Source organism: Coregonus clupeaformis, chromosome 7 (genome assembly GCF_020615455.1).
Source record: "Coregonus clupeaformis isolate EN_2021a chromosome 7, ASM2061545v1, whole genome shotgun sequence".
Lineage (NCBI taxonomy): Eukaryota > Metazoa > Chordata > Actinopteri > Salmoniformes > Salmonidae > Coregonus > Coregonus clupeaformis.
This window is the reverse complement of record NC_059198.1, coordinates 31200806-31272248: the sequence shown is the minus strand read 5'-3', so window position 1 is coordinate 31272248 and position 71443 is coordinate 31200806. Positions and strand designations below refer to the sequence as shown.

Here is a 71443-nt window from a genome sequence, read left to right as displayed (position 1 = left end):
GCATCAGCTGAATTTTATGCCTGATTTCAATGAGAAAGTCATTGACCGCTTTGCTGCATTGAAAGAGAGAAGAGAACAGTTTCAGTACAAGTAATGTAGCCTCTCTCTCTCTTTGTCCCTCCCTGTCTGTCTCTTTAACACACACACGCCCAAATCAGTTCACAGTTGATGTTGTTTAAAATAGTTATTTTTCATTTAAAAAAAAGTAAAACTTTTTTTTTACAAATCTATACAATTGGCCAGAATATGGTTGTTCATATTTACAAATCTATACAATTGGCCAGAATATGGTTGTTCATTTTTACAAAGCCATACAGATAGCTGTGTTTACCTTTTCTAGAAATTATTTTCAAATTCTGTTTTCAGGCAAAATGTCTATCACTGTTCATTTTCACAAATCTATACAAGAGGGCAGAATATGGAAGTGTATAAAAATTTCCTATTACCAATAACTTGCATCAATGTTTTCAGTAGCCTCTATCAAAAGCTCCTGCTTGCTTGTTGTGAATTATGCTCAGGTGCACATATTTCCAATTCAACCATGAGGCCTTTTTGAAGCAAGTAATGTGTATATCAGTATTGACTTATATGCTGCCCCTGTCTTCATGTTGTTGCTGGACATATCTTTTTTAAAATGTGTGTAGGTCACCTAAATCATCAGAAAAATTGCCCCCCCTGAGAATTTTTTCAGGAGCCGCCACTGGTAGTACGGCACCCCTGATTGGACATGATTTGGAAAGGCATACACCTGTCTATATAAGGTCCCACATTTGACAGTGCATGTCAAAGCAAAAACCAAGCCATGAGGTCGAAGGAATTGCCTGTAGAGCTCAGAGACAGGAGTGTGTCAAGGCACATAACTGGGGAATGGCACCAAAACATTTCTGCAGCATTGAAGGTCCCCAAGAACACAGTGGCCTCCATCATTCTTAAATGGAAGAAGTTTGGAACCACCAAGACACTTCCTAGAGCTGGCCGCCTGGCCAAACTGAGCAATCAGGGGAGAAGGGCCTTGGTCAGGGAGGTGATCAAGAACCCGATGGTCACTCTGACAGAGCTCCAGAGTTCCTCTGTGGAGATGGGAGATCCTTCCAAAAGGACAACCATCTCTGCAGCACTCCACCAATCAGGCCTTTATGGTAGAGTGGCCAGACGGAAGCCACTCCTCAGTAAAAGGCACATGACTGCCCGCTTGGAATTTGCCAAAAGGCACCTAAAGGACTCAGACCATGCGAAACAAGATTCTCTGGTCTGATGAAACCAAGATTGGAACTCTTTGGCCTGAGTGCCAAGCGTCACGTCTGGAGGAAACCTGGCACCATCCCTACGGTGAAGCATGGTGGTGGCAGCATCATGCTGTGGGGTTGTTTTTCAGCGGCAGGGACTGGGAGACTAGTCAGGATCGAGGGAAAGATGAACGGAGCAAAGTACAGAGTATTTAGTTCCAAACAGTACCTTACCCTTTCTGGCTTTGTGTTGATATACCTCAACCTCCCCCACCACCACCACCCTAAAATTTGTATGAGGTCATCAGTATGCTCTGCCTGATAGGATTATTTTGTGTTTCACAGAGGAGGACGACTGCACTGGCTTTGTGGACAAACACTGCTGCAGTGCAATTGGCTGTAGTTGTTTCATTTGTGGGATGGTTTTGCAATCATTTTACTATAAAGTATGTTTTATTGTCACATACACAAGATAGGTGCAGTAAAATGTGTTTTTTTACAGGTTCAGCCATAGTAGTACGGCACCCCTGATTGGACATGATTTGGAAAGGCATACACCTGTCTATATAAGGTCCCACATTTGACAGTGCATGTCAAAGCAAAAACCAAGCCATGAGGTCGAAGGAATTGCCTGTAGAGCTCAGAGACAGGAGTGTGTCAAGGCACATAACTGGGGAATGGCACCAAAACATTTCTGCAGCATTGAAGGTCCCCAAGAACACAGTGGCCTCCATCATTCTTAAATGGAAGAAGTTTGGAACCACCAAGACACTTCCTAGAGCTGGCCGCCTGGCCAAACTGAGCAATCAGGGGAGAAGGGCCTTGGTCAGGGAGGTGATCAAGAACCCGATGGTCACTCTGACAGAGCTCCAGAGTTCCTCTGTGGAGATGGGAGATCCTTCCAAAAGGACAACCATCTCTGCAGCACTCCACCAATCAGGCCTTTATGGTAGAGTGGCCAGACGGAAGCCACTCCTCAGTAAAAGGCACATCACTGCCCGCTTGGAATTTGCCAAAAGGCACCTAAAGGACTCAGACCATGCGAAACAAGATTCTCTGGTCTGATGAAACCAAGATTGGAACTCTTTGGCCTGAGTGCCAAGCGTCATGTCTGGAGGAAACCTGGCACCATCCCTACGGTGAAGCATGGTGGTGGCAGCATCATGCTGTGGGGTTGTTTTTCAGCGGCAGGGACTGGGAGACTAGTCAGGATCGAGGGAAAGATGAACGGAGCAAAGTACAGAGTATTTAGTTCCAAACAGTACCTTACCCTTTCTGGCTTTGTGTTGATATACCTCAACCTCCCCCCACCACCACCACCCTAAAATTTGTATGAGGTCATCAGTATGCTCTGCCTGATAGGATTATTTTGTGTTTCACAGAGGAGGACGACTGCACTGGCTTTGTGGACAAACACTGCTGCAGTGCAATTGGCTGTAGTTGTTTCATTTGTGGGATGGTTTTGCAATCATTTTACTATAAAGTATGTTTTATTATCACATACACAAGATAGGTGCAGTAAAATGTGTTTTTTTACAGGTTCAGCCATAGTAGTACGGCACCCCTGATTGGACATGATTTGGAAAGGCATACACCTGTCTATATAAGGTCCCACATTTGACAGTGCATGTCAAAGCAAAAACCAAGCCATGAGGTCGAAGGAATTGCCTGTAGAGCTCAGAGACAGGAGTGTGTCAAGGCACATAACTGGGGAATGGCACCAAAACATTTCTGCAGCATTGAAGGTCCCCAAGAACACAGTGGCCTCCATCATTCTTAAATGGAAGAAGTTTGGAACCACCAAGACACTTCCTAGAGCTGGCCGCCTGGCCAAACTGAGCAATCAGGGGAGAAGGGCCTTGGTCAGGGAGGTGATCAAGAACCCGATGGTCACTCTGACAGAGCTCCAGAGTTCCTCTGTGGAGATGGGAGATCCTTCCAAAAGGACAACCATCTCTGCAGCACTCCACCAATCAGGCCTTTATGGTAGAGTGGCCAGACGGAAGCCACTCCTCAGTAAAAGGCACATCACTGCCCGCTTGGAATTTGCCAAAAGGCACCTAAAGGACTCAGACCATGCGAAACAAGATTCTCTGGTCTGATGAAACCAAGATTGGAACTCTTTGGCCTGAGTGCCAAGCGTCACGTCTGGAGGAAACCTGGCACCATCCCTACGGTGAAGCATGGTGGTGGCAGCATCATGCTGTGGGGTTGTTTTTCAGCGGCAGGGACTGGGAGACTAGTCAGGATCGAGGGAAAGATGAACGGAGCAAAGTACAGAGAGATCCTTGATGAAAACCTGCTCAGGACCTCAGACTGGGGGCGAAGGTTCACCTTCCAACAGGACAACGACCCTAAGCACCCAGCCAAGACAACGCAGGAGTGGCATCGGAACAAGTCTCTGAATGTGGCCCAGCCAGAGCCCAGACTTGAACCCGATCTAACATCTCTGGAGAGACCTGAAAACAGCTGTGCAGCGATGCTCCCCATCCAACCTGACCAAGCTTGAGAGGATCTGCAGAGAAGAATGGGAGAAACTCCCCAAATACAGGTGTGCCAAGCTTGTAGCGTCATACCCAAGGAGACTCGAGGCTGTAATCGCTGCCAAAGGTGCTTCAGCAAAGTACTGAGTAAAGGGTCTGAATACTTATGTAAATGTGATATTTAAGTTTTTTATTTTAAACAAATTAGCAACATTTTCTAAACTTGTTTTTGCTTTGTCATTATGGGGTATTGTGTGTAGATTGATGATGGGAAAAACTGTTTAATCAATTTTTGAATAAGACTGTAACGTAACAAAATGTGAAAAAAAGTGAAGGTCTGAATACTTTCCGAAGGCACTGTATATATTTTTGGATAAAATATAGAATTGGGCTTTTACTACTATAGCCTAGAGAGATGCATTGAATAACATTTTCATAAATGGCAAAAAAGACAGTCAAAAAATGAAGTCCTGTCCTATGTCTAGGAGATATAAGAAAGCTTAGAAAATATACACTACCAGTCAAAGGAGTGGACTCATTCAAGGGTTTTTCTTTATTTTTTTTATTTTTTTACATTGTAGTATAATAGTGAAGACATCAAAACTATGAAATAACACATATGGAATCATGTAGTAACCAAAAAAGTGTTAAACAAATCAAAATATATTTTATATTTGAGATTCTTCAAATAGCCACCCTTTGCCTTGATGACAGCTTTGCACACTCTTGGCATTCTCTCAACCAGCTTCATGAGGTAGTCACCTGGAATGGATTTCAGTTAACAGGTGTGCCTTATTAAAAGTTAATTTGTGGAATTTATTTCCTTCTTAATGCGTTTGAGGTGGTATACAGAAGATAGCCCTATTTGGTAAAAGACCAAGTCCATATGATGACAAGAACAGCTCAGCAGTTGCGTTTTATATTTTTGTTCAGTGTAGTTTAGGTCAAACCATTCGGACGCTACAGACGCTACAGACCTTGTCTTGAAGACCGATTTTCAGGATGTCTGATGGTCTGACAAACACTGCTCTAGCTCTGCCACCTTTCACAACAGATGCAGAAATGCGACATCGGCGGATGCAGTGGATCGAGAAACATCCAATGCAAAAAATATATCTCTTGTTTAAACTGACAGATTTTGATGGGGATTTTTTTAGTATGTTACTTAGATTCAAGGGGGTAAAATAACATTCTTATAATGTTCTTTGAACGTTACTAATATTTTATTGTGTTTTTTATGGAAAAAACATTTAACGTTCTGAGAATATGACTTTGAATAGAACCATGAGGAAACCTGCAGAAAACGTTATGCTGAAGTACTGAAATTCCCACAGATGAACGCTGTTTCTTAAGGTTCTCTGAAAGTTCTGAGAACATACAGTTGAAGTCGGAAGTTTACGTACACCTTAGCCAAATACATTTAAACTCAGTTTTTCACAATTCCTGACATTTAATCCTAGTAAAAATTCCCTGTCTTAGGTCAGTTAGGATCACCACTTTAGTTTAAGAATGTGAAATGTCAGAATAATAGTAGAGATAATTATTTATTTCAGCTTTTGTGGGTTCCCAGTGGGTCAGAAGTTTACATACACTCAATTAGTATTTGGTATCATTGCCTTTAAATTGTTTAACTTGGGTCAAACATTTTGGGTAGCCTTCCACAAGCTTCCCACAATAAGTTGGGTGAATTTTGGCCCATTCCTCCTGACAGAGCTGGTGTAACTGAGTCAGGTTTGTAGGCCTCCTTGCTCGCACACGCTTTTTCAGTTCTGCCCACACATTTTCTATAGGATTGAGGTCAGGGCTTTGTGATGGCCACCAATACCTTGACTTTGTTGTCCTTAAGCCATTTTGCCACAACTTTGGAAGTATGCTTGGGGTCATTGTCCATTTGGAAGACCCATTTGCGACCAAGCTTTAACTTCCTGACTGATGTCTTGAGATGTTGCTTCAATATATCCACATAATTTTCCTTCCTCATGATGCCATCTATTTTGTGAAGTGCATCAGTCCCTCCTGCAGCAAAGTACCGCCACAGTATGATGCTGCCACCCCCATGCTTCATGGTTGGGATGGTGTTCTTCAGCTTTCAAGCTACCCCCTTTTCCCTCCAAACATAACGATGGTCATTATGGCCAAACAGTTCTATTTTTGTTTCATCAGACCAGAGGACATTTCTCCATAAAGTACGATCTTTGTCCCCATGTGCAGTTGCAAACCGTAGTCTGGCTTTTTCATGGCGGTTTTGGAGCAGTGGCTTCTTCCTTGCTGAGCAGCCTTTCAGGTTATGTCGATATAGGACTTGTTTTACTGTGGATTTAGATACCTTTTTTACCTGTTTGCTCCAGCATCTTCACAAGGTCCTTTGCTGTTGTTTTGGGATTGATTTGCACTTTTCGCACCAAAGTACGTTCATCTCTAGGAGACAGAACGCGTCTCCTTCCTGAGCGGTATGACGTCTGCGTGGTCCCATGGTGTTTATACTTGCGTACTATTGTTTGTACAGATGAACGTGGTACCTTCAGGCTTTTGGAAATTGCTCCCAAGGATGAACCAGACTTGTGGAAGTCTACAAATTATTTTCTGAGGTCTTGGCTGATTTCTTTTGATTTTAGTTAAAAGTTAAAAGTTAGGCCTTGAAAAACATCCACAGGTACACCTCCAATTGACTCAAATGATGTCAATTAGCCTATCAGAAGCTTCTAATGCCATGACATCATTTTCTGGAATTTTCCAAGCTGTTTAGTCAACTTAGTTTTTATAAACTTCTGACCCACTGGAATTGTGATACAGTGAATTATAAGTGAAATAACCTGTCTGTAAACAATTGTTGGAAAAATGACTTGTGTCATGCACAAAGTAGATGTCCTAACCGATTTGCCAAAACTATAGTTTGTTAACAAGAAATTTGTGGAGTGGTTGAAAAACGAGTTTTAATGACTCCAACCTAAGTGTATGTAAACTTCCGACTTCAACTGTAACTTTAAATGGAACCGTGAGGAAACCTGTAGAATGTTGAAGTGCTGACATTTCCACAGAAAATTTTTGTTTTTTAACATTCTCTGGTCAATTTGAGAACATTACTTGAAATAGAACCATGAGGAAACGTTATGCTGAAGTACTGAAATTCACACCTAAGAAACATATGGTTCTCAGAAAGTTATGTGCTAGCTGGGTATCCTGCAACATTCCCAGAATGTTGTGGGAAGGTTGTATGCAAAATAACCATAGGACAACCACGCTCTCACCAAGCTCTAAGAAACATATGGTTCTCAGAACGTTATGTGCTAGCTGGGAGGTTACCTTTCAAATGTGTGTGGAAATCAGTTAAAATGATTATCTGGTACTTTTCTATACTTTTTAGCCAGTAGTTCTGAAAGTAGTGCTCACGAGCCAAACGTGGTCCCTGAAAATTGCTTACTACGTCACATATGTGCAGATATGTGCGCCACGTCATTGCTCTCTCTCGCTCTGCTGTGTGTGAATTTTGCTAGCTGTCACTCAAATGGTGAGGGGCTGAAGTTCATTGGCTTGAATTTGAATTGCTAGGGGGCTAGCCCATGTGGGGGGAAATGTATAGGAAAAAGGGCACATCACAGCTTCCAGAAAAACAGTCGCTTTCAAACTAGGGATTTCGTGGCTAATTGAGGTAAAACAGTAATTCTAATAGATTTACATGTATGAACTACATATTGACACATCCAGCCCAAAGCGGGAGGTTTAAAAAATACTTAGTAGTCGCCAAAGTTCCAGTGCATGTCTTTAAATCCGTTGTGGGAAATTGTGTAGAGCTGTGACCCCTTTCAATACCGATACCATCAGCTCATGGAGGCCTGGCTGCCTGGATACTGATCTCTTGTTGATCTGTAGTTTCAGCTGATGTTCCTGCTGCAGAGAAACACAAGAAGCCCTCCTTTGGCTCCTGCTTGTCCGCTGCCTTCGCCAGGTGCTGCTGTGGATGCTGTGGTAGCAAGAAGAAAATCAGACAGTAGAGAATCATATCATCCACAAAGGTTAACACCAGACACATTTCCACACTGGATAAAAAATGAAACAAATAAATAAGCAACACAAAAACAAGCAATAAACGAACATTTGACTTGCATTCTCTGTTAGTCTTTGTATATGTTCGTCTTTTATTGATATATTTTATACATATATGTTAGCTATAATATTATATCCACAGTTAGAATAGTGCAGATGAGAGATAGAAATGACAAAGTTGCTAAACCTTCTTACGCACCTGCTAATGTTTTTATGAGTATGTGTACTGCAATACACTATTAGATGAACAGTCAGTAAAGCATTAGAAGTGTCAGAGTTGCGATTATTTAAAAAAGGGAATGTTGCATTCTAATAATACAGAGCAATGCTGTCACACAACATCTCTTATTACATTCCAGTTAAGCATCATAAACACAGCAGCGCCATAAGGGACAGTTTTCAGACACTTACATTTACATTTTAGTAATTTAGCAGAAGCTCTTATCCAGAGCAACTTACAGTTAGTGAGTGCATACATTTTTCATACTGGCCCCCTGTGGGAATCGAACCCACAACCCTGGCATTGCAAGCGCCATGCTCTACCAACAGACCATTCCTATTCATTCTTTTTTTATAACAGGGATCCAAGGGGCTGCCCCCCCAGAAGGCGACCGGTAGCTTCACCCTGGCCTGTGAGGAAGCTGGATATTTTGGAGATGATTCTCATCTCAGTATCTCTGGGGAGGCACCAGAGTGTGGAGGTGTTGATGATGATATTGATGGGGCCTGTAGCAGCGAGGCCTCTGATGGGGACCTTCTCTGTGGATCCTGTTTAGTGCTGGAGGACTTGATCCTGGAGGTCCAGTCAAACGAACTCTTACCAAGTTATTAGGAATGAATCAAGGAAATAATTTACTTTTCTATTCTTTCTCAGATGTTAAATATGGAAATCTTAGAATAAAAAAGAAGTGAAGAGCTTAGCCCACTGAAATGTGTTTAACAAACATTCACAGCTTTTTGCAATAGCATTCAAATATATTTTATAGGTCTATACCGTCGTGGTCAAAAGTTTTGAGAATGACACAAATATTAATTTTCACAAAGTCTGCTGCCTCAGTTTTTTTGATGGCAATTTGCATATACTCCAGAATGTTATGAAGAGTGATCAGATGAATTGCAATTAATTGCAAAGTCCCTCTTTGCCATGAAAATTAACTTAATCCCAAAAAAACATTTCCACTGCATTTCAGCCCTGACATCATGTCAGTGATTCTCTCGTTAACACAGGTGAGTGTTGACGAGGACAAGGTTGGAGATCACTCTGTCATGCTGATTGAGTTAGAATAACAGACTGGAAGTTTTAAAAGGAGGGTGGTGCTTGAAATCATTGTTCTTCCTCTGTTAACCATGGTTACCTGCAAGGAAACACGTGCCGTCATCATTGCTTTGCACAAGAAGGGCTTCACAGGCAAGGATATTGCTGCTAGTAAGATTCCATTTATCGGATCATCAAGAACTTCAAGGAGAGAGGTTCAATTGTTGTGAAGAAGGCTTCAGGGCGCCCAAGAAAGTCCAGCAAGCGCCAGGACCGTCTCCTAAAGTTGATTCAGCTGCGGGATCGGGGCACCACCAGTGCAGAGCTTGCTCAGGAATGGCAGCAGGCAGGTATGAGTGCATCTGCACGCACAGTGAGGCGAAGACTTTTGGAGGATGGCCTGGTGTTAAGAAGGGCAGCGAGGAAGCCACTTCTCTCCAGCAAAAACATCAGGGACAGACTGATATTCTGCAAAAGGTACAGGGATGGGACTGCTGAGGACTGGGGTAAAGTCATTTTCTCTGATGAATCCCCTTTCCAATTGTTTGGGGCATCCGGAAAAAAGCTTGTCCGGAGAAGATAAGGTGTCATGCCAACTGTAAAGCATCCTGAGACCATTCATGTGTGGGGTTGCTTCTCAGCCAAGGGAGTGGGCTCACTCACAATTTTGCCTATGAACACAGCCATGAATAAAGAATGGTACCAACACATCCTCCGAGAGCAACTTCTCCCAACCATCCAAAAACAGTTTGGTGACGAACAACGCCTTTTCCAGCATGATGGAGCTCCTTGCCATAAGGCAAAAGTGATAACTAAGTGGCTCGGGGAACAAAACATCGACATTTTGGGTCCATGGCCAGGAAACTCCCCAGACCTTAATCCCATTAAGAACTTGTGGTCAATCCTCAAGAGGTGGGTGGACAAACAAAAACCCACAAATTCTGACAAACTCCAAGCATTGATTATGCAAGAATGGGCTGCCATCAGTCAGGATGTGGCCCAGAAGTTAATTGACAGCATGCCAGGGCAGATTGCAGAGGTCTTGAAAAAGAAGGGTCAACACTGCAAATATTGACTATTTGCATAAACTTTAATGTAATTGTCAATAAAAGCCTTTGACACTTATGGAATGCTTGTAATTATACTTCAGTATACCATAGTAACATCTGACAAAAATATCTAAAAACACTGAAGCAGCAAACTTTGTGAAGACCAATACTTGTGTCATTCTCAAAACTTTTGACCACGACTGTAGGCCTATGTCTTCCCATATTGAAAAATATGTCTGTGAACTGAACATACAAACTTCAACTGTGTTGCTGGCACCAACCGCAACTGAGGAATCGACAGAACCCACAGCTTGTCAAAGCTTACTGTCTCAGTCAAGGGTCAAGAACGGATTGCTCAAGATTGGTCAGTCACATGTCCCTTATGGATCTCACAAGATTTTTTAGAAAAGACTGAATCGCATGACACTCCTGGAGCCAGGAGACTTCCTGCTTTGCAGTGGTGGTTATTATCCATTATTAAATTGTGCAACAAAAGGGTTGGAATTAAATGTTTGCTATCAGACAGACCAGAGTTGTACCATCAAGAGTAAGCAGGAGAAGGTGTGGTAAATTACATTTAATTGTCCTATGGAACTGGTTGTGCTTGTCACTGCCCACACAGGATCTTTAGGGAGCTTGTGTTTGAGAGCCATACATTGTGCCTCAGCACCACTTTAGATTTGGCACAGGCCCAAATAGAGAATTTCCCCCAAGCTATCTGGACAAAATCCCTAGAGCAAAAACAGTGTGCGAGAATCCCTAGTCCCAGTTTTAGGTTGAATACAGGGCAGTGTCACTGTGGTCAACCGCCATGACTTAAGCAGTGCTTCGTGCGCTGACCTGTCTCTCACACAATATACAGAACAGGTCAGTGAGGTAGCTGTAAACTGTGTCCAACCCTGGATGATCAGAAAATACAAAATGAGATGTATCCTGGTTCCTGTAGTACCCCACAACGAACTAGAACTAAGATGAGGAAACAGACAGTTTGGAGACTTCACGACTGTCAGTTGATTAGACACTCGTGTACTACAGCATGCCAGTCAGGCTTGCCCCATTATCTTCACCTTGAGTGAGGTTCAAATGTCACCCTATTCAGTGAACTACTTTTGATCAGGACCAATAGTGTTCTGGTCAAAAGAAATTAACTATATAGGGGATAGGGTGCAATTTAGAACACAGGTGCAATTTAGAACAGAGCCTTTGTTTTCTCTCTAGAAAGAACCATCACAGGCTTATTGTAATGTCTCATGGGACTGTAGACCTTTCGGCTACTGTTTGGAGTGCACACAAGGGACTTAACCTGACCCTTATCTGGGTAAAGGGTTTTATGTTGGGCCAGAACATACTGATAATGTTCCTCCATGGAACCGGCTTTCGCATGACTCAGGGCACTGGAGCAGGTCAAATCTGGGCTATATTTAAACAACTGGCCTCCGCACTTGCGAACACAAATTCACACCTGTGTTAGCTAAATGAAAAAGCAGGCCGAGCGCTATTTCAAAATCTCAATAATTATTTGAGAGATGCAGTAAATTGGTCCCATTAATATACTTTATCGTCACTGTATTATGATCACTGTATATTCACATTCCCAGAGTTTACTAAATGAATAGCACAAAACCAAATGGATTTGATTTTAATAGATACGATTCAGACTACAGTAAAAATACATACGAAGAGGCTTCCAAACCTATTTAAGACTACACAGCAATATAGACACTTCTATCGATAAGAATAAATTATGACAAAGACTACAAAATATCAGACTAATTACATAAGTCAATATACTGTTTTACTGTTCGGAAAATACTTCCAAGGTTTTCATACAAGAGATCAGGGACTACATCAAACTCAAGCAACATGAAAAATAGTCTCTTTAAAAACTCTTAAAGGAACAGACAGGCATAAAAGTCAATAGAACTTGGGCTTTGGGAGTCTCAATACAATACATGCATTTCGAATAGCATTATAGATCTTAGATAGTGGGATACTTGGTGGGTTATACACTACACGTTACGGTTAGAGGTCACCGAGGCCCTTCTACTCTTCGCATGGCGCACCTCCTCCATGAGGTCCTTGAGGTACCGGATCTCATTGGCGATGGAGTCTGCCTTCTCCACCAGCTTGTGGTTCCTTTGCTCCAGCTCGTCGCACTCGGCGCTCAGGACCTCCTGCTCATTCTTTTTCTTCTGGCGGTAGCGCGTGGCTGCCGTCTTGTTCTGTGCCATCTTCTTGAGCTTCTCCTTCGGGGATCCTCCAGTGGAGGACTTCATTTTCCCACTCGATGTAGTGGTGGGAGATGGATGGTCTGGATGTTGTGGTCTAGACTTGGGGGTTGTTGGGTACAGTTTGCTCCTGGTTTGGGACCTTGACGGAGCTGTGGCCATGGAGGGCCGGTTGAGCTGACTGGAGGAGCTGAAGCTTCTGTCACTGTCAGAGGAGAAGATCTCTGGGATGGTGACTGTGGTGGTTGTGACGCCGACCTCCTGTTTAGGGGCCAGGAGGAGGACGATGCGGGTCTTGAAGAAAGGCAGCACGATGCTGGGGACCGGCTGGGAAACATCCAGGAGACGCAGCTTCTCGCTGACGTTCGCCGAGACATCCACCTCACTGCCAAGGTCTAAGGTGAAGGTGGGGGATGGAAGAGAGGGGGCTGGGGACTGGGGCTCCGATTTGATCTCCAGCTTCTCCTGGGCATCGGGGACGCAGGGGTGAGGTGAATGGACCTCCTCCTGAGGGTCTTCCTGGGGCTCTGAAACGGTCAGGGGGAGGAGTGGATCAGTGGTGGTGGGGAGGTCTGTGAGAGTAGGGAGGGGGAGTGAGTCCAGCTCCATGGGACACTCAAAGGAAGCGATGAGGTCTTCAGGGGCGCTGGGGGAACCGTCTGGGCTGCAGGAACCTATAAGGGAGTCCAGGTCAAACTCACTCAGGTCGACCCGCTCGGCCATCCAGTCTATGCCAGAAAAGGCATCCTCTGTGGAGAACAAAGAAAGAGGGTTAATCAACTGCTCAATAGCTAAATTAATATGAAAATACAAATACTCTAATTACAATTAGTGATTATAAATGTCAGAGTGGAAATCTAAGTTTCTATATTAATGATTAAACCTATTACCTTTTCTACACTGCAAAAAACAGATCATGGGAATAAAATATAAATTGCTATGGATTTCTGCACACTGTCGACCAGCATGAACATACGTGTGGAGGACAGTATGTTGTGGTCCTCACCTTTGCCATCAACTGCAACAATGTGATGGGTGTGGCCTTGCTCATCAGCAGATAGCCAAGGGAAGGACAGCAAGTCTGCCTCAGCCTTCTCTTCCTGGAGGAGCAGCGAAGGCGGAGAGGGAGGAGGGGAGAGAAAGGGAAGTGGAGAAGAGGAAGATGACGAGAGGGAAGAAGCCCCCCCCTCTATTGAGGTAACTTTATCTTGGTGGAGCAGTGACCCCATGGGGTCAGCCATGAGAGAGGAAGGCCCGCAGAGTAGGGCCTCTATATCGTCCAGGCCAAACTGTGTGCTCATCATGGTCATAGCTCTGTTGTTCAGTCACTAGGATCTGAGACGGTAGGTACAGCAGTAAGTGGTCGAGCGGTTCTTTTATGCTGTCAACTACAGCAGTGCTGAGGGTTTCCACAAGGGACCTGGGAAAGAGACGCCAGAAGACATGGTGAGTTCATGTAATAAAATAAACCGTAGCTCATAATGTAGGCAAATTGCCTTTATCTCCTTCATGTTGATTCTATATTATGTAATGGTCGGCCATGTTATGTTGCGATTGAGTAATGTAATATTTGGCTGCACACATTTTTAATTGGGTGGGAAAAACATTAAGTCTAAGCTTATGTTTATATCTATAATGTGTTTTGTGCACAATGCACCTCCTTCCACTGGCACTGAATACCCTCCCTGCCTTTGTCTTGTGACTCGCACAGGCGCCAAATGAGGTCAGTCAGTTTCCACAGCAACCATCGTCAGAATGGAAGTGTGTCTATCGAATGAACAGCCACACTTGTGTTCACCCTCCCGCCTTAAAACACTGATTATATCGCCATTTTGTTCGAAAAAGATCACGAACCATTTTGTTTGCCACGTTGGCATTACTGGAAAACTCCATAAAATCTTAGCACCTTTTTTATTTAATTTTTAGCAATTTGGTGACAATATCGCGCACTGTTATTATGGAACGTTAACAGCTCACTGACCATTTAGCCCGAAAGAGATACAACGTAACATTCTCTGATTTGACTCGTGATGTCTGTATCCAATGTCATTCCAAGGATTTGTCTGGCGAATGGCGACCTTATGGCAAGTTATTAGTATAAACTATATGTATTTATAAAATACTTCGCTACACAACATAAGCAGGCAATTAGCTAATAGTTTCACAAATTGAGGTTAGAGCTCGTTGACGTCATTGAGCTGTCACGGATTCACGTTAGTTAGCCACTTGCTTACAAATATATACTTACGTCATTTTGACAAATATGAAGTTGAAGCAGTGCACTGGGTTGATGCACTGTTGGATTTGCTGCTGCTAGGACCGCCGCAAGCCGTTAAACTGCCATTTCGCCCAAGAGAGCGGTGTCAGTTGAATATCGTTGGGTGCTGGTTGAAAATGGCGCCTGTTGAGGGCTCTGCGTAATATACACACACACACACACACACACACACACACACTCTTCTTCTTCTTTGATGAGCTTTAACGGCGGTTGGCATCCAATAAATATTGCATTACCGCCACCTACTAGACTGGAGTACAACTCCCTTATACTTTGCTTGAAAAAATATTATAAAAAAATGAAATACCCTACACCACCTTACTCCACTATTTAAATCTATTTAGTCCTACCTCAGGTCAACAACCTGAAAGGATGGGACTCCACCACTTAACACACCCTGTAACTCTTCTGATGTCAAGTCTCGCACACCCAAATACCTCTCTGCAGCTGTCACCACAACCTCAATTTTCTGCGATTTACGTTCCATCGCTGCAGTACAGTTGATAACCATTCCTATAAATGCTAAAAATCCAATCTTACTGAAGCATATATCACTTGTTGGCCTATTCCTTGTACTGGTACAGATCTACTACTCTCACCACTCCTCTCAGGATCCCTCCCCCTTGACCCATCTTCCTCTACGTTCTTCACTGTCTCAGCATATGACAACTTCTGCACTACTCTAACCCTGGAAACCTCAACCTGCCTCTCTCACATGGGACATTTCTGATCCCCAGCATAATATACAACTCCAAAAAGACCAATGATTTATATATACACACTAGTTGACTTATAAGGGGCGCTGTGTTGAAGCCACCGTGCCTCCATCTTGGCACCCCTCCACCGTTGTAAAACATATTTTGGAAGCTATAGAAAAGCATTTGTTAATGTCTACATTCATTTTTGTCACGTTTATTATATTACACACACCTTAATGCATACTTTTAAATTATATTATGTGAGATAAACATACAAATAAAAAGTCAATAAATACATATAACATTTTCCTTAGTCACATTGTTAGAGGTTCCTAATGTTACTGGCCCCACTACAACAAAAAATCCTTAAATACATGTAATTTTGTCCTTGAAACATTGCATTTAAATAGAATTCCATTCATTCCTATGGAGGACTGATCCTACTGGGTAGTGCCAATATGGCCGAGCAATGGCTTCAAAGCTTCTAAATGGCCAACACATAGCATTTGCAATCAAGGGTTTATATACACCGTTGATCTAGAGCTAGGATATCCTTCCACAGGCCCTATTTTTTATTTTTATTTTATTTTATTTAACCTTTATTTAACCAGGTAAGCCAGTTGAGAACAGGTTCTCATTTACAACTGCGACCTGGCCAAGACAAAGCAAAGTAGTGCAACAAAAACAACACAGAGTTACATATGGGGTAAAAAAAAAAAAACATAAAGTCAGAAATACAACAGAAAAATATATATACAGTGTGTGCAAATGTAGCAAGTTATGGAGGTAAGGCAATAAATAGGCTATAGTGCAGAATAATTACAATAGTATTAACACTGGAATGCTAGATGTGCAAGAGATTATGTGCAAATAGAGATACTGGGGTGCAAAAGAGCAAATTAAATAACAATATAGGGATGAGGTAGTTGGGTGGGCTAATTTCAGATGGGCTGTGTACAGGTGCAGTGATCGGTAAGGTGCTCTGACAACTGATGCTTAAAGTTATTGAGGGAGATAAGAGTCTCCAGCTTCAGAGATTTTTGCAATTCCTAGCTAGCTTCTATAGACACCAAGTCATAAACCCCACCCATTTCTACAAATTATCTTCTTAAAAGATTATATTAAACCTAACCACACTGCTAACCTTATGCCTAACCCCTAAATTTAAATTAAGAACGAAATTAAAAATGTTTAGCCAATTTTGACTTGGTGGCTGTGGAATCTGACTTTGTGGCTATAGAAGCTAGTGGAAACCGTATCATTCCACACATTGGGGGTTAACAGGGGCCAGTTTTAGAAATCATCCTGTGATGCCTTATACTAATCACATAACACATAATTTATGTAAGCCAACAACTTTTCAATAAAGTGTATTGCACATCCTTTTTAGTATTTTGATAATTCACAAATAGGATATAGATAAAATGTCCTGTGGACATTCTCAGCAGTACACACTGAATAGTAAAACATTTCACATTCATACTCTTACATTTTATATACTTTATTTGAATCCACAAATCGCATTACAGTCGAGAGGATTCAAACATTTCAAAGTTCATGGATATATGGAGACTTATGGATACAGAAAACACCTTCTTCTCCATACAGCAAGGCTGCCCATAACAGCTGACACAGAGCACTACCGCTGCTTTGCCTTTGTCCTATGCAGGCCTGCGTACAGTCAGCCTACAGTGGGGAGAACAAGTATTTGATACACTGCCGATTTTGCTGGTTTTCCTACTTACAAAGCATGTAGAGGTCTGTAATTTTTATCATAGGTACACTTCAACTGTGAGAGACGGAATCTAAAACAAAAATCCAGAAAATCACATTGTATGATTTTTCAGTAATTAATTTGCATTTTATTGCATGACATAAGTATTTGATACATCAGAAAAGCAGAACTTAATATTTGGTACAGAAACCTTTGTTTGCAATTACAGAGATCATACGTTTCCTGTAGGTCTTGACCAGGTTTGCACACACTGCAGCAGGGATTTTGGCCCACTCCTCCATACAGACCTTCTCCAGATCCTTCAGGTTTCGGGGCTGTCGCTGGGCAATACGGACTTTCAGCTCCCTCCAAAGAGACTGGCTAGGCCACTCCAGGACCTTGAGATGCTTCTTACGGAGCCACTCCTTAGTTGCCCTGGCTGTGTGTTTCGGGTCGTTGTCATGCTGGAAGACCCAGCCACGAACCATCTTCAATGCTCTTACAGAGGGAAGGAGGTTGTTGGCCAAGATCTTGCGATACATGGCCCCATCCATCCTCCCCTCAATACGGTGCAGTCGTCCTGTCCCCTTTGCAGAAAAGCATCCCCAAAGAATGATGTTTCCACCTCCATGCTTCACGGTTGGGATGGTGTTCTTGGGGTTGTACTCATCCTTCTTCTTCCTCCAAACATGGCGAGTGGAGTTTAGACCAAAAAGCTATATTTTTGTCTCATCAGACCACATGACCTTCTCCCATTCCTCCTCTGGATCATCCAGATGGTCATTGGCAAACTTCAGACGGGCCTGGACATGCGCTGGCTTGAGCAGGGGGACCTTGCGTGGGCTGCAGGATTTTAATCCATGATGGTTACTAATGGTTTTCTTTGAGACTGTGGTCCCAGCTCTCTTCAGGTCATTGACCAGGTCCTGCCGTGTAGTTCTGGGCTGATCCCTCACCTTCCTCATGATCATTGATGCCCCACGAGGTGAGATCTTGCATGGAGCCCCAGACCGAGGGTGATTGACCGTCATCTTGGACTTCTTCCATTTTCTAATAATTGCGCCAACAGTTGTTGCCTTCTCACAAGCTGCTTGCCTATTGTCCTGTAGCTCATCCCAGCCTTGTGCAGGTCTACAATTTTATCCCTGATGTCCTTACACAGCTCTCTGGTCCTGGCCATTTTGGAAAGGTTGGAGTCTGTTTGATTGAGTGTGTGGACAGGTGTCTTTTATACAGGTAACGAGTTCAAACAGGTGCAGTTAATACAGGTAATGAGTGGAGAACAGGAGGGCTTCTTAAAGAAAAACTAACAGGTCTGTGAGAGCCGGAATTCTTACTGGTTGGTAGGTGATCAAATACTTATGTCATGCAATAAAATGCAAATTAATTACTTAAAAATCATACAATGTGATTTTCTGGATTTTTGTTTTAGATTCCGTCTCTCACAGTTGAAGTGTACCTATGATAAAAATTACAGACCTCTACATGCTTTGTAAGTAGGAAAACCTGCAAAATCGGCAGTGTATCAAATACTTTTTCTCCCCACTGTATGTACATGTCTGAGACTCCCAAATATTAGCATTACTTAGCATTACAAGTTTGCACCGATAACCAAGGCTGTTCACGGGGGCTGAAATTTCAGCAACTTGTCAGCAAAGGTTGTCTTCATGTAGGCTTCAATAGGGCAACCCACTTGCAAAATGAGCACCTCCCTCTGGCCTCCCCCACAACAACAATATCTGGCATGTGTCCAAAACATTGCCAGACCTTTACTGCATTAACGACGGCACACACACACACACCTCAAAATCTACTGGCCGCTAGTGAGAAAGTCTGCCACACTTGGTGCAGTTCATTGAGCTCCTCCTGTAGCTCCTGGGTCACACCACAGATCCTGGTGGCAAACTTAGTCTCAGAGCCATTTTTCAGCCTCTAGCCGTCCTTGTCAGTATAATACAGGTCCATGTCTGGCAAACCCTTGCAAGATAATCTCTTTATGCCCAACTATTGGGACTTTTTATACCCAGGATGCACTGACTCTGCCACCCTGGCTATCCGCAGGGCCTCAGGCTCAGCATGCTGGAGCCTGTGGAAGTTGTACCGCCTCAGCTCAGCCATCCCACTGTGGATGAAGCAAAGAGACCACTCCACGTCTGCTATCTTGGCTTTGTACTTCTGCACCACCTCCTCCAGCCTCTTCCTGTACACAGAGTTGCTTTTGTTGTTGTCCATGGCCGCTTTGATGCCCATCCCACTACACGATGCCACCATGCCCACCCCAACTGCCGTGGCTATGAGGGAGGCACTCATGGTCATGGGGGCGAGGACGATGCCCACAACGGCCACCGCCCCTCCCACGGCGCCCGTGTTGCCCCCTGCGATGCCCATGGTTTTGGTTTTCTTCTGCACTTTGTCCAGCTTCTCTGCGAGGTCGTTGAGCTCTGTGATGTGGCCTCGCAAGGTATCGTTACGCTTCATTATCAGGCAGTTGAACAGACGGACGCCATTTTTCACATGGAGGCACCTCTGGCTGAACTCCCTGGTGGGATGGAAAGACAGATTTAATAAGAGACAGGGTGCTGATTAAATGGTATGCTTGCCTGTATTAGATGTAAGATCAAAGCTCTATCCTTGAAATGGTGTATTAACCACATGCGTACAGTAAGAGGTTAGTCAGGTCTCACCTGGTTTCATCCTCTAGACTGAGGCCATAAAATGAAGGAGCCATGTTTTCCCAGCCTGAAAGAGAAACACATACACAATTACAACCCAAGTATATTATCCTTCAGTAATCAATGGTCATCTATTGAATCATAACAGCTGAGAACAGTACAACAATTACAGAAGAACAGTTAACGGTCTAAAAATGAATTAAATACAATGTAATGTAGTGTCAAATAATACGATATACATCTGTCTTAATAATGTGTGTGGGGGGGTGAACGAGGGTGGGGGCGGGAGTTGAGGACATGCAGGCAGGGAGCCTCCTTTTGCGTTGGTGGGCTATGGAATGAATTTTGTTTTGTTTTACAGACACAAGCAACTCTATTGCTGCAACTTCAATATCTGACACTGTATCATAGCCTTCCCTTACCGAAAAACCACATGATTTCACATGTGGAAAATCTAATTTTTGTGAAAACAAACATGAGTCATTATGATACACACATAGTGCTTTTAATATAGAGTTTTTAACTTACATCTTTGACACACATTGTGTATGTTAAATTACATTTTAGTCATTTGGCAGTCACTTTTATCCAGAGCGACTTACAGTAGTGAGTGCATGCATTTCATATTTTTCTGTAATTATTATTCAGCATGTCCTCACCTGTGATTTGAACACACAACCTCTTGGTTAACGTAATTATAATGGTTTATTATAAGGGTTTGGGACCATCTGGGACCATCACATCACGTCCTGACGACTGGTAAAACAAATGTCTTGAGAACATCTTACAAACATCCTAACATGGTCCTCACCCCTTACGGAAAAACCACATGAATTTCACGTGATCACATGTGTTTAAGTTAAGTTAATGTGACAACATGTAAAGCAACATGTAATAACATGAAACTAAACACGTGACAACATGTAAGCACATGTGAAAACGTGATCTCATGTGAAATGTTCCAAAAACACGTTTTCACTTGCACATGATTTCACTTATGAAATGTGACAGGTGAAGTGTTCCAAAAACACGTTTTCACATGTGAAATGTCACAAGTGAAGTGTTCCAAAAACACACGTTTTCACATGTGAACAATAACAACAAATCAACAAGACACAAGTACATTTCACAACCTTAAGGGGACTTTTGAGTTTCAGGAAGGAAGGAACATAAAGAGAGAGAGATTACACTGAACACTTCCCTGTCTCTATCACACACATACAGCATCTGTTTCACCTCAGATGAAAGCAATGAAAGCATATCACAGTAAATAAATGTTGTACTATATCCTTTGAACGGCACCATGTGTGTATGTATAGTCGTGAGCTGCGTTTGTGCTTCTGTCAGCACCAGTTGGAGACGGGTATGTACGGCTCTCACCTGCAGCAGTGGTTGAAGTTGTGTGGCTGTTGTTTCAATTCCTGAGGGGGAATGGGACAGGGTGTGGGAGGGGGGCCTTCCCGGCCGTGGTGGGGGCCGTGAAGGGTGAGGCGACCTCTCATTGTCTGTGTCTGAGGGCTATTGAACATGAAAAACCCCAGAGGCGATGTTAGTAGTGACTTGATATAAGGGCCTAAAAAGTAACTCCGGAGTGATGCTGATATTGAGTGGTGCTTACCCTCGGACTCTGGGCTCTATTGACGTCATAGCCCCCATACAAGGACAGTGGTTCAGATTTGGGTGGAGCTGGGGGTCGAACAGGGCAATGGGATTGACTGCACTTTCGTTCTATGGAATCCTATACCAATACAAAGAAAGCAAAGATATCTTGTTGACAGAAACTAAAGTTATACTGATTAAACAGTGAATGTTAAGGTATTTTCTTAATTGCAATGAATATGAAGTACTCTCTCACCTGAGGTTGTAGTAGGTGCATTTCAGGTAGCATCCTCTCATACTCTGAAGAGGCTGAAGAGGAGCAGGACATCATGGGGGACTGAGGGGGTCTCACAGGCCATGGGATAGGATGGGAGGGCTTGTTTTTGCCATAAATGTCTAAGGCCTGTGTTAAACCACAGAGAAGAGTAGAGGGTTGATTTGTTTTATTCAACCTGTCTTACTGTATACACTATATGCTGGTTTATTCAGTGGTTCTCTTGGTTTACCTTCTCAGTCATTCCAAGTTTAGATCTATCAACATTGTCATAGTCCCCGCTTGCAGTTGGAGAGGGGCTCAGAAGAGTGTCATAAGTCTTGGGAGGAACTGGAGGGCGGCGAACAGGATGGGGGCTCTGATAGTCCGTTGGGGAGCCAGTCTGGTTGGAGGTCTGTCAAAACAGTTCATTAATCATTTAGCAACAATAATTGGAACATTAACTGCAAAATACAGTGAGAGAGAAAGGGAAAAAGAGGAAGCGGCCCCGACCTCTGCACAGCAGTGTGTGCATCTCCTATGCTGGTTCTGACAGGAAAACTGATTAGAAGAACCTAGATATAATGAAACACAAGAGAAGAGAGAGTGTTGTTGACTCACCTGGGTATCCATCACATTGCCGTAGCTTGGGGAGAGTTCTGGGAGGCCTGGGTTCTGTCTCTTGTCCAGGGGCTCTGAGTGGGACATACTCCGGGGTAATGCCGGCTGAGTCTTGATTTGGTACACAGATTGGCTTCTTCCTGTTAGACAGCTGAGATACAAATCACAAAGTCAAGTTGATGTGCAGTTAAACGGTATATAGACTGTTGTGGTGTCATAGAGCATTGGGCCAGTAACCGAAACGTTGCTGGTTTGAATACCAGAGCCAACAAGGTAAAACAAAAATAAAACAATTTGTCGCAGTGCCCTTGAGCAAGACACTTAACCCTAATTGCTCCAGGGGCGCTGTACAATGGTGACCCTACTCCCTTGCGGGTCTCAGGGGATATGCCAAAGTTGGGATATGCCAAAAAAATTATACATTTCCATTACACACTTTTGTGTAACTGGACAAATATAAGCACCCCCCCCAAATTATTATTGTTATTATTATTACATTAATAGTAAGTACATTACAGTTACAGCGGATTAGGATTAATTAAATTATAATGTAGCTATTGTGACCAACCAGAGTTTTGAAACCCAGGTCTAAGGTGCATTTCTTAATGTCTTTAAATCATACCTTTTAGTGCTGTCATAGCAATTGAGCCTGGGGAAGAGGTTAGTGCTGTCCTCTATTTGTTCTCACTTGGCTACTACTCACCTGGGGCTCTGACATCTGAGGCCGTCGGTCACTAGCAGTCCCAAAGTTTGGCCGAAAAGGGAGACTGGCTCCTTGTCCTTGCAGCCCCTGGTGTCTGGCTATTACATGGGCTTCCATTGTCCCTATAATTATATCAAACACAATTAAAACATCTTTAACACTGTCAAAGAAGCATTTGAAAAACTGTCAATTTTTCTTCTGGCATTATCCTTACCGTTGATGCGTTTTCCTCTTGGTTGTCTGAATCCACATGTAAGGATGGGAGGTCATAGGACCCGATGGCCGTGGACGACTTCACCAAGAATGACTTCCTGTGGGGTATATGAGGCTGGGGGCAGAATGATGGGAAACCACTACATCAAACATTCGCATGTCTTTTTACATGGCAAATCTTCAGTGAGAGCTTTGTTTTGAAATGTTGCACTTTCCCCCTGATATCAAGTATACTGTGTGAGGAACATCCAAGACTCAGAAATACAAGATACATCTAACTATGAGCAATGACAAATACTGTTAGCCATGGTGTTGGGTTAAGGCTTTAGTTTCACACTGAAAGTTGGTGCTGTTTTAATGATGACACAACAACCAACCAATGAAAAGGATATCCGACCATATCATTTTCACAACATTCCCTTTTAGTTCTTGGAAATAGTTGGCAGATAGTTGGCAGATAGTTTGTTGAGAGTTACTGAGGGCTGTTTTCCCGGCAGACCCACATTAAGCCTACTCCTGGACTAGGAAGGATATTAAAAGTTATCTGGGTCTGGGAAACCGGCCCTGAGAGTTTCTGTCTCTCAAACTGAGCTACATCCCTGCCGGCCATTCCCTCCCCTACCCTGTTAGGCATGATGCTCTCAAGGTGTGTCTCTCCATTTCTCTCATGTTGTGTGGTATTACATGTAGATCACCCCTAGACACTTTCAAATTGTTTGCCTAGTTGTTCACATCATCATGCTATTTACTTCTTACCTGTGTGTTTAAATTGCGTTCCTCTCAAAATGTTAATGATCCCTCAACTTCCCCATGCGTTCTCGCTTTCTCTCTCTCTCTCTCATTAGGGGAAGTTGTTTTGCTGTCGGCACCAATCCCATGCTGCCAGACTGCCAAATCAACTACTTTATCCCTCTCATACTAAACCTTGCTCACTCTTATTCAACTGCCCTTTGAATAAGTTGGTTGAATTCAATGTTTAAATTTGCTTCAAGTGTGGTTTTTACTGAAAGTTGACAGATGGCACATGCATGGAGGGATGTGGGTGTGGGGAGAGAGAGTGGATAGATGTGTGTAGTTGGGTTTGGTTGAAGAAACCCCCTCTCCCCCTACCTCCCCCCTTCTCTTGATAAGTAATACAAGTATATGTAATTGCTGCATTTTACCTGTGATCCAAAATCAAATCAAATTGAATATTTTATAAGTTACAAGCTAATTCAAAATTAGATTTCATGATATTACTTTGTCTTTACACATCTATTCACTACTGGCCACTACCCTTCAAGTACTGAGCAAATGTCCAAATTAATGAAATTCCCTGAATTTGCATTGCGAATGTTGCTTTAATGGATACTAGATATGACTGGTTGTGATCCAGACACATGTGACATGTACAGTTCAAGTGTCATTAGTAGGTACTGTTGAGCCCCCAACTCCTGTCTGTCACTCACTCCATTAAATATATTAAACATATACAGTTGAAGGTGTGGTCTGTACCTTGTGAATATTCCCTTTTGATTGCATAAATGTTCCCATTTGTTCTCTCTGCTATAAAATAAAGATGTTTTTCAGAGTTACTGCCACAGACAGCTAGCCAGGTGGTGCAAGACAACTTTGTTCAATTGTTGTTGAGTTCATCCTATTGGCATGCTAACTTCATGTCAAGTTAAGCATCTTAGCTAACATTACTATTTTTATCTTCCTGGCTGTCACACAAATGTATAACCCTTTCTCTGTGCTGCCTACACTGCAGCTCAACCCAGACTGTAAACAAACACCAGCTATGCGCCATTAATTTTTTATTAGGGGGCTTGTACTTCCAGGTATGAACAAAACGAAAAATAAATGTTGTCTTTATTTTTTTTTCTGTTACTAAATACTCAATTTGGACACCATAAACTTGAAAACGAGTTGATATCCAATTTTCGTTTTGATTTTTAACTAGAAAAATGATAAAACTATGAATTTCCTCTTTTTGGCCTTGACGAGATGAAAGGAAATAGGAATGATCCATAAGCACACAGACCGGGTCTCCTGACCGTTCAGTGTTTGGTTAATGATGTTTGTCTCCCATGAGACACTGTAGATGTGGAAGCCTATTTCACTTCCTCAAAATCCCCAGAATGAATCTAAGATAACTCAAGAAATCTGTAATTAATCTAGACGTTTTTGCCGAGGCTGTTTTAGTTGCGCAATTGTACATCTAACTACGGGGTTTGGTGCAGTATTTCTCAAGTAAAAAAATGTGTGACGTGTTGTATTATGTAAACAAAGTCAGAGCTGCTGGGCAGTTCTATATCGTGGAGCTCCGCCCCATAGGGGAGCTCTGCTCCTATTGGTTTACCCTCTGCCCTAGGGCAGAACAGCCTGAAGCAAAATTATGCACACACCTACAGCCAATGGGAGTACAGGTGTCCCTATATAAGGAACCCCGTTCCCTCAATCTGCCTCCCTTTATCTTCAGCGACTGGACTAGAACTGAAGAAGCCATACGAAGACTCTAGAAAGAATTTCGCCGTTGACTGCCAGCCGTCAACGTCTTTCGCCATGAGCACACCTGGGATTTTCCCACCCCCAAAGGCCCTTTTAAGGGCCCTGTGTCGGTGTTCCACCATGGCTACCTCGGACCCCCACGACCTCTGCTTCGTGTGTTTGGGACCGCAGCACGCCGAGGATAGTCTCGACAACCCTCCTAATTGCGCCTCCTGCGCCCTCCTTACTATAAAGGAGAGGCAGCAGCGTCGGGCGTTCTTTATGAAGGACGTCCCTCTGGATGATGTAATGTCCTCACTCCTCTCTGCTTCAGAGGCGTCAGAGGACAGTGCGGTGTCGGAGGATGACAAGGAAGGCGCCGAGGCGGATATCCCAGTGGGACAATCCAGACTTCTGGCGCCTACCTTCAAAACCCCTTTCATTCTGAAAGCGCGAGGTTAGAAGGATCCTTGTGCGATGACGACATGGGCTCTGCTAGGTCAGAAGCCCTGTCCGTCGCGGTAGCCTCTCTGCGCTCGGACTTTCCCGGGCTCATTGAGAAGGCTGCCACACGACTCGAGGTTGCGCTGCCCCCAGTTCCCCTTCCTATGGAGGTGGACCTGATGGAGGGCGGCCCTTACTCCAAGCCGAGGAGGGCAGCTGAGCCAATGGCTCCAGCCTTGCCCTCTCTCGGCAAGTATGTCGAGGGTTCGTGGGGGGCACCTCTGGCGGCGCGTTCGCCGGCCAGAGCGTATATCCCCTTCACCAGAGTGAGCGGCTATGAGTGGGCGGCTAAGGGAATCCCCAGGCTCGAGGGCGCCATGGCGGCGTTCCTAGTGCCGGGGTCGAGTCCCTGGGCAGCCTCCAAGAAGGCCACTCTGCCAGCACAAAGAGATAGGTTCACAGCCCAGTTGGCTGAGAAATCCTTTACGCTGGGAGCCCAGAGCGTAGCAGCGGCAAACAATATCGCCCTCCTCGCGGCCTCCCTGTCCCGTCTCACAACGGACAGGTCGGAGATGACCAGTGAGGAAGTGGAGGAGGCCTCCAGAATATCTGGAGCCATTCTACACCTGACGCAGGCGGTTGCCATATGCGCGGGAAGGACCATGGCCACCTCCGTGGTCACAGAACGACACCTCTGGCTTTCGATGACGGCCATGAAAGAGACCGACAGAGCGTCTCTACTCAACGCCCCCGTCTCCAGCGAGGGCCTTTTTGGCCTCGCAGTGAAGGATGCGACGGAACGAATCGCCAGGCTGGACGAGGAGAGGAGGCACCTGGCCAAGCATTTGCCGCTGGCAATGAGGTCCAGCAAAGCCCCAGCTAAACCGTCCATCTCCAACGCCCCCAACAGAGCTACAGTGAGGCGTCGGGCCAGGCGACAGACGCACACCACAGACAGCAGGAGAGCGAGCTCGGCCCCTCCAGCAGCGACGGTGGCAGCGACGGTCCCGCCAGCTAGAGAGGTTGTCACGAGACCAGCTTGGCAGCACCAGAAGGCCTCCCAGAAGCGCAAGCACCTCTGACGAGGCGAGGGGAGAGGACGGAGAACGGCCCGGCGAGTTTCGCAGAAGGGCCTACTGTTCCCCCCCACCCCACTGTTCAGGGCGTGGAGGGCTGTGTTGTACATTGTGTGAATAAAGAGATTGTTCTCATTGACATTGTCAAAGAAGGACATTTATTCCATAAGGTTCGGAACACTTCACGTTCTATGTTTCTCCCTCACCATCTTGAGCGCAGCCCAACCCACTTAGAGTGTGTAGCTGAGCGTGCTCAGGAGAGGAAAGGGGTAAAGGTAGCAAGGCGCAGCCTTAGCTCACCTAGTAAAGATCTCTTACTACAGACTCCTAGGAGCTCTGTAGTAAAGGTCTCACATAGTAGGCAGTTGCCTCTGTCCCAATGTGACATGAAGGCGCAGCCGCTAGCCGGGGAGTGACGCCTTACTGCAGGCTAATACCTCAGTTAGTGCAGATCAGACCCGTGCGACGTTCACGGAGAGCGGGAATACCAGGGCTACTAAGGTAGCCAAGGTATGGATGCCTCCGGTATATTCTGAACGTATCAATGCCCATGGCTCTGAGCGCAGCTCACCACACATTGAGTGTGTCGTTGAACAGCCGCATAAGACCAGTGAGGAGGCATTGTGGCTCCACCATGTGGTACCAGTCAGTGATCACATCTTTCAGACTCTGTTGAGTACTGCAATGAATGGGTCTCATGGCAAGCAGCAGTCTCAGTCAGACAATGACGTGATGACGCAATTGCTTTCCGGGGAGAACGCTCTGTCTCAGGCCAATGCCTCAGTCAGTGCAGTTCAGAACCGTGCTGCGTTCACGGAGGGCCGGATTACTGGAGTTACGGTCGTAACTAACGTATCAAGGCCCCCGATTCACCCAGAACGAGCTGATGTTTCCTCTCCCTTTCGAGGGGGGCCCGCCTTGGGCTATTCCACCAACTCAGTGCTGGGGAATAGCAGCGGCGAGGGCCATAGAGGAATACAGGTCCTTCCTACTGGATGCACCACAGCTTTGTGCGCGCCCGCTTTCTCTGCATCGCTGGCAGTGGCAACAAAGCTGTACCCTCTCACGCTGGCTAGATCAGACGTTGCAGAAGGGTTATGCCCTCCAATTCCATCGGACCCCACCCCCGTTCAGGGGAGTGGTGGAAACGGTGATGAAAACGCCAGACAAAGTAGCCGCTCTGAGGTCAGAGATTACGGAACTTTTGGCGAAGGAGGCGGTCACAGTAGTTCCCCGAGAGCAAAGGAACAAAGGGCTGTATTCGCCCTATTTCCTAGTGCCCAAAAGGACGGGGGGAGTGAGGCCGATTTTGGATTTACGCATTCTCAACGAGAGCATAACCAAACGGTCCTTCCGAATGCTGACGACAAAACGTCTACTGGAATGTGTCCAGAAGGGAGACTTTTGTACAAGCATAGACCTAAAGGACGCGTACCTTCATGTGCCGATACAATCACGCCACAGAAAGTTTCTGCGGTTCGCATTTCAAGGGGTGGCGTACGAGTTCACGAGGATGCCGTTTGGGTACGCCCTGGCACCTCGAACTTTTTCCAAATGTGTGGAGGCGGCATTGGGACCACTGCGTCGTCAGGGGATAAGGATATTAGCCTACCTAGACGACCGGCTGGTTCTCGCCCCGTCAGCAGAGCTGGCGTTCACTCACACGACACAGACGGTGATTCATCTCACGCGTCTGGGGTTCGCTAGAATTGGAAAAAGAGCGCACCCTGGCCCAGTCATCAGATTGTCTACCTGGGACTACAGCTAGACACTGTAATGATGAGGGCTCGAATTTCGGACCCTCGAAGGGCAGCATTGTTACTAGCCCTGAGGAGGTGTCGTCCGAATCACACAGTAACGGGCGCTATCGATCATGTCACTTTTGGGTCTCATGTCGGCAGCCCACTCTGTGGTCCCGCTGGGGCCTCTGTACATGCGCAGAACACAGCGGTGGTTCGCCCAACTAAGACTAGACCCAGTGCGTCAACGTCATCGGTTGGTGGTGGTTCCTCTCTCGCTAAGAGCAGACCTGGACTATTGGAGGAACCCGTGCGTTCTCACGCACGGAGTCCCGATGGGCAAGGTGTCATTCCACATTCCAGTGTTTACAGATGCCTCTCTGACTGGATGGGGAGGGACATGTCAGTCTCAAGCGATAGGAGGTGCATGGCCTCAATCAGGTCGTCACATCAACCTCCTAGAGTTGGAAAAGGTTCGACTGGTTTTGACCCACTTCGCGTCTACCCTTCGGGGTCGCGATGTGTTGGTCTGGTCAGACAACCGGACCACAGTGGCTCACATAAACCGCCAGGGAGGAGTCAGGTCTCCTGCTCTCCATTGGGCGGCAATGGAATTGTGGCTGTGGGCTCACAAGCACCTTCGCTCGTTGAGAGCAGCGCACATTCCGGGCTACTTGAACGTAGGGGCAGACCTCATGTCAAGAGGGGGTCCTCGAGACGACGAGTGGTGTCTGCACCCGGACATTGTTCTACGAATTCGGGAACAATTCGGGAGAGCCGAGGTGGACCTGTTCGCGTCACGTGTGAACGCGCAGTGTCCCCTATGGTTCTCTCTGAGAAACCAGGACGAACCGCCATTGGGAAGAGACGCATTTGCGCACTACCCGTGGCCGAAAGTTCTCCTGTATGCATTCCCTCCGCTGTCTTGCATTCTCCCACTGCTAGCCAGGGTGAGGTCAGAGGAGCTGTCAGTGATACTGATAGCGCCCGATCGCCCGGGGGCTCCGTGGTTTGCGGAGATGAGTCAGATGTTGATTGCGCCACCATGGCCAATTCCACATCGACGAGACGCGTTGACCCAGGCGGGAGGCTCGATAGGGCAGTGGCCCATAATCGGCCAACCACTGAGGGCTTGGTTCCTGAATGGGACAGGTTGAGGCGCCGTGGGTTATCTGATGCAGTGATCAGAACCATACAGGGCGCAAGAGCCAGTTCCACTTCTAAGGTGTATACCAGCAGATGGAATGTTTTCTCACAATGGTGTGACACACAGGACGTGGACCCCATGAGCTGTCAGGTAGAGAGTGTGCTCTCATTCCTGCAGTTTATGTTTGATAAGCAGAAATCGCCCTCCACCATTCGAGTGTTTGCAGCGGCAATTTCAGCTGGTCATGAAGGGTTTAACGGGAAAAACGTGTTCAGTCACCCATTAGTGAAACGTTTCTTATTGGGAACGCGACGGCTTAGGCCGAGGCCTAGAGCTACGCTGCCCAAGTGGGATTTGGACTTGGTTCTCGAGCGCTATGTAAGTCGCCGTTCGAGCCATTGAGTCAAATACCCCTCAAGATGCTGTCTATCAAGACGGCGCTGTTGCTCGCCTTGACTACCGCTAAGCGGGTCAGTGATTTGTGTGCACTGTCGACGAGACCCGACTGCCTTGCCATCAATGGCGATCTGAGCAGAGCGGTGTTACGTCCCTAATCCGGCATTTGTGCCGAAGGTTATTAACAGTGCATATAGATCACAGATCGTGGAATTGTGGGCTTTTTCATCCCCCTCCCCATGGGGAGAGGAGTGAGGAAAGGCTTCATTGTCTGTGCCCAGTACGCGCTTTGGCGTGCTACATTGAGCGCACAGCAGCGGTTAGGTCATCGCCTCAGCTGTTTGTGTGTCACGGTGCGGCTGCATTAGGTAGACCACTTTCAAAACAGCGATTGTCTCATTGGCTTTGTGAAGGAATTGAGACGGCGTACGAGGCGGCGGGGCAACAACCGCCTCAGGGTATTAAAGCGCACTCCACTCGTGGAGTAGCAGCTTCTACTGCCCTCTTCAGAGGTACAGAGGTAGTGGATATTTGTAGAGCGGCGTCTTGGTCGACACCGTCTCCTTTTATCCGTTTCTATCTGTTGGATATGTCTTCTAACTCTTTGGCTCGATCTGTACTCAGCGTGGCTGAAGGGAGATCTTGAGAAAGAAACAGAGAAAGAAAGCAGGATTGTGACCATGTTCATAAATCCGTTTTTATTAGAAGAGACATATTATGGCACGTTTTTTCCAACCCTTTAGCTCGGTCGGCATTCAGTAGAGCTGAAAGGCGATTTTGAGCTAAAAGGAGAGGACAGAGCAGGACCTTGGACAGGTTCCAATCAGGTCCGCCTTGGTTAGGAAAACGTGTTATGTCAAGAATAGGCTTTTTTAACTTTCAAGCTCGATTGCACTCAGCATAGCTGAAGGAGAATCTTGAGCTAGAGGAAAGAGAAGCAGGACGATAGACAGGTCTCTATCAGGTCCGCTTCGGATGAAAAGCTATCTGTAGCATGTCTCTTGACTCAGGGTCAGTACATAGAGACATGTATTGAACTGACAGAATGTGAGGTCATCTATCTGATTTAGATAGTATGACTTATATATTTTGTTCCTGCCTACTAATCTCTGGGTTCCATTGAGTGAGTAGGGCGGTCTGTTGGACACTTAATGTAGAGTGACTGATGTCATTCCATTAGTGGACGATAGTGTTGTCACAGAATATTGAGGCACGGCTATCTGCTGGTACAGATTAGCACGGCGTCTATTCTGATGATCTGCCCACTAGCCATTGGCATTGCCATTGAGCTAGATGGGGGCGGATCTATAACCGATGACGCGGTATATTGTGACGCCCGGGTGGGTTTTTTAGTCGCAGTATTGCGGAAATTGGTTGCAGCCATTGCTGGGCTTGACCTATTCTCATTTTTGAATGGGATGTGTTAGGTTCGGCAGGGGGTACATTTTGGAGCGTTTCGCTCCGCCTTAAACCAATAGGAGCAGAGCTCCCCTATGGGGCGGAGCTCCACGATATAGAACGACTAGTTACCGGAGTGTAACTCCAGTTCTATGAGTGGAGCGGAGCCCCATAGGACTTAAGGCCCTACCGACCCTCTCTAGTCTCGCTGAAGATAATATCTCGGGAGGCAGATTGAGGGAACGGGGTTCCTTATATAGGGACACCTGTACTCCCATTGGCTGTAGGTGTGTGCATAATTTTGCTTCAGGCTGTTCTGCCCTAGGGCAGAGGGTAAACCAATAGGAGCAGAGCTCCCCTATGGGGCTCCGCTCCACTCATAGAACTGGAGTTACACTCCGGTAACTAGTCGGTCTGTCACTGTCTATGCTATTGGATAGAGAGCGCGATCACCGCAACTGTTCACCCCATGTTATCCTCGTGACGACCTATGCAATCACAACCTGCAGCTGAGTGACTTATCCACGCCTTTATTTCATCCCGTCTGAACTATTGTAATGCCCTTTTTGTTGGTGCATCTGCCAAGTACCTAAACAGGCTACAATATGTCTAGAACTGTGCTGCACGTGTCCTCGCCCACACCTCCCCCCGCCAGCACATCACTCCAGTGCTGTTCAATCTCCACTGGCTCCCCATATGCTCACGCATCGATTACAAAATCCTGGTTTGCACCTACCAAGCTATCCACAAGTCTGGACCGAAGTACCTGTCTGAGCTCCTGCCTCAAACGCACCCTTCGCTCCTCCAGGTTCGTCTCCCTTCAGTAGCCCTGCAGCAGACTAAAAACTATGGGTGACAGAGCTTTCAGTTGCGCCGCTCCGCAGTTGTTGGAACGCACTTACAGACACTATTAGGGCTACAGAGTCTCTGTCCTCCTGCAGCTGTCCTCCTTTAAGGCACAGCTCAAGGACCTCTGCTAATTCTGTTCTCATGTCCTCCGGATCTGGCGACACCTATAGCTTTGATTGCTATAGCTTTGATTGTTGTGTGCGCTCTATGTAATGTGTTTTGGATTGTTTTTATTCTTCTTCTTTTTATTTTTTAATGCACCTTATTATTATTATTATTGTTGTTAGTGGGCAAATTGAAAATGTCAAATAAAAACCCAACCTTAATTTACCAGTTGTGACACACGGATGTTCCAAACTTTTTCTGACTCATATCAGTCATGCGTGCATCGTTGTGGTCCTCTGTAGCTCAACTGGTAGAGCACGGCGCTTGTAACGCCAAGGTAGTGGGTTCGATCCCCGGGACCACCCATACACAAAAATGTATGCACGCATGACTGTAAGTCGCTTTGGATAAAAGCGTCTGCTAAATGGCATATTATATTTTATTATTATTAATATATCGATGCCTGAGTCCGTTTTCAAAGGGATTCGTTGCTTTTTAAAGGCAGTCGCTCTTTAAGAGGAGTTCCTGCTGATGCAGCAACGCCCCGAATTGGGGGCCGCAATCAGACCCTTCTCCATGTATCTCGTGATCCTGCGACAGCTACTTGTCATGTGCATATACTGTAGTACGATGTCTGATTTTAAATTGTCCGTGCAATCTGGGGTCCTTGGAACGTCCATTCCCCATTGAAGTCGAACTTTAACATGGTTAGGGCAGGGATTCCCAAACTCAGTCATCTGGACCCCAAGGGGTGCAAGTTTTGGTTTTTGCCCTAGCACTACACAGCTGATTCAAATAATCAGTCAACAAGCTTATATAATTTGAATGAACCGTGGAGTGTTTGGACAAAAAAAAAAAACGTTCACCCCAGACGTCCAAAGTTTTCGAGATTGCACTGACCAATTAAAATGATGGATACTATTCAAGCAAATAAAACCATCTAATTTATGTACTGTCACCAATCAGGATTGGACCGAGTGAAGAAAAGCGAGTGTGTACGGAAATCACCGAAAGGTGTACGGATATAACTGAGTTTAGTGCGTATTAGTGCGTAGATTTGATTGAGTGTTCCGTCTTCTGTGAACGAACAATTTGGACATCCAAGATTAATTCCTAAAGTGAAAGAACTCACCATCCAGTTGGTTTATCAAAGAAGAATATGAAGTGTCTTCAAATATTGTCTATAACCATCGCGCTGTTGATAGCGCACAGCTCTGCTATTATAAGGTAAAATATTTTCGTCAGTTGCTTGGGAAGGTTTTGAATAACGCGAGTATTTATTCTTGCGCTATCCCGTGATCAGTGTCGAATAGGCTAGGCTGTAACCGTTCTCTGAGGTAGTTTAATTTCCTGACATTAGGTTATTATTATTATTGCCAATTTTACATGCATGTTTGTTTAGGCACGTAGTTCCAATTTTGGTGCACACACCTATCTCCTAAAGTTTGCATTCGAGTTAACATAGATTGTACATAATAACGAAGCATTTCTGTAGTAAAATAGAACCAAGCTGCTCGTAAATGTATGGGAACATCAGTAGAACACAGAGCGCACCAGTTCTGAATTATTCGTTAAACAAATTATCACAGATAGACTCTCTTTTCGTTATCATACAAAATTGGCCTTAGAATTCCCCTCCACAAGACGCGCAGTATGCGCCGCCTGATGAGTGACAATGGGATGAGCTTTGAACAACTCCAGGACATGGCCAAGACCGTTGGTGTTGCAGGAGCTGTCACACCACCATCCGTACCAGCAACCACTCAGAGACCGAAAGTGCCAGTTGAGAGACTCACCAACTTCATGGATGTAAGTGGATATTGTCACTAGGTTTGGGTTAACTCTATCTTGTTCTAGGCTGACTGAAGCAATAATAAGTAAAGATATATATATATAATCACACTTAGTTTTTTCAGGTGTGTGATTTGGTTGAATAAAAGCTTGCACGTTCAGTGTATCTCTCTCCCCAGGAGTTAGAAGAGAACTGTAGTATAGACTTAGGCCTATGTATTTATCATATGAATGTGGTGTTGGTATCAAATCTCTCTACAGGCTCAGTACTATGGGGTGATCAGCATAGGCACACCACCCCAGGACTTTACTGTGCTGTTTGACACCGGCTCCTCCAACCTATGGGTGCCCTCCATTCACTGCTCCTTCCTGGATATTGCATGCTGTGAGTCAGTCTATTATTGCCTTCACTGCACTTCAACATAGCCACGGGAAGTAGGGGTGCTGAGAGTAATAAAAAATTAAATAATAATATATGAATAATAAAAAATACACACTGAACAAAAATATAAACTTAACGATTTTACTGTATTACAGTTCATATAAGGAAATCAGTCAAGTTAAATAAATTAAACCCTAATCTATGGATTTCACATCACAGTGCATCTGTTTGTCACAGATACCTTAAAAGGTAGGGACGTGGATCAGAAAACCAGTCAGTATCTGGTGTGACCACCATTTGCCTCATACAGTGCATTGAGTTGATTGTGGCCTGTGGAACGTTGTCCCACACCTCTTCAATGGTTGTGCCAAGTTGCTGGATATTGGCAGGAACTGGAACACATTGTTGATCCAGAGCATCCCAAACATGCTCAATGGGTGACATGTCTGAGTGTGCAGGCCATGGAAGAACCGGGACATTTTCAGCTTCCAGGAATTGTGTACAGATCCTTGCGACATAGGGCCATGCATTATCATGCTGAAACGTGAGGTGATGGCGTTGGATGAATGGCACGACAATGGGCCTCAGGATCTCGTCACGGTATCTCTGTGCATTCAAACTGCCATCGATGAAATGTATTTGTTGTCCGTAGCTTATGCCTGCCCAGACCATAACCCCACCGCCACCATGGGGAACTCTGTTCACAACGTTGATATCAGCAAACCGCTCACCTACACGATGCCATACACGCTATCTGCCGTCTACCCGGTACAGTTGAAACTGGGATTCATCTGTGAAGAGCACAATTCTCCAGCGTGCCAGTGGCCATCGAAGGTCAACATTTGCCCACTGAAGTCGGTTACAACGCCGAACTGCAGTCAGGTCAAGACCCTGGTGAGGACGGCAAGCACGCAGATTAACTTCCCTGAGACGGTTTCTGACAGTTTGTGCAGGAATTCTTTTTGTGCAAACCCACAGTTTCATCAGTTGTCCGGGTGGCTGGTCTCAGATGGTCCCGCAGATGAAGAAGCTGGATGTGGAGGTCCTGGGCTGGCGTGGTTTCACGTGGCCTGCTGTTGTGAAGCTGGTTGGATGTACTGCCAAATTCTATAAAAGGACGTGGAGGTGGCTTATGGTAGAGAAATTAACATTAATTCCTGCAGTCAGAATGCCAATTGCACGCTCCTTCAAAACTTGACGCAACTACACATTTTAGTGGCATAATCCTCACGTCCTGTAGCTCAGTTGGTAGAGCATGGCGCTTGCAACGCCAGGGTTGTGGGTTTGATTCCCACGGGGGGCCAGTATGAAAAATGTATGCACTAACTGTAAGTCGCTCTGGATAAGAGCATCTGCTAAATGACTAAAATGTAATCCCTACGGTGAAGCATCATGCTGTGGGGATATTTTTCAGCGGCAGGGACTGGGAGACTAGTTAGGATCGAGGCAAAGATGAACAGAGCAAAGTAAAGAGATCCTTGATGAAAACCTGCCCAGGACCTCAGACTGGGGCGAAGGTTCACCTTCCAACAGGACAATGACCCTAAGCACACAGCCAAGACAACGTAGGAGTGGCTTCGGGACAAGTCTCTGAATGTCCTTGAGTGGCCCAGCCAGAGCCCGGACTTGAACCCGATCAAACATCTCTGGAGAGACATGAAAATAGCTGTGCAGCAACGCTCCCCATCCAACCTGACAGAGCTCGAGAGGATCTGCACTGAAGAATGTGAGAAACTCCCCAAATACAGGTGTGCCAAGCTTGTAGCTTCATACCCAAGAAGACTCAAGGCTGTAATCACTGCCAAAGGTGCTTCAACAAAGTACTGAGTAAAGGGTTTGAATACTTACACTACTGGTAAAAAGTTTGGACACACCTACTCATTCAAGGGTTTTTCTTTATTTTTACTATTTTCTAGAAAATAGTAAAAAATAGTAAAAATAGCCACGTGAAACCACGCCAGCCCAGGACCTCCACATCCAGCTTCTTCATCTGCGGGACCATTTTTACTATTTTCTAGAAAATAGTAAAAATAAAGAAAAACCCTTGCATGAGTAGGTGTGTCCAAACTTTTGACTGGTACTGTACATCAAAAGATGCAACGTTATGGGCAAAGACTCAAAACATCCACATACATTTTAAATATTTTTCTTGATCAAGTAACATGGAAAACAACCACTTTTTGTGCAGTATTAATTTACCATCCTTACGAACCACTTTAATGTAAATGTACATTAATGTATTGTACATTGGCTGGTCATCTAGGTTTGTACCTGTAGACTTTCCATCACGAAAAACAATGCACAATACAGTAATTGAGTACATTGAGACATCAAGTGGTTTGTGATAATGTGGCGCAGTTGGTAGAGCATGGTGCTTGCAACACTAGGGTTGTGGGTTCGATTCCCACGGGGCACCAATACGAAAAAGTATGCTTTTTTTTTTCTTCACACAAGTGCATTGGGCCTTTACTAGTCCTGTATTAGCCAGCAATATGGATGTCTTCAGCGCGGCCATATTATTATTTTTGTATCGCCCCCAACCCCCCCTCCTCCCCAAACTACTTCCCGTGGCTTCACTCATAACATTATATGGTTTTACTATCTGCTGAGTCTCCTATCATATAATCATGAGATGGGTGCAAAAGCCAAAGTTGCAAATAGCTTTTTGCTCTTCCATGTTTTGGCATGCTGTACTCGAAGTCATAATCATATTTTTAAGGCATCATGAGAGATGTTTGTTTTGTATGAAAATGAATGCCATTTATCAAACCTGAGATAAAGTTGTCAACTTTATGTACACCTCTGCTTAGGGCTCCACCATCGTTATAACTCCAAGAAGTCGAGCACATACGTTCAGAATGGCACAACGTTCTCCATCCAGTATGGCAGAGGCAGCTTGTCTGGGTTCATCAGTGGGGACACTGTCTCTGTAAGTGGACTGTTCTGTGTGTGTACACACACACACACACACATTTTCCATTGTTCATTTGCATTCCTAATTTAAGTGGGCAAATCCACAGCATTTTTGTGTAATTTTACCACTGTCCATTTTACGTGATGGAATGTGGAGCATAGTCTGCATACCATTCCTTACTCTGTCTATTGTCTGTAAACCTCACTGTTTTAGTGTTCAAGAACAGTCTGATTTGTACCTCACACTTCCTGTTCTTCATTCCATCCCTCTCTCAGTTGGCTGGCATGCAGGTCGCTGGTCAACAGTTTGGTGAGGCCGTGAAGCAACCTGGCATCACGTTTGCAGTGGCACGCTTTGATGGGGTGCTGGGCATGGGCTACCCTACCATATCTGTCGACAAGATAACCCCTGTGTTTGACACCGCCATGGCTGCCAAACTGTTGCCTCAGAACATATTTTCCTTCTATATTAGCAGGTTGGTTGGTTTTAGGGATTTTACCTTTTTTGAATACATTCCTACTGAGGGCTGTAGGTTGTGTGGTTTGTTGACTTGTGATTTGTTAAAAAAAAATGTTTTAAACAGTCCTGTTTACTGTTGGAGGTCAACTGAAAGGAGTTTCTTGTATTTGAACTGGGATATTTTGAGCTCCTGTTATCCTGAAATTCTTTAACTACATTTGCTGTCATATTTCCTCAGAAACAAGAAACTGAAATAGTTACCCTTATTTCAGTTTGTGACAACAAGCACGTTATAGTGTAGAGAATCATTGTACAATTCTAAACTGCTGTGAAATATATTTTCAATTTTACCCCAAATATAGTATTTTCAGCTGTTTGACGCTGGTGTACAAAACTGAAAGTAAAAGACGCAAAAACAAGAATGGGAAGCAAAAAATAGCGCACACAGAACATATCTACTGCTTCTTAGACTTGTTTTCAATAAGAATGACATGTATAACTCACATTTCTGTGAATTTGGTCGGCTCACCCAAAAGGTTACATATTGCAGCTTTAAAATTGCTTCCTTTTTTTTGGGCAAAATCTATGAACATAAACCACAGGTTAATTAAATTCATTTTCATAACTTGTACAACTTGTATTCTTGTGTCGTCACTAGCTTCAATGGGGTTGAGGCAATGATACATTTTCTCATCTGATATTAGATTGACGATCAAGACCCTCTTCCAGTGCACCCTAGTAGATTTATCTATAATTTGTAACCCCTTTGATATCCTGTTCCTCAGAGATCCATTAGCTGCTGTAGGAGGAGAGCTGATGCTGGGCGGCACGGACCCACTGCACTACACTGGAGACCTGCACTATGTCAATGTCACACGCAAGGCTTATTGGCAGATCGAGATGAGCAGGTAAGCAACTTGGTTCTCATCTACACATGCTCTATTATAATATCCATACCAGGGGAGAACGACTGCCCCCTCATTGAAGCCATGAAGTTCAAGGCCGACGGAGTATAGCATGCGGTTTCCAGAAAACAGGATCCCCCATTATAGTGAATGGAAAAATGGCAATCTTCATGTAAATAAAAAAAATCAAAGACATTCATGGTACCAGTAATTGCTTCTATTACATCAGATGCATGTCCTTGAACCAATCATTTTTTTAAAATCGCACACAGAAGTAGTTAAGGATAATTATGTCTTGAGTGATCACAGCAAATTGGTGCTCTGCAGTGTGGAAGTGGGCAACCAACTGACGCTGTGCAAGGCCAGTTGCCAGGCGATTGTTGACACGGGAACGTCCCTCATCACCGGGCCTGTGGAGGAGGTCCGGGCACTGCACAAAGCCATCGGAGCCTTGCCTCTACTGATGGGAGAGGTAGGTAGAGGAGTCTGTAGACTAAATGTCTACCTGTTGTAGCATACAAGTACATTCTTTCAGTTCCAACCTCTTTTAGTTCTCCTGAATGGTCAACAAAAGATTTCGATCATGCACAGTAAGGCTCTATTTTCTTGTAATCTCAGTCGTGTTCATTTGTATTGTAGTGACAGAAGTTACGTTTTGTGAAGTACATGCAGTTATTTGTAACTTTTTACCTTGTTTTTTTCCCCTTTACTCCCTCTCAGTATTGGATTGACTGCAAGAAGGTTCCATCTCTTCCCGTCATCGCATTCAACCTGGGAGGGAAGATGTTCAACTTGACTGGAGACGACTATATCCTGAAGGTAAATTACACCTCCTGACCAGTGTTCACTGTGGCCTGCTTGCCAGTAGAAAATAGTCCGAAATTTGACAACTTCAATCAGCATGAATTAAACGGTTAATCAGTTCGCATGCATAGATATATTTTACTATATCTTGAAATGTATTATCTATTTAATTCTGTGGACATACCTCTAGATGAGTTGAATAGAGGTTGTAGTTAAGTTGAAGTGTGACAAATCATTCAAAGCTTCTCCCATATGTGCTGCAGGAGTCCCAGATGGGTCTGAAAATCTGTCTGTCAGGCTTCATGGCCATGGACATCCCTCCTCCGGCTGGACCGCTGTGGATCCTGGGAGATGTGTTCATTGGACGCTACTACAGCGTGTTTGACAGAGACTCAGACCGCTTGGGGTTCGCCCCCGCCCAGTAGAGGGGAGAAACAACCCCTATTCCCCACCCCATAGCCACTTGTGGAGATCTGAAAAGATTTGATAGGTATAAGCAATATAGTGGTCCTACCAAACCAAGGTGGAGCTAGTACCTCTCAAATCCCCACAGATCATGCTGAATTATAAGAGGAAAAACACCACCAAAATGAACAAACCCCCCAAAAAGAAACTCCAAAGGGGCACCTTTGATTGGTTCCTTGTCTTTGCCTGTTTTGCTTCTTGTGACTTTTTTGGGGGCTGTGTTTTTAAAATTTTATTTGAAGACTAAGTGTTGCCATGTGAGTTTGGCGAATAATTAATAAATGGTTGCAGATCGAAACTGATATGAGCTGCTGTAGGCATTTCAGCTTGGTGTTTTGTATGATGACAAAGTGATACTGTCTCTTTTCTGCACTGTTGTATTACTTTTTTGTTTTTGGAAAGCAGATTACTGAATGCATATCAATGTAAATTAAACTCAGGTTGATTTAACAAAAACAATGATGTCCAGTGAGTAACTACGGACCAGGGTACAGTATACCATGATGCTTCTGTTATTGCCTAAATAAAATGTTCATGCATTACAGCATCAAGTGATTCTAACTGATTTACATTTTATTAAATTTCATTCTTATCCAGGATGAAACATATGGTAGTAGTTGTATGCTTCTGCAGACACCCTTAGAGTTAAGTGCCCTCAAAGAAGCTATACAAGTGCAGGGAAGGAAATTGACCCAACCAAACGTCACAACCCCACCCTTTCATGTTTAACTCTTACAGGTGTAGGGATTGAATTTAAGGATTTTAGGCACTGGTCATCTGGGTTAGTAGACCAGATTTACTAGCCGGTTTCAATCTATTGCAAGCCATTTTTAACTTGACGAAATGTCACTTACCGACTAGTTGGAACAATTTCTACTAGCTTGGTCTGTAAAGTACTAGCCTCAGGCTAGCTTAATTTCCATCTCTGCCAGCAGCCAGCTACCTGTTGCTGCACCTGCTGCTGTATCCTACCCAAAGATTATTTTCCCTACAAGCCTCATGATTTGAAATGACTTACTCTTTTTTAAATGTACACAGAAAAACAACCACGAGAAACATCTGCTGCAACATTTATTATTGGAGTATACAAAGGGCTGTGTACCATTCGGTTCCAAAGCTACAATTAAATAGAAGAAAAAAAACATACATTGCAAGCACATCGTCACTAGGCTGAAATCCACAAGGTAGAGGTAGTTGTCTACTTTGGGCTTCATAACTTCCGTGGCAAAATGACCAACAACCGCACAGAAATGTTTGTAGCTTAAGTCAGGTCTGCAAATAAAGGAAGACAAATCTGCACACAAAAATATCCTCTTTATAGGAAGTCCCATCATGGATTGAGCCATTAATATCAGTACATCCAGAATGAAGCACTTATTCAGAACACTACGTATGGTTGTGGTGGTAGCATTGCAAACATAAATACTCTGCTTTTTTGGTTACAAATGTACAATAAATACTAAAATACTAAACTGTCTCCATTACATGTCGAAGATTTTCTTGTATAATGCACTACTGTACCAAGCACACCCTCCACTTCTACCAGAATACACTACCTACCTGTGTGAGACAATATTGTGGTAATTGGGAAAATAAAATCAATCACTGATGAGAAAAGTGATGATTTAGGAATAAAGATGCATTATCTTTGTATAACACTCTTGAAGAAGGCGGCTTGTGATTGAAACTGGATATCTTTGCATGGGATGGTTATAGCTGCCACCTGACCTGGTTTAAATCCCTGCCTGTCTGCTGGACATCAACTCGGTCAACACCAGATTAACCCTGGCTGTCTTTCAATGTGGGTTGATCTTGTATGTCAATGGAGTTGACCAGAGCCCTTAAATGCACACAATGAGCACCAAGTTGAATACCTAATAAATACCTACCCACCCGTGTCTGTAAGAGTAAAGTTAATGGAACTATCATAAATAATAAGAGAAACGTCTCTCTAAACTGAACACACCTTTGTTCCAATATCCATACTAACATACCACTAAGAATGAAGCAATGTATAGGGCTGGGCATGCATTCTAACTAAGTGGTCTGATGAAGTGGATATCGGAACGTAGCCCACAGGTTCTCCTCTGCCAAAGAAGCTCTTTGAGAAATGAGCCGCACCATGACAAGACAGAAGACGATATACAGTGCCTTGAGAAAGTATTCACACCGCTCGACTTTTTCCACATTTTGTGTTACAGCCCGAATTAAAAATGAAAAGCTGAAATGTCTTGAGTCAATAAGTATTCAACCCCTTAGTTATGGCAAGCCTAAATAAGTAAAGGAGTAAAATGTGCTTAACAAGTCACATAAGTTGCATGTACTCACTGTGTACAATAATAGTGTTTAACATTATTTTTTAATGACCTCATCTCTGTACCCCACACATACAATTATTTGCAAGGTCCCTCAGTCAAGATGTGAATTTCAAACAGATTCAACCACAAAGACCAGGGAGGTTTTCCAATACCTCGCAAAGAAGGGCACCTATTGGTAGATGGATTTTTTTTTAAGCAGACATTGAATATGCCTTTTGAGCATGGTGAAGTTATTATACTTTGGATGGTGTATCAATATACCCAGTCACTACAAAGATACAGGTGTCCTTCCTAACTCAGTTGCCGGAGAGGAAGGAAACCACTCAGGGACTTCACCATGAGGCACAGAGTGAAAAGAAGGAAGCCTGTACAGAATACAAATATTTCAAAACATGCATCCTGTTTGCAATAAGGCACTGAAGTAAAACTGCAAAAAAATTGGAAAATAAATTACCTTTATGTCCTGAATACAAAGCGTTATGTTTGGCGCAAATCCAACAACACGTCGCCGAGTACCACTCTTCATATTTTCAAGCATGGTGGTGGCTGCGTCGTGTTATGGGTCTGCTTGTCATTGGCAAGGACTAGGGAGTTTTATTTAGGATAAAAAAGAAACGGAATAGAGCTAAGCACAGGCAAAATCCTAGAGGAAAACCTGGTTCAGTCTGCTTTCCACCATACACTGGGAGACAAATACACCTTTCAGCAGAACAATAACCTAAAACACAAAGCCAAATATACACTGGAGTTGCTTACCAAGACGACATCGAATGTTACGGAGTGGTCTAGTTAGTTTTGACTTATATTGGCTTGGAAATCTATGGCAAGACTTGAAAATGGCTGTCTAGCAATGATCAACAACCAACTTGACAGAGCTTGAAGAATTTAAAAAAAGAATGTCCAAATATTGTACAATCCAGTTGTGCAAAGCTCTTAGTGACTTACCCAGAAAGACTCACAGTTATAGTCGCTGCCAAGTGATTCTAAGATGTATTGACTAAGGGGTGTGAATACTTATGTAAATTACATATTTCTGTATTTCATTTTCAATAAATTCACCAATTTCTTTTTCTAAAAAGATGTTTTCACTTTGTCATTTATGGGGTATTGTCTGTAAATGGGTGAGAACAAAATATATGTACAGTGCTATGAAAAAGTATTTGCCCCCTTTCTAATTTTCTCTACTTTTGCATATTTGTGATACTGAATGTTATCAGATCTTCAACCAAAACCTAATATTAGATAAAGGGAACATAAGTGAACAAATAACACAATTACATACTAAATAAATGAATTAAGTATGTAATTGTTGTGTTATTTGTTCACGTATGTTCCCTTTATCTAATATTAGGTTTTGGTTGAAGATCTGATAACATTCAGTATCACAAATATGCAAAAGTAGAGAAAATTAGAAAGGGGCCAAATACTTTTTTATAGCACTGTAATCCATTTTGAATTCAGGCTGGAACACAACAAAATGTGGAAGTCAAGCGGTATGAATGCTTTCTGAAGGCAATGTATCATGATTGTATCATGACTGAGAAACAGTTACCTTTATACCAGAAGGGGCTGCTGAAGCAAGATCAGACCTGAATGCCAAATTGACAAATACTTTATGTTCAACTGGAAACAAGTTAGTTTTCCACAGCAACCGAGCTGCTCTGTTTTTGATCAATTTGCTCTCAGCATAACATCCCAACTATCACCAAGTTTAATTTGCAAATGCACACCATCCATTTTGTGTTATGAGTGGGAGAATGTCATGGCAGATGTGTTTCATACAAGGTATGCAACAACCAGTTTTACATAACACAGACCGATGAATGAACACATAGGTCAAGTATTTCATCTTAAATGTCACAAGACATATTTGACGTCATAAACAGACACTACACAGGTGTGTAACAATAACCCAATGTATGATTAATTTTCTCATGCAAACAGCACACATTCCTAACATAAAAGTATATAGTTATTTCTCAACATTCATTCTTTAATTCAACAGGCAACAACTTGTGGGAGGAGTCCTAGAAAACACATATCATCCGCAACTTAAATACCATGAAGATACGAGGTTATGTGATTTTTACGTCAGGCCTTATAGTGGGTGCTTCCACCCTTGCAAAGATTGCTACAATTTCTGAAATATAACTGCAACTTGAACGGAATTTAACCAAAATGTCAACTCTTTACCATTTTTTATTTTTTTTAAACCCAGTGGGGCAAATAACTGCTCCAACATGTTCTTTTTTAAACTCAAGAATGTCAAGATTTCAGTCTTAACACAATTTATTTGCTTTCAGGGCGGCTCACATTGTCAACATTACATTCTATCCATTTACACAGTTTGAGTGGTAGAGTAGGCAAAGTGTAGCCAGGTCCCATATAACTCTTCTAGCCTTGCCATGCCAATGCCATACATCACAATGAGAAGAGTTGGCTATAGCACAAACCGTACGATACCAGGCTACAGTACTATAAGTGCTAGAGTACTACAAACCCCTGCCATGTCCCAATCACTGGTCTTCTTTCCTAGTGGACCACAACAGTGCTTAAGGCAATTTACCTTGTTAGGGGTGGCTGTATTGACGGTGTCACCAAACTATCTGTCCATCTGAACTGGCATCTCATGTCAGAGTGCAATAAGCACCCTGCATCCAAGTCTCAGCTAAATAGTAAGCTACATATGTAGAGACCAATAATGCATGGCTAGAACCGATTATTTATTGCTTGTTCATTTGACTACTAAGAGCTCTCTTTCATGCCCCTGTTCAGACATGATATTAACTAGCATTAGACTAATGTTACCCATCATAATCTCACTGTTTGAAAGACCTGCAATCTGAGGATGGAGCAACCAAAATATCTTTCAAATAGACCAATTTCCATTCCCACAAATTAGAATGAATAAATATCATCTTTATTCCACACCATTCAATCCAAATTGGTTACATATTATTAGCCAATGAAGCAATCACCACTTCAACAAACACTGAGCCCTAACCCAAGTGGTATACTACAAAGCAGGTTCAACTTTGATAAACAAGAAATAACTGTCAATTTTTTTGGTTCATTAAGACAGCTAAACTTACAGTTGAAGTTGGAAGTTTACATACACTTAGGTTGGAGTCATTAAAACTTGTTTTTCAACCACACCACAAATATCTTGTTAACAAACTATAGGTTTGGCAAGTCGGTTAGGACATCTACTTTGTGCTTGACACAAGTCATTTTCCAACAATTGTTTACAGACAGATTATTTCACTTATAATTCACTGTTCACAATTCCAGTGGGTCAGAAGTTTACATACACTAAGTTGACTATGCCTTTGAACAGCTTGGAAAATTCCAGAAAACAATGTCATGGCTTTAGAAGCTTCTGATAGGCTAATTGACATCATTTGAGTCAATTGGAGGTGTACCTGTGGATGTATTTCAAGGCCTCCCTTCAAACTCAGTGCCTCTTTGCTTGACATCATGGGAAAATCAAAAGAAATCAGCCAAGACCTCAGAAACATTTTTTGTAGACCTCCACAAGTCTGGTTCATCCTTGGGAGCAATCTCCAAACGCCTGAAGGTACCACGTTCATCTGTACAAACAATAGTACGCAAGTATAAACACCACAGGACCACGCAGCCATCATACCGCTCAGGAAGAAGACGCGTTCTGTCTCCTAGAGATTAACGTACTTTGGTGTGAAAAGTGCAAATCAATCCCAGAACAACAGCAAAGGACCTTGTGAAGATGTTGGAGGACACAGGTACAAAAGTATCTATATCCACAGTAAAACAAGTCCTAAATCGACATAACCGGAAAGGCCGCTCAGCAAAGAAGAAGCCACTTCTCCAAAACCGCCATAAAAAAGCCAGGCTCCGGTTTGCTACTGCACATGGGGACAACGATCATACTTTTTGGAGAAATGTCCTCTGGTCTGATGAAACAAAAATAGAACTGTTTGGCCATAATGACCATTGTTATGTTTGGAGGAAAAATGGGGTTGCTTGCAAGCCCAAGAACACCATCACAACTGTGAAGCACGGGGGGGTGGCAGCATCATAATAATAATAATAATAATAATAATAAGCCATTTAGCAGACGCTTTTATCCAAAGCGACTTACAGTCATGCGTGCATACATTTTTGTGTATGGGTGGTCCCGGGGATCGAACCCACTACCTTGGCGTTACAAGCGCCGTGCTCTACCAGCTGAGCTACAGAGGACCACATCATGCTGTGGGGGTGCTTTGCTGCAGGAGGGACTGATGCACTTCACAAAATAGATGACATCATGAGGAAGGAAAATTATGTGGATATATTGAAGCAACATCTCAAGACATCAGTCAGGAAGTTAAAGCTTGGTTGCAAATGGGTCTTCCAAATGGACAATGACCCCAAGTATGCTTCCAAAGTTGTGGCAAAATGGCTTAAGGACAACAAAGTCAAGGTATTGGAGTGGCCATCACAAAGCCCTGACCTCAATCCTATAGAACATTTGTGGGCAGAACTGAAAAGGCGTGTGCGAGCAAGGAGGCCTACAAACCTGACTCAGTTACACTAGCTCTGTCAGGAGGAATGGGCCAAAATTCACCCAACTTATTGTGGGAAGCTTGTGGAAGGCTACCCAAAACGTTTGACCCAAGTCAATGCTACCAAATACTAATTGAGTGTATGTAAACTTCTGACCCACTGGGAATGTGATGAAAGAAATACAAGCTGAAATAAATCACTCTACTATTATTCTGACATTTCACATTCTTAAAATAAAGTGGTGATCCTAACTGACCTAAGACAGGGATTTTTTTACCAGGATTAAATGTCAGGAATTGTGAAAAACTGAGTTTAAATGTATTTGGCTAAGGTGTATGTAAACTTCTGACTTCAACTGTATGTGTTTTTGGTTAAGCCAATTAGACCAAGCCCATAATTTTACAGTTATTTCAGGATATCTAGGCAAGTTAGCTGGCTAACTCCTTGATCATGCTTTGTAGTATACCCCTCTGAACAGTACTATTTATAACAGCTTACCTGCACCATATGAAGAGACTGGTTTCATCATCTGAGGTTTAACTGGTATTTGGATGATCCTGTATTTGAGTTCAGCAGATATGGCCTGCATGTCAAAAATGTTGATTTTGCATTTCTACTTTATCACACATAATTACGCCCAAAAAAAAGTACAAGAGAAACGTATTGATCGATGAAACAGGGACTCCAGAGACGTGATGTTGAATCAATCACACAGCGACGTGGTCACAGGGGACATGGTCCATGTCTGAAGCACATATAAATTAAATATCCTCTTCTGCAGTATGGACTCTATGGAGCCTTAGTTAGAATTCTATACCATCTGTCCTAAACCCTAGAACCCGTGACCAGACTCAGTCAGACTCAGGAGTCCTTAGGAGTCCCTCTGGGTCAGAGAGGGAACAGTAGAGGGTGTATCCTAGCTCATCCACCTCCACTGGCGTCAGCTCACAGAACAAGTTGACTTTGGGGACCAGGGCGCAGGGGAGCCTCCCGGCCTCTAGGTGTCCCACTAGCGAGCGAAGCAGCTGCAGGAAGCGGTCGGCCAGCGCCTCCTGGGTCCAGTCGCCCTCCTTCCCGCTCAGCAGCAGTATGGCGTTGGTGAGCTGACTGGCCGACAGGCGCGCCAGGGCCGGGTTCAGCTTGCACACTGCTTTAGTCACCTTGAGGCAGGCGCAGCGGCAGCCACCGTCCTCCTGGTCCAGGGCCCGCAGGCGCGCCGTCTCCGCCACGCGGAAGCTCTGCCGCCACAGGTTTTCGTGGCGCTCGGCGGCCAGCCTGTGTGGCTTGGCAATCAGCGAGGCACCGTCGTCCATCACCAGCAGAGGCAGGAAGTCCACGTAAAGATGGCGGTCCATCTCGTACTGGACCTCCAGTGTGAGAGTCTCAGAGGGAACCACCGGCCGGATCACGTAGTCCAGAACGCTGCCAATGGCCGGCCAGTTGATGGAGCCCGCCACCAGCTTCTCGAACACCTCCAGGACAGACTTGGGGGAGAGGTAGCCTCCTACCATGCAGCGGTCCCAGTAGCTGCTGCCTCGGGGGAAGTACTCCAGGTTTTCCCTGCGAATCAGCCAGAAACCCGGCATGTTCATGATGGTGTCCTCGCCAGGGACTGACGACCACAGGTTCTTCTCCAGGGTCAGAGGGACCATGAGCTGAGCATGATCCGCTGTCACCACCTGAGAAAAAGTGGGAGAAAGAGTGAGTGGGAGCACATTGATGTTATTCTTATGAAACCATAACATTTCAAACCCACTACTACCACCCTCTTATTACCTGCAGGTCGTCGTAGAGGCTGCCGCTGAGGTACATCTCTCGGAGCGGCATGTCGGGCAGCTTGGCGTGCAGGAAGATCCTCAGCTCAGCGCAGATGTCCAGGGCGGCCCGACGGGCTGTGGCCTGCTCCTCAGCGGGGATGGCCACTCGCTCCTGGTAGAACTCCCACAGTTTCTCCTGTAAGGAGAGGCGCATCCTGGCCCGGAGGAGGTCGGTCTGCCCTGCAGCACTACGTCCCCGCCCCATCGCCTTCCGCATGCAGTCTGAGGGGATACAGCCACGACAGGCAGAGGTTAGGAATGTGCAGGTATGGGTAGAATAATACTAAAATTGGCATTTACAGTGTTTTATAAGCCCATGTGGGCTGGGCATCCTGATGATGCAAGACACTACAATAATGAAATAAATCAAACAAATATATGTTGAAAGGTAATGGGAGGTAAATAAGAACGAAAGTAAGAAGGATATTTATGGGGTGAAAACAGGAAATCAAACCCAACTAATGGGAACAAGTACCACGAGAGAGGTTGCTTTACGGACTATCCTCTCCTACAGAGAGTATCCTAAACACTAAAGCCGGGCGTACACTACACAATGTTTTTAGTTGAGATCAGACAAGTTTCATTTTTGCGAGACAGTGTGGTATTGAGAATCCTCACGACCAAGTGAAGAATCTTGTGTGTGACCCCCCCCCCCCTACGTTTGTGCCATATCATTCAGAATGACCACCAATACGTTGGGAAGACAAACAAAAAAACACGAAAGACAGTCGTTAAATGTGAGAGGCTGAGCGATGTTAGGACTTTGAAAGTTGAGTAGTGTACACCCGGCATAAGAGAACCATCCAAAATACCACAGACTTTAGTTGAGAAAGTTTAAGAAAATACATAACAAATATCTAATGGAGCTCAATTGAAACTAGCCATCGGAGTATATTTAGTGGGGTTTCTACTAACAAAACTGTAGAGTAGTTCCAATCGATTTCAATAGCTTTCACCGCCCCATTTTTCATTTGAGCAAAACTTTCCATATCTGCCCATGGTAGAAGTGATCAGAAAGTGATTTTTTGGACCTGAATGCCAAAACATTCAGGAGACGTATCACATTTTGGGCACCTCCATGTTGCATATCCCACCATACCATGAGACAGCCACTATATGTCTTTATCTCTTGAAAAGATAAATGGCTCAGTTTGATATAATTTAAAAGCTTACAAACAGGATTGTCAAACTATTTGGTAATTTCTTGAAAACAAAAAAGTAAATAAAAAAACTCAGATTTTCACATATGTTGTAGCTTAGATCCTATTTTACATCAGAGGTTTATGTTGAGACCGCCATCGGTTGAGACACAGCATGCACTTGAATACAGAGTGGGTGTAATGTTTTGGCTGATACATTTACTAAAATGGGAATAACATTGACATTTCAACTTTCCAATTGTACCACAAAAGATGACTGGAGAACATTGACTTGAATGGGAATATCAGTTGTTTTAAATTACAATGTCAATTACAATGTCTTCCATAGGAAACCTATTAAAACCATAGAAATATAGATAATAGAATATACATTCCCATTTAAGTTGACATTCGACAGTGGGTGGACCAGTGGCCATCTGTGGTAGTAATTGGAATGTAAAATGTCAATTAAAATAATTTAAATGGTGTACCAGCTAAATTGCAGTGGTCTGAAGGGATAGGTCCATTCTATGAATTATATTTCTATGATTAAAAAGACACCCACCCTGTATTCAAGAGTATGCTGTGTCTCACCCAATGGCAGGCACAACACATACACCTCAGATTATGTACATTACGGTATAAAACTACAACATATGCGAAAATGAAAATAAATCTGAGTTTTCATGTTTTTAGATAATTGAAATTAAACATTAAATATATTTTTCAAAAAATAATAATATAGCTTGACAACCCTGTTTTCAAGCTTTTAAATGATATCAAACTTAACCATTAATCTTTTCAAGTGATGAATACCATGGACGTCTCATGGTATGGTATGCAAAATTGGGTCAACTTCGAGCACCTCTATCTCCTGAATGTTTTGGCATTCAGGTCCAAAAAGTCATTTTCTGATCACTTCTACCATGGGCAAATATGTATGGAAAGTTCAGTTCAAATCAAAAGAGATGTGGTCAAAAACGGATTGAAATCAAATGGAACGACCCTATAGCTTTATACAACAAGCACTAAGAGTCAGTGGTATCACCCACAATACAGGAAGTACAGCCATCCTGCCATCAGCCATCCTGTCATCAATAGACACAGCCAAGGATTAGAAAACACTGCACAGAGATGAGGTCAAACCATCTGAAACACACTACTAACCTGCTCCATCAATCCCAAGTGTTACTGCTCAGGCCTCACTCTGAACACAGATAGGCAATGTGTGCGAGTGTGAGTGTACTGCTTAGCAGTATAGCTTCCTAGCTCACCAGTCCTTACCGGTACTTGATCTCGCATCCTCTGCCTTGCCAACACACGTAACCGCCCTGCTTGACAACATACTAACCAGTCGCTCCACCGAAAAAGTAACAATTCAGCAGCGCTATTGGCAATGTTTCACGCTGTGGGGTGAGCTAACGGCACGATCATAACTCTTATATGAGCAATGTTTAATAGTTGTAATGCGGAATAACATTATCGTGTGTGACACCCTAAATACATTAGTGTACCTTACCTGGTTCAAAGGAGTTGGAGGTGGGTAGAGTCTGCAGTGACCTGCTCACTGTTGACTTCATGTCATGGTTAAGTACCCGTGGTGTCGAGCCCATCCAGCTGGGTTCCTCCCAGCTCCTTTTCCCTGATGGTTCCATCTTAGTAGGGCTGGTCGGAGCACTTATGGCACGGTCATACATCTGAAGGGAGATTGAATTGAACATCCTTATTGTCCATTAGAATGTTTCATGAAATGGTCATGTTTTCCACTCGTGGTTAAAAACAGTACAATTACTGATATAGAGATCAGAAGCCAAATAGTGAGAGGTGATCACATTTAGCCTATAACTGAACTGGCACAATGGACAAATAATGTACATACAGTGCATTCGGAAAGTATTCAGACCCCTTTACTTTTTCCACATTGTTACATTGCAGCCTTATTCTAAAATTAATTAAATTGTTTTTTTCCCCCCTCATCTACACACAATATCCCATAATGAAAAAGCCAAACGGGTTTTATAATTTCTTGCCAATGTATAAAAAAACTGAAGTTACATTTACATACACTACCAGTCAAAAGTTTGGACACACCTACTCATTCAAGGGTTTTTCTTTATTTTTTACATTGTAGAATAATAGTGAAGACATCAAAACTATGAAATAACACATCTGGAATCATGTAGTAAATTATTTTATATTTGAGATTCTTCAAATAGCCACCCTTTGCCTTGATGACAGCTTTGCGCACTCTTGGCATTCTCTCAACCAGCTTCACCTGGAATGCTTTTCCAACAGTCTTGAAGGAGTTCCCACATATGCTGAGCACTTGTTGGCTGCTTTTCCTTCACTCTGCCGTCCGACTCATCCCAAACCATCTCAATTGGGTTGAGGTCGGGGGATTGTGGAGGCCAGGTCATCTGATGCAGCACCCCATCACTCTCCTTCTGGGTAAAATAGCCCTTACACAGCCTGGAGGTGTGTTGGGTCATTGTCCTGTTGAAAACCAAATGATAGTCCAACTAAGCCCAAAACAGATGGGATGGCGTATCGCTGCAGAATGCTGTGGTAGCCATGCTGATTAAGTGTGCCTTGAATTCTAAATAATTCACAGAAAGTGTCACCAGCAAAGCACCCCAACACCATCACACCTCCTCATCCAGGCTTTACGGTGGGAACTACACATGCAGAGATCCGTTCACCCACACCGCGTCTCACAAAGACAAGGCGGTTGGAACAAAAAATCTCAAATTTGAACTCCAGACCAAAGGACACATTTCCACCGGTCTAATGTCCATTGCTTGTGTTTCTTGGCCCAAGCAGTTCTCTTATTATTATTGGTGTCCTTTAGTATTGGTTTCTTTGCAGCAATTCGACCTGATTCACAAAGTCCCCTCTGAATAGTTGATGTTGACCTTCATGTTTTAAAGTAATGATGGACTGTTGTTTCTCTTTGCTTATTTGAGCTGTTCTTTACATAATTTTACCAAATAGGGCTCTCTTCTGTATACCCCCCTACCTTGTCACAACACAACTGATTGGCTCAAACGCATTCAGAAGGAAAGAAATTCCACAAATTAACTTTTAACAAGGCACACCTGTTAATTGAAATGCATTCCAGGTGACTACCTCATGAAGCTGGTTGAGAGAATGCCAAGAGTGTGCCGATCTGTCATCAAGGCAAAGGGTGGCTATTTGAAGAATTTCAAATATATTTTGATTAGTTTAACACTTTTTTGGTTACTACATGATTCCATATGTGTTATTTCATTGTTTTGATGTCTTCACTATTATTCTACAATGTAGAAAATAATAAAAATAAGGAAAACCCTTGAATGAGTAGCTGTGTCCAAACTTTAGACTGGTACTGTAAGTATTCAGAACCTTTACTCAGTACATTGTTCAAGCACCTTTGGCAGCGATTACAGTCTCGAGTCTTCTTGGGTATGATGCTACAAGCTTGGCACACCTGTATTTGGGGAGTTTCTCCCATTCATCTCTGCAGATTCTCTTAAGCTCTGTCAGGTTGGACGGGGAGCGTCGCTGCACAGCAATTTTCGGGTCTCTCCAGAGATGTTCAATCGGGTTCAAGTCCAGGCTTTGGCTGGGCCACTCAAGGACATTCAGAGACTTGTCCCGAAGCCACTCCTGCGCTGTCTTGGCTGTGTGCTTAGGGTTGTTGTCCTGTTGGAAGGTGAACATTAGCCCCAGTCTGAGGTCCTGAGCACTCTGGAGCAGGTTTTCATCAAGGATCTCTATGTACATCTTTCCCCCGATCCTGACTAGTCTCTCAGTCCCTGCCGCTGAAAAACATCCCCACAGCATGTGCTGCCACCACCATGTTTCACCGTAGGGATGGTGCCAGGTTTGCTCCAGATGTGACGCTTGGCGTTCAGGCCAAGAGTTCAATCTTAGTTTCATCAGACCAGAGAATCTTGTTTCTCATGGTCTGAGAGTCTTTAAGTGCCTTTTTGCAAACTCCAAGTGGCTGTCGTGCCTTTCACTGAGGAGTGGCTTCCGTCTGGCCACTACCATAAAGGCCTGATTGGTGGAGTGCTGCAGAGATGGTTGTTCTTCTGGAAGATTATCCCATCTTCACAGAGGAACTCTGGAGCTTGTCAGTGATCATCAGGTTCTTAGTCACCTCCCTGACCAAGGCCCTTCTCCCCCGATTGCTCAGTTTGGCCAGGCGGCCAGCTCTAGGAAGAGTCTTAGTGGTTCCAAGAATAATGGAGGCCACTGTGTTCTTGGGGACCTTCAATGCTGTAGAAATGTTTTGGTACCCTTCCCCAGATCTGTGCCTCGGCACAATCCTCTCGGAGCTCTACAGACAATTCCGTCGACCTCATGGCTTGGTTTTTGCTCTGACATGCACTGTCAACTGTGGGACCTTATATAGACAGGTGTGTGCCTTTCCAAATCATGTCCAATCAATTGAATTTACCACAGGTGGACTCCAATCAAGTTGTAGAAATATCAATGGAAACAGGATGCACCTGAGCTCAATTTCGAGTCTCATAGCAAGTGGTCTGAATACTTATGTAAAGGTATTTCTGGTTTAGTTTTTTAATACATTTGCAAAAAAGTATTAAAACATTTGTCATTATGGGGTATTGTGTGTAGATTGATGAGGAAATTGTTTTATTTAATCAATTTTAGAATAAGGCTGTAACGTAACAAAATGTGGAAAAAGTCAAGGGGATTGAATTCTTTCAAGAATATAATTGCTATGATCTAACTTAGAGAATATCCCACTTACTCTTTTGACTGCTAGTGTTGCAATGCCAAGCATGGCAGCTCCTCCGACCCCAAGAACAAGCTTGGCATTAGATAGCAAAAAGTCAACGGCTGTGCCCATCCCGTTGTCATCCTTCTTTCCTTTACGCTCACCGTTCACTCCCGCCATTCTGTCTAGGTGAACGTAGAGTTAGAAGGGAAAAGTAATGAGAGAAGAACAAAGAAAGTACTGATTCAGATGTGAGGAGTCTTACGTTCTATTACCATAACTCAAGGACTGTGTACCTTTTATTATCAAAACATTTATTATGAACTTATAAAGAGCGATAGGATAGGTGGTCATTTAAATAGCTTAATAGTTTACCTGTTAGTGGTCTGACACAAGCACGTCTTGCTAAAGGTGGTGTTGGATGGTTGACCGACACCTACATCAATCCCCCCAGTCTACTGCTGAGGAAGAACTGGCCCCTCTTCAGCGCGTCCTCCTTATCGCTCGGCACGGTCAGGGCCTGGCAGCGGCGGAACTCACGGGCCACTGCGCACCGGTAGTAGTTGCGGTCTGTGTACTGAAGGTGGCGCCCTGCACGGAGCAGTGCTCGGTACAGCTCCAGCACCGCACTACGAGTCCAGCCGCCCATTAGGGATGCACATGGAGAGGGGAGGACTCCTGTGAGGAGAGAGAGACAGGAGGACGTTTATTTATGGCTTTCAATAGAATAGGTAATCATCATTATGCAAAAGAAAGTATTAGCTTTGATTTTCGAACACCGTCACCTAGGCATCTGCCACTGGTGAAGCAGAGGGACAACATGGACCAAGTTAGGCTATAATAATCCTGAACAGTAACTTAACTATGTGATATGATTTGGCATATTTAGCTAGATAACCATTTTGGGTGATGAGATGAGAGATGAGACTGGTGTCACTGAATGGTCATTTGCTGCTGTAGATTCGGTGGTCAGTATACCGTTTGTCACTACTAGCTAGCAGCAAGTCATCAAGTTAATTTGCTAACTAGCTAACAGTAACTATGTTACGCCTGTCTAGTCTGCATGCAGCCTAGCAGATTAAACTCAACTCGAAATCGTGAGTTGAGTTTAGTCAGCCTTGTCAGACCAGAGCAACACATAAGATACAAAGATACTGAACTAACGTTAGCTAGCTATATAGTTTACGTTAGCACTCGTCAAGCAGAACACCCCTTACCAATTTAGCTAGCAAACGTTAGCTGCTGTTGTCCGTGTAGACTGTACGATAAAAGTGAGTTCACAATTAGCTAGACACTAGAATAGCAAAAGCAGTATCATGAACATTGTTCCCTTTGATTGGCTAGACCCGAGTGCGCCACTGAGTGGCGCAGTGGTCTAAGGCACTGCATCGCAGTGCTAACTGTGCCACTAGAGATCCTGGTTCGAATCCAGGCTCTGTCGCTGCCGGCCGCGACCGGGAGACTCATGGGCGGCGCACAATTGGCCCAGCATCGTCCAGGGTAGGGGAGGGAATGACCGGCAGGGATGTAGCTCAGTTGATAGAGCATGGCGTTTGCAACGCCAGGGTTGTGGGTTCGATTCCCACGGGGGGCCAGTATAAAAAAAAATATGTATTCACTAACTGTAAGTCGCTCTGGATAAGAGCGTCTGCTAAATGACTAAAAATGTAAAAAAATGTAAAATAGTAGCTACGAGTTTTAAAAAATGACTTAAGGTTAGACTAGCTTGCGAGCTACCGTTAGTTAGCTTGCTACAGTAGCCTCTGAACGATTCTGACCTTACGCAATGAGGAGCTGATTCTCACAGTCAATTGAATAAAAATATAGGATATTGACAGAACAACATTTTACATAGTCAAGAGAGAACGCGAAACTTACCTTTGAGAAACTATTTCAAATATGTATCCTTATAAGAACAAGAGACACAGTTCCCCCTCACGCCGGGGTTAGAATGATAGACCGGAAGCTATTGGCTACTTATTTTGGTACTGGAGTTACTACATCCGGTTGTAACTATTTTTATGGTTGAGAAATGCGACATTACAGCACTCAATCTTATTTAGCCTATAAACCTATACATCTTTTGGAATAAAGCATTTTATAAAACAATCTTATAAGAAAACATATGTGAATATGATGTTAATCCAATGTAATAATAGGACTATATTAGTAGAGTAGACTAGAGTAGGCTAGAGGAGAGTAGAGTATTACTTTATTGATCCCAATTTGAGAAATTGTTTAATCACCTCTTGCTTCATCACTGATTACAAGGACAAGACAAGGATAAATGTAACACATATAATAAAATAAACTCATATTAATATGTAATGTATTGGTCAGTTTGTGAGCAGCTAAGATCCCTCTGGCACTTGAGATGGGTAGATTCAACAGAGTCCCTCAAGAGGAAAGGTGTGTATTGTGTGATCTTGGGTTAATAGAAAGTCAAGCCAATTTTGTGTTTTATTTCCCTCTGTATGATGACTTGAGACATGTTCTGTTTGGTAACATGTTCTTTTAGCTAGCTGAATAAACTAAGTTAGAGTCTATTCCTAGAAAACATTGAACCGCTGTAGTTTACAACAATTATAATTTCTAAAGTGGAAGTTGGGAGAGTTATATTTGAGTGTTTCAGTGAAACGTAAGTGAGGGAGGCCCCGCTCTCTCGCTTTCCCAGATGTTTAGTTCATTTCATTCCGATCTCCTTTGCATTATTGTAGCCTTTTTCTGTAACCTGTCAACTATGTGTCTGTCTATCCCTGTTCTCTCCTCTCTGCACAGGCCATACAAACGCTTCACACCACGTGGCTGTTGCCACTCTAATCTGGTGGTCCCTGCGCGCACGACCCACGTGGAGTTCCAGGTCTCTGGGAGCCTCTGGAACTGCCATTCTGAGGCCAACAAGGCAGAGTTCATCTCAGCCTATGCTACCCTCCAGTCCCTCGACTTCTTGGCGCTGACGGAAACATGGATTACCATCCTGGAGTGGACCAGCTACCACCGGCCTGAGGAGAGACACATGGAACGAGGGGTTAATACGATACTCAGGAGGAAGCTGTAACCTATAACATACCTCGTTCAATCTCCTCAGGACTTTGAAAGGCCCCACAAACCGCCGACCCAGCTTCCGGCAGGGCAGGCGAAGGGGCAGGTTTCGGGTCGAGAGCCAGACCCAGTCCCCCGGTGCATACACCGGAGCCTCACTGCGGTTAGCCTCACTTGGGCTATCTCTGCCCAGGGGAGGAACGCCGACCACTCCCCCCGCCGGTCCTGGCAATACAACCTCAGAAACCTACCCACCTCCTGGTTGACTCTCTCCACCTGCCCGTTACTTTCGGGGTGAAACCCTGAGGTAAGGCTGACCGAGACTCCCAGACGTTCCATGAACGCCCTCCAAACCCTCAAGGTGAACTGGGAACCCCGATCAGACACTATATCCTCAGGTATCCCATAGTGCCGAAAGACGTGTGTAAATAGGGCCTGAGCAGTCTGTAGGGCCGTAGGGAGACCGGGCAGAGGAATGAGGCAGCAGGACTTCGAAAACCGATCCACAACGACCAGGATCGTGGTATTCCCTTGTGAGGGAGGAAGATCCGTCACGAAATCCACCGATAGGTGGGACCACGGTCGTTGTGGAACGGGTAGGGGTTGCAATTTCCCTCTGGGCAGGTGTCTAGGAGCCTTACACTGGGTGCACACCGAGCAGGAAGAAACATAAACCCTCACGTCCTTAGCTTAGGTGGGCCACCAGTACTTCCCACTAAGACAATGCACTGTCTGACCGATACCAGGATGACCAGAGGAGGGTGACGTGTGAGCCCAATAGATCAACCGATTGCGGATCTCCAGCGGGACGTACACACGACCCTCTGGACACTGGGGAGGAGTGGGTTCGTTACGCAACGCCCACTCGATGTCCGCGTCCACTTCCCACACCACCGGTTCCACCAGACACGACGCCGGAAGTATGGGAGTGGGCTCCACGGAACTCTCCTCCATGTCATACAGTCGGGACAGAGCATCTGCCTTATCATTCTGGGAGCCTGGCCTGTACGAAAGGGTGAAACAATAAGGGGTGAGAAACATTGACCACCTTGCCTGGCGAGGGTTTAATCTCTTCACCGCCCGGATGTACTCCAGATTGCGGTGGTCAGTTAAAATGAGAAAAGGGTGGTTAGCCCCCTCAAGCCAATGTCTCCACGTTTTCAGGGCTTGGACCACGGCCAACAGCTCTCGGTCCCCCACATCATAGTTGCGCTCCGCCGGACTGAGCTTCTTAGAAAAGAACGCACAGGGGCGGAGCTTGTGTGGTGTGCCCCAGCGCTGGGAAAGTACAGCACCTATCCCAGCTTCCGACGTGTCCACCTCAACCGTGAAAGACAAGGAGGGATCCGGATGAGCCAGCACTGGGGCCGAGGTAAACAGGCTCTTCAGACGATTGAAAGCCCTGTCCGCCTCAGCTGACCACCGCAAATGCACTGGTCCCCCCTTCAGCAATGAGGTAATGGGAGCCGCTACCTGACCAAAGCCCCGGATAAACCTCCGGTGGTAATTGGCAAATCCAAAAAATTGCAGCACCTCCTTCACCGTGGTTGGAGTCGGCCAATTACGCACGGCCGAAATGCGGTCACTCTCCATTTTCACCCCAGACGCGGACATGTGGTACCTAGGAAGGAGATGGACTCCTGAAAGAACAAGCATTTCTCCGCCTTGGCATTCAGGTCATGCTTCAACAGTCGTCCAAGTACCTTATGCACCAGGGACACATGCTCGGCCCGTGTAGCGGAGTATATGAGGATGTCATCAATATACACCACTACACCCTGTCCGTGCAGATCCCTGAAAATCTCATCGACGAAGGCTTGGAAGACTGATGGAGCATTCATCAATCCGTATGGCATGACGAGGTACTCATAGTGTCCTGAGGTAGTGCTGAAAGTCGTCTTCCACTCATCTCCCTCCCGAATACGCACCAGATTGTACGCGCTCCTGAGATCCAATTTCATGAAGAAGCGCGCTCCGTGCAGTGATTCCGTCATACATGCTATCAGAGGTAAGGGATAGCTGTACTTGACAGTGATCTGATTAAGCCCACGGTAATCAATGCACGGGCGTAACCCACCATCCTTCTTCTTCACGAAAAAGAAACTTGAGGAAACAGGTGAAGTGGAAGGTCGAATGTATCCCTGTCTCAGCGATTCGGAGACATATGTTTCCATAGCCGCCTTCTCCGCCTGTGACAGAGGATACATGTGACTCCGGGGAAGTGCAGCTGTCACGCCCTGGCTCTGGGGACTCTTATATGTTGAGCCAGGGTGTGGATTTTCTATGTGTGATTTTCTATGTTGTGTTCTAGTTCGTGTTTTCTATGTTGGCCAGGGTGGTTCCCAATCAGAGGCAGCTGATTCTCGTTGTCTCTGATTGGGAACCATACTTAGGCAGCCTGTTGGCACTAGTTATTTGTGGGATCTTGTTCCGGAAGGTTTGTGTCTTTAACCTAGGACTTCACGTATCGTTTATTGTTTTGGTTCGTTGTGTGTACAAGTAATAAAGATGTACGCTTATCACGCTGCGCCTTGGTCCGCTTCTTCATCGTGTAACGATCGTGACAGAAGATCACACCATGACTGGATCAAACAGCGTGACGAGGAGAGAGGATGGACTTGGGAGGAGTTGAGTGAGAGTCTGGCAAGAGGGATGGAGGCCATGAGCACGGGGGAGAGACAAGCCCAAAACAATTTTAGGGGGGGGCTCACGCCGTGGACGACGAAGCAGCAGGAGGCCGCGATAGAGCGGTTCAGCCGGTTAGCAGAGGAGGCCGCTAGGTTACGGGGGCCACTGGTCACGAGGGAGAAGGAGAGTGTGGAGGCACGGCGAGAGGAACTGAGTAGGCAGCAGAGGGAGCAGAGGTTTATGAGGAAACCCAGTCCCGCTCCTCGCACCAAGCAAGTGGTGTGTCACCAGTCCGGTCCGGCCCGTTCCTGATTCCCGCACAAGGCCAGTGGTGTGTGTTCCCAGTACGGTCAGGCCCGTTCCTGCTCCCCGCACTAAGCCTGTGGTGCGCATCGCCAGCCCGGTCCGGCCTGTTCCTGCTCCCCACACCAAGCCAATGGTGCGCGTCGCCAGCCCGGTCCGGCCTGTTCCTGCTCCCCGCACCAAGCCAGTGGTGCGCGTCGTCAGCCTGGTCCGGCCCGTTCCTGCTCCCCGCACCAAGCCAGTGGTGCGCATCGCCAGCCCGGTCCGGCCCGTTCCTGCTCCCCGCACCAAGCAAGTGGTGCGCGTCGTCAGCCCGGTCCGGCCCGTTCCTGCTCCCCGCACCTGTCGTCAGCCCGACAGGAGATGAGGGCGGACACGCTCTCGTATCCCGAAGGCGCCGGGTGGATGGTTGCCAGGTAGAGCTCTACCTGAAGCAGGAAACCATGACACCCAGCTGGTGTACCGTCATATGCCCTCGGGAGCGAGAGCCGAATCCCACTGGGCCCAGGTGGAGAAGAGGTGGACTGTGGTATGGGTGGTAGAGTGGTTGGAGGAGGTGTGGGAAGGCCACCTCTCTCCCAACGGTCCATTGTGTTCATCACCATCTCCATGGCGGTGCCGAGCGCCTGGATGACACTCTCCTGTCGTTGAAAACGTTCCTCCATAGATTCGGACTGACGAGCTGTACCTGCTGACTCCATAGATGGTGCGTGGTTCTGTAACGAGTGTCAGTGTAATGCGGTGGATCGCGCAGGACACAGAACTCGAGGAAACGTACTTTACTGAACTTGAGTAAAGAAAACAACACAGCAATACCTTCACACAGGAAGGAACTAACCCGCTCACCAAACGACACACGAGACGAAAAACAACCACGCACAAGACACATTGGGAGCACCTGGGTTAAATAGGGTAGGCGTGATTACACAAATGGGAAACAGGTGTGTGACATAGACAACAGGTGCAACATAGACTCATATAACATAGATCGGCAGTAGCTATTATTCCGGTGACGACGAACGCCGCAGCCTGCCCGAGCAAGGAGGAGGGGCAGCCTCGGCAGAATCCGTGACATTGACCTCATCTTTACTAGATGCTGTTCTTCTACTAATCTCACTGCAACTCCCCTCCAAGTCTCCGACCACTACTTTGTATCCTTTTCTCTCTCGCTCTCCTCCAACACTACTCACTCTGCCCCTACTCAGATGGTAATGTGCCATCGCAACCTTCGCTCTCTCTCTCCCGCTACTCTCTCCTCTTCCATCCTATCATCTCTTCCCTCTGCTAAATCCTTCTCCCTCCGATCTCCTGATTCTGCCTCCTCAACCCTCCTCTCCTCCCATTCTGCATCTTTTGACTCTCTATGTACCCTATCCTCCCGGCTGGCTCGGTCCTCCCCTCCTGCTACGTGGCTTGACGACTCATTGCGAGCTCACAGAAGAGGTCTCCGGGCAGCCGAGCGGAAATGGAAGAAAACTAGTCTCCCTGCGGACCTGTCATCTTTTCACTCCCTCCTCTCTACATTCTCTTCCTCTGTTTCCGCTGCGAAAGCCACTTTCTACCACTCTAAATTTCAAGCCTCTGCCTCTAACCCTAGGAATCTCTTTGCCACCTTCTCCTCCCTGCTGAATCCTCCTCCTCCTCCCTCTCTGTGGATGACTTCGTCAACCATTTTGAAAAGAAGGCTGACGACATCCAATCCTCATTTATTAAGTAAAATGACACCACTGGTCCTGCTCACACTGCCCTACCCTATTCTTTGACTTCTTTCTCCCCTCTCTCTCCAGATGAAATCTTGCGACTTGTGACGGCCGGCCGCCCAACAACCTGCCCGCTTGACCCTATCCCCTCCTCTCTTCTCCAGACCATTTCCGGAGACCTTCTCCCTTACCTCACCTCGCTCATCAACTCATCCTTGACCGTTGGCCATGTCCCTTCCGTCTTCAAGAGGGCGAGAGTTGCACCCCTCCTCAAAAAACCAACACTCGATCCCTCCGATGTCAACAACTACAGACCAGTATCCCTTCTTTCTTTTCTCTCCAAAACTCTTGAGCGTGCCGTCTCTAGCCAACTCTCCTGCTCTCTCTCTCAGAATGACCTTCTTGATCCAAACCAGTCAGGTTTCAAGACTGGTCATTCAACTGAGACTGCTCTTCTCTGTGTCACGGAGGCTCTCCGCACTGCTAAAGCTAACTCTCTCTCCTCTGCTCTTATCCTTCTAGACCTATCCGCTGCCTTTGATACTGTGAACCATCAGATCGTCCTCTCCACCCTCTCCGAGTTGGGCATCTCCGGCGCTGCTCACTCTTGGATTGCGTCCTACCTGACAGGTCGCTCCTACCAGGTGGCAGGGCGAGTATCTGTCTCCGCACCACGTGCTCTCACCACTGGTGTCCCCCAGGGCTCAGTTCTAGGCCCTCTCCTATTCTCTCTATACACCAAGTCACTTGGCTCTGTCATATCCTCACATGGTCTCTCCTATCATTGCTACGCAGACAACACACAATTAATTTTCTCCTTTCTCCCTTCTGATAACCAGGTGGCGAATCGCATGACTGCATGTCTGGCAGACATATCAGTGTGGATGTTAGATCACCACCTCAAGCTGAACCTCGGCAAGACGGAGCTGCTCTTCCTCCCAGGGAAGGACTGCCCGCTCCATGATCTCGCCATCACGGTTGACAACTCCATTGTGTCCTCCTCCCAGAATGCAAAGAACCATGGCGTGACCCTGGACAACACCCTGTCGTTCTCCGCTAACATCAAAGCGGTGACCCGATCCTGCAGGTTCATGCTCTACAACATTCGCAGAGTACGACCCTACCTTACACAGAAAGCGGCACAGGTGCTAATCCAGGCACTTGTCATCTCCCGTCTGGATTACTGCAACTCGCTGTTGGCTGGGCTCCCTGCCTGTGCCATTAAACCCCTACAACTTATCCAGAACGCTGCAGCCCGTCTGGTATTCAACCTTCCCAAGTTCTTTCATGTCACCCCGCTCCTCCGCACACTCCACTGGCTTCCAGTTGAGGCTTGCATCTACTACAAGACCATGGTGCTTGCCTACGGTGCTGTGAGGGGAACGGCACCTCCTTACCTTCAGGCTCTGATCAGACCCTACACCCAAACAGCACTACGTTCATCCACCTCTGGCCTGCTAGCTCCCCTACCCCTACGGAAGCACAGTTCCCGCTCAGCCCAGTCAAAGCTATTCGCTGCTCTGGCACCCCAATGGTGGAACAAGCTCCCCCACGACGCCAGGACAGCGGAGTCACTGACTACCTTCCGGAGACACTTGAAACCCTACCTCTTTAAGGAATACCTGGAATAGTATAAAGTAATCCTTCTACCTCCCCTCCCCCACCCCCACATAACAAAAAAAAATCATAAGTGAAATGCACCAATTTGTAAGTCGCTCTGGATAAGAGCGTCTGCTAAATGATGTAAATATAAATGTAAAATTGTTGATGCTCACTCAAGAAGTGTTCGACTACAGGATGAACACAGGCTGAAGTTCTTTTTCACAAAGCGAGTTTTTGACATTGCACAATTTATTTTCCTGGGGTGGAGAAGGAGAAGTTTTATTTTTATTTTTTTATTTAACCTTTATTTAACCAGGTAAGCCAGTTGAGAACAAGTTTTCATTTACAACTGCGACCTGGCCAAGATAAAGCAAAGCAGTGCGATAAAAACAACAACACAGAGTTACATATGGGGTAAACAAAACATAAAGTCAAAAATACAACAGAAAATATATATACAGTGTGTGCGAATGTAGTAAGTTATGGAGGTAAGGCAATAAATAGGCCATAGTGCAAAATAGTTACAATTTCGTATAATACTGGAATGATAGATGTGCAAAAGATGATGTGCAAATAGAGATACTGGGGTGCAAATTAGCAAAATAAATAACAATCGGGGATGAGGTAGTTGGGTGGGCTAATTTCAGAAAGGCTGTGTACAGGTGCAGTGATCGGTAAGCTGCTCTGACAACTGACGCTTAAAGTTAGTGAGGGAGATAAGAGTCTCCAGCTTCAGAGATTTTTGCAGTTTGTTCCAGTCATTGGCAGCAGAGAACTGGAAGGAATGGTGGCCAAAGGAGGTGTTGGCTTTGGGGATGACCAGTGAGATATACCTGCTGGAGCGCAGAATACGGGTGGGTGTTGCTATGGTGACCAGTGAGCTAAGATAAGATGGGGATTTGCCTAGCAGTGATATATAGATGACCTGGAGCCAGTGGGTTTGGCGACGAATATGCAGTGAGGGCCAGCCAACAAGAGCGTACAGGTCACAATGGTGGGTAGTATATGGGGCTTTGGTGACAAAACAGATGGCACTGTGATAGACTACATCCAATTTGCTGAGTAGGGTGTTGGAGGCTATTTTGTAAATGACATCGCCGAAGTCAAGGATCGGTAGGATAGTCAGTTTTACGAGGGCATGTTTGGCAGCATGAGTGAAGGAGGCTTTGTTGCGAAATAGGAAGCAGATTCTAGATCTAACTTTTGATTGGAGATGCTTAATGTGAAGGAGAGTTTACAGTCTAACCAGACACGTAGGTATTTGTAGTTGTCCACATACTCTAGGTCAGACCCGCCGAGAGTAGTGATTCTAGTCGGGTGCAAGCAGCGTTCGGTTGAAGAGCATGCATTTAGTTTTACTAGTGTTTAAGAGCAGTTGGAGGCTACGGAAGGAGTGTTGTATGGCATTGAAGCTCGTTTGGAGGTTTGTTAACACAGTGTCCAATGAAAGGCCAGATGTATACAAAATGGTGTCGTCCGCATAGAGGTGGATCCGAGCGTCACCAGCAGCAAGAGCGACATCATTGATATAAACAGAGAATAGAGTCGGCCCGAGAATTGAACCCTGTGGCACGCCCATAGAGACGGCCAGAGGTCCGGACAACAGGCCCTCCGATTTGACACATTGAACTCTATCTGAGAAGTAGTTGGTGAACCAGGCGAGGCAGTCATTAGAGAAACCAAGGCTATTTAGTCTGCCAATAAGAATGCGGTGGTTGACAGTCGAAAGCCTTGGCCAGGTCAATGAAGACGGCTGCGCAGTACTGTCTTTTATCGATCGCGTTTATTAAGTATTGTTTGTGTAGAGAGACAAGGTGAAAACTGTACTTTGTTATAATTGCTAATTATGCATTTAAGTGTTAAATGCATTTCATTTGTTTAATGTAACATTTTTGTTATGTGCACACATACTTGACACTTGATATTGTGTCTTATACAGGCTGGGCACCGTGTTGCTGGTAGTTTTAAGTTTCATTTGTCACATGCACAAGTACAGTGAAATGCTTAACTCGCAAGCCCTACCCAACAGTGCAGTATTCAATATCAAATAATATAACTAATAACAAAATATAAAAAGTAGTTTTTATTGTTTTTATAAATATCTACATTGTTATTGTTGTGTAATTGAAGAAACAGTTACTTAGCACACATAACTAAGCAAAGTGGTTTCTGAAATTGGGGAACCAAATGCCATTAAGTGGTGAAATCTCACAACTAGCTTACCTAAACAGCTCACAAACAATCACATACTGTTTGTCTCTATTAGGAATGTCTGAGTAATTTGTCTGCTAAATTACCTTCAGTGAAAATGAGAAGGCCCAATAATCTGTGTTGTCATCAATTTTATCCAAAGGCTAACAATTAATTATATAAAAATCATAATCTTGAACAAACAGAAACATAGCCAATGCCCCACGTTTTGGCTAGATGTCTTTTCAAGAGCACAACTCCAAATAGAAAGACTGACGAAAGGAGTAATGTTTTATTTCATGTCTAAAAGTTTTTTTTAAATGATAAAAACCTGGCTAAGAATCACATTTGATTTACAAGAAAAATGTACAGCACAGGTCTGTCTAAGGTGTGTCTGTCTAAGGCTAGTGAGGCCTACTTTGGTCAGGGGGTCTCGGGCAGCTGAGGTCAGAGGTCATGGGGGTTTCGGGCAGCTGAGGTCAGGGGGGTTTCGGCTGGTTGTGGTCAGTGAGTTTTGGGAACAGCATCAGTTTTGAAAGTGAAACTACATTGACCAGAGCCATATGTTAAGAACAGTTACCACTAAGGAGGGGAAAGGGAAACAAGTCATGGGTTTTACTATGTACACAATAAGAAAAAACATTAATCAGTATAAATATAGGTGTGAAACCTCAGGAGGATCGTCACACTTCTTTGACACTTTGACTGGATTTATGGACATTTTTTGGCAATTTGCTAATTTACTGAAATAGGGATGAGATATCTAAAATATTCACTGAGCTATTCCAATATTTCACAATTGGATACTATTGATCATAATCAAGAACACCAAGGAAATAATATAGTTTAGTTATGTCACATTATTGAATGTATGGTGGTCTGTGTTAGTAAATAAACCACAGAATTCTCACATTACATTTTGCCCTACGGCCATAAGGATGATGTTTGTGAGTCAGATAATGTTAGTCTACCTAACTGAACTTCACAGGTAACCAAGTTACTGGCAGCAGTGATATTTGTAAACTTTTTTTTTGAATATGGTCTAAATTGTGTTAAATCGTTAAGACTATTGTAACTGGAGACGGCACAAGACATTGCGAGAGACAGTCATTACTATTTCAGCCTCATGCCTCTTATTCTACTGTAGCTACAAATCTAATTATGGAGACCAGGAGGCATGTTCCAGGAGACATTTTCTAAACCAGTTAAAATGCATTTAATGTTCAGTCACAAGGGTTAAAATGTAATGTGGAAAAATGTCTGTCAATGACTGTTTGGGTGAAATAGAGCATAGAGCATTAAACTAATGATGCACCTGAAAAACCTTTAAAAAGAGTTCCAACATTTGTTGAACATTGACATTGGCCATTCCATTAGGGAGAGTATTTGCAGTGAGAGGCTGCCTCAGATTCACCCAGCGTCTATTGAGACTGGAAATGTAATTCCTTAATTGGAATCACTAGGTACATATTATAGCCAACCCTTGTTTGTGTAGTACAACAAAACTTGCTGTTCACTGAATATCGCTGCATCTTACGGAGCGTGCATATCTTTTCGGTATTGAGGTAAACTCGTTTATACTTTTATAAATTACATTTTATGAGCTTATACACGTAGAAACAATCGCTGTAGGAATAACACAACTTTATCTACTATGTGTAGCCTAATTCCAGAGTGTAATGTCAAGAGCCATGTATCTGTGAGTGCTTGTGTTGTTGATCATCGTGCTATTTTATGTACCTAAAATTTGCCTTGTTTTTCACCTATGAAGCTGAGCCAGTATATTAGTCTTTCTTGAAATGCATGTTTTAAAGTTAGTCACGCTTGAATGAGTCATAGTGGTATGATACATTCTTTAGTGGAGGGCAGCCTCCTTGCTTATACTGTTGAGAGGTGTAGGGACTTCAGGACATACCACTGACAATGTAAACTTAAATGATTTACTCTACTATTTATTGTTTAAATCATTGCAATTGATCTTAGGCACTTTGATGACACAAAGTTGCCTTAGGCAGAGGTCATAATGTTTTTAATATAATAGCTGTGTTGTTATTTTACATGTATTTTAGGCATGCAAAATATAATAGCATTGGTTGTCAGTGGAGTTGTCACAATCACATTTGAGGAACTTACACATTGTAATCCATACACACCCTCTTTTTGGTTGTGTTGCCCTGATATTTTGAATAGATCTCTTGAAGAGAGCTAATATTACATTCAAAAGTTAATTGTACACATTTATTTTTCCATAATACAAGTGAGAAAATTCAAAATAACCACTTGTTCTCCCAAAAATGTATTCTGTGACATGATTAGTACGATCTAATAAGCTGGTTTAGTTTGCTGATAACTGGTTTTAATGAAGCTCTATTTTGACAAAAGTGACACAACTGTGTTATTAGTTTCTTTTTATGGTAAATATGACAATTTGGTACTTAAATTCTACAGTTTAATGTATTTCTGAACTTATACAGTACCAGTCAAAAGTTTGGACACACCTACTCATTCAAGGGTTTTTCTTTATTTTTACTATTTTCTACACTATATAATAATAGTGAAGACATCAAAACTATGAAATAACAAAGCTGTAATCATGTAGTAACCAAAAAAGTGTTAAACAAATCGAAATATATTTGAGATTTGAGATTCTTCAAATAGCCACCCTATGCCTTGATGACAGCTTTGCACACTCTTGGCATTCTCTCAACCAGCTTCACCTGGAAGGCTTTTCCAATAGTCTATAAGGAGTTCCCACATATGCTGAGCACTTGTTGGCTGCTTTTCCTTCACTCTGCCGTCTGACTCATCCCAAACCATCTCAACTGGGTTGAGGTCGGGGGATTGTGGAGGCCAGGTCATCTGATCCAGCACTCCATCACTCTCCTTATTGGTAAAATAGCCCTTACACAGCCTGGAGGTGTGTTGGGTCATTGTCCTGTTGAAAAACAAATGATAGTCCCACTAAGCCCAAACCAGATGGAATGGTGTATCACTGCAGAATGCTGTGGCAGTGTGATGAGGTGTGAATGAAGGAGTCAGGCACAGGAGGTAAAATACCGATGTCCAGAGTTTATTCCGTTTACATACAGTGAGGGAAAAAAGTATTTGATCCCCTGCTGATTTTGTAAGTTTGCCCACTGACACAGAAATGATGAGTCTATAATTTTAATGGTAGGTTATTTGAACAGTGAGAGACAGAATGACAACAAAAAAATCCAGAAAAATGCATGTCAACATTTTTATAAATTGATAAGCATTTTAATGAGGGAAATAAGTATTTGACCCGTCTGCAAAACATGACTTAGTACTTGGTGGCAAAACCCTTGTTGGCAATCACAGAGGTCAGATGTTTTGGCGATGGTCTTGTAGCCTATTCCAGCCTTGTGTAGGTCTACAATCTTGTCCCTGACATCCTTGGCGAGATCTTTGGTCTTGGCCATGGTGGAGAGTTTGGAATCTGATTGATTGATTGCTTCTGTGGACAGGTGTCTTTTATACAGGTAACAAACTGAGATTAGGAGCACTCCCTTTAAGAGTGTGCTCCTAATCTCAGCTCATTACCTGTATAAAAGACAACCGGGAGCCAGAAATCTTTCTGATTGAGAGGGGCTCAAATACTTATTTCCCTCATTAAAATGCAAATCAATTTACAACATTTTTGACATGCGTTTTTCTGGATTTTTTTGTTGTTATTCTGTCTCTCACTGTTCAAATAAACCTACCATTAAGGGAAAGAAGTATTTGATCCCCTGCTGATTTTGTACGTTTGCCCACTGACAAAGAAATGATCAGTCTATAATTTTAATGGTAGGTTTATTTTAACAGTGAGAGACAGAATAACATTTAAAAAATCCAGAAAAAAGCATGTCAAAAATGTTATAAATTGATTTGCATTTTAATGAGGGAAATAAGTATTTCTGGCTCCCAGGTGTCTTTTATACAGGTAACGAGCTGAGATTAGGAGCACACTCTTAAAGGGAGTGTTCCTAATCTCAGCTTGTTACCTGTATAAAAGATACCTGTCCACAGTAGGAATCAATCAATCAGATTCCAAACTCTCCACCATGGCCAAGACCAAAGAGCTCTCCAAGGATGTCAGGGACAAGATTGTAGACCTACACAAGGCTGGAATGGGCTACAAGACCATCGCCAAGCAGCTTTGTGAGAAGGTGACAACAGTTGGTGCGATTATTCGCAAATGGAAGAAACACAAAAGAACTGTCAAATCTCCCTCGGCCTGGGGCTCCATGCAAGATCTCACCTTGTGGAGTTGCAATGATCATGAGAACAATGAGGAATCAGCCCAGAACTACACGGGAGGATCTTGTCAATGATCTCAAGGCAGCTGGGACCATAGTCACCAAGAAAACAATTGGTAACACACTACGCCATGAAGGACTGAAATCCTGCAGCGCCCGCAAGGTCCCCCTGCTCAAGAAAGCACATATACAGGCCCGTCTGAAGTTTGCCAATGAACATCTGAATGATTCAGAGGAGAACTGGGTGAAAGTGTTGTGGTCAGATGAGACCAAAATCGAGGTCTTTGGCATCAACTCAATTCGCCGTGTTTGGAGGGGGAGGAATGCTGCCTATGACCCCAAGAACACCATCCCCACCGTCAAACATTGAGGTGGAAACATTATGCTTTGGGGGTGTTTTTCTGCTAAGGGGACAGGACAACTTCACCGCATCAAAGGGATGATGGACGGGGCCATGTACCATCAAATCTTGGGTGAGAACCTCCTTCCCTCAGCGAGGGCATGAAAATGGGACGTGGATGGGTATTCCAGCATGACAATGACCCAAAACACACGGCAAAGGCAACAAAGGAGTGGCTCAAGAAGAAGCACATCAAGGTACTGGAGTGGCCTAGCCGGTCTCCAGACCTTAATCCCATAGAAAATCTGTGGAGGGAGCTGAAGGTTCGAGTTGCCAAACGTCAGCCTCGAAACCTTAATGACTTGGAGAAGATCTGCAAAGAGAAGTGGGACAAAATCCCTCCTGAGATGTGTGCAAACCTGGTGGCCAACTACAAGAGGTTTTTGCCACCAAGGGTTTTGCCACCAAGTACTAAG

General features: G+C 44.5%; 4 protein-coding genes and 1 long non-coding RNA gene across 5 annotated transcripts in view; 2 read left to right on the top strand and 3 right to left on the bottom strand.

Annotated features, from left to right (window-relative positions):
* Window positions 1-8555, top strand: part of LOC121570588 — a 9991-nt gene extending 1436 nt beyond the window's left edge. Inside the window, exons 2-3 of the long non-coding RNA XR_006001484.1 lie at window positions 7580-7722; window positions 8334-8555. This is a non-coding gene — a long non-coding RNA (uncharacterized LOC121570588). The remainder of the gene's footprint in view (window positions 1-7579; window positions 7723-8333) is intronic.
* A 3125-nt stretch (window positions 8556-11680) lies between these two features.
* Window positions 11681-14714, bottom strand: LOC121569728 (cyclic AMP-dependent transcription factor ATF-4). Its single transcript, XM_041880883.1, has 3 exons — window positions 14534-14714; window positions 13292-13705; window positions 11681-13034 (listed from the first exon to the last, which is right to left on the bottom strand). The coding sequence occupies exons 2-3, from the start codon at window positions 13593-13595 to the stop codon at window positions 12067-12069; spliced, it is 1272 nt and encodes a 423-aa protein (XP_041736817.1). The 5' UTR covers window positions 13596-13705; window positions 14534-14714; the 3' UTR covers window positions 11681-12066.
* An 18801-nt stretch (window positions 14715-33515) lies between these two features.
* Window positions 33516-40978, top strand: LOC121569727 (cathepsin D-like). Its single transcript, XM_041880881.2, has 9 exons — window positions 33516-33886; window positions 34288-34468; window positions 34712-34835; window positions 37643-37761; window positions 38022-38221; window positions 38991-39113; window positions 39438-39582; window positions 39831-39929; window positions 40178-40978. Exons 1-9 carry the CDS (start codon window positions 33819-33821, stop codon window positions 40337-40339), a joined length of 1221 nt encoding a protein of 406 aa, XP_041736815.1. The 5' UTR covers window positions 33516-33818; the 3' UTR covers window positions 40340-40978.
* Window positions 40979-47518: 6540 nt separating this feature from the next.
* LOC121569725 (mitochondrial dynamics protein MID51-like) lies at window positions 47519-55370 on the bottom strand. Its single transcript, XM_041880879.2, has 5 exons — window positions 55279-55370; window positions 54937-55084; window positions 51700-51877; window positions 49001-49263; window positions 47519-48903 (listed from the first exon to the last, which is right to left on the bottom strand). The coding sequence occupies exons 2-5, from the start codon at window positions 55081-55083 to the stop codon at window positions 48076-48078; spliced, it is 1416 nt and encodes a 471-aa protein (XP_041736813.2). The 5' UTR covers window position 55084; window positions 55279-55370; the 3' UTR covers window positions 47519-48075.
* LOC121569726 (MIEF1 upstream open reading frame protein-like) lies at window positions 55340-56869 on the bottom strand. Its single transcript, XM_041880880.2, has 2 exons — window positions 56782-56869; window positions 55340-55581 (listed from the first exon to the last, which is right to left on the bottom strand). Exon 2 carries the CDS (start codon window positions 55550-55552, stop codon window positions 55340-55342), a length of 213 nt encoding a protein of 70 aa, XP_041736814.1. The 5' UTR covers window positions 55553-55581; window positions 56782-56869.
* Between the last annotated feature and the right edge of the window lie 14574 nt (window positions 56870-71443).

What these genes read in the sequence shown, in the direction of transcription:
- LOC121569727 (XM_041880881.2), top strand. Translation starts at nt 33,819, where the DNA reads ATGAAGTGTCTTCAAATATTGTCTATAACCATCGCGCTGTTGATAGCG. An exon ending in GACTCACCAACTTCATGGAT is followed by an intron (nt 34,469 to 34,711) that starts GTAAGTGGATAT and finishes ATCTCTCTACAG; the next exon opens with GCTCAGTACTATGGGGTGAT. An exon ending in TGCCTCTACTGATGGGAGAG is followed by an intron (nt 39,583 to 39,830) that starts GTAGGTAGAGGA and finishes ACTCCCTCTCAG; the next exon opens with TATTGGATTGACTGCAAGAA.
- LOC121569728 (XM_041880883.1), bottom strand. Translation starts at nt 13,595, where the DNA reads ATGACCATGATGAGCACACAGTTTGGCCTGGACGATATAGAGGCCCTA. An exon ending in TGTTGCAGTTGATGGCAAAG is followed by an intron (nt 13,035 to 13,291) that starts GTGAGGACCACA and finishes TGTTCTCCACAG; the next exon opens with AGGATGCCTTTTCTGGCATA.
- LOC121569726 (XM_041880880.2), bottom strand. Translation starts at nt 55,552, where the DNA reads ATGGGCGGCTGGACTCGTAGTGCGGTGCTGGAGCTGTACCGAGCACTG.
- LOC121569725 (XM_041880879.2), bottom strand. Translation starts at nt 55,083, where the DNA reads ATGGCGGGAGTGAACGGTGAGCGTAAAGGAAAGAAGGATGACAACGGG. An exon ending in CAACACTAGCAGTCAAAAGA is followed by an intron (nt 51,878 to 54,936) that starts GTAAGTGGGATA and finishes ATCTCCCTTCAG; the next exon opens with ATGTATGACCGTGCCATAAG. An exon ending in GCCTCTACGACGACCTGCAG is followed by an intron (nt 48,904 to 49,000) that starts GTAATAAGAGGG and finishes ACTTTTTCTCAG; the next exon opens with GTGGTGACAGCGGATCATGC.